General features: G+C 44.4%; 1 protein-coding gene across 1 annotated transcript; it reads left to right on the top strand.

The window, feature by feature from the left end:
* Positions 1–24,076: 24,076 nt before the first annotated feature.
* GNGT2 (G protein subunit gamma transducin 2) lies at positions 24,077–42,116 on the top strand. Its single transcript, XM_069237782.1, has 3 exons — positions 24,077–24,228; positions 31,891–31,980; positions 40,580–42,116. Exons 2-3 carry the CDS (start codon positions 31,897–31,899, stop codon positions 40,703–40,705), a joined length of 210 nt encoding a protein of 69 aa, XP_069093883.1. The 5' UTR covers positions 24,077–24,228; positions 31,891–31,896; the 3' UTR covers positions 40,706–42,116.
* Positions 42,117–71,837: the final 29,721 nt, after the last annotated feature.

Below are 71,837 nucleotides of genomic sequence, written 5' to 3'. Positions count from 1 at the left end.
CAGATTTCCACTTCTGTGAAATATCCCTCTTAATGACCAATGATACCAAGGAACATACATTCCACCCTTGTTCTACCAAGTCCTCCACCAGGCCAGCAGAGCAACCTTGGCCGTGAGTTCCAGTTGTTGGTTCAGGATGCAGGAGAATTCGCAATCAATCCTACCCCAGATTTCGTTTATCTCTGGGCAGGACCACACCAGATAAAAGAAGTCCAGCAGCAGTGGAAGCAGGCTGCCTGGGAAATCATGCCCACCAGGTGTAACTCTTGGGGGGACATGTATGTGAGAAGCAGGTAATTGAACTGGACCAGTCTGAGCCTTGTGAAAATGGCCTCCTGCCACTCTGTGTCTTCCAGCTCACCCACCCACGCTTCCCACTTCTGTCTCAGTCTGCTTATTTATCCAGTGCATTAAACACTAGGGTGCAGTAAATCTGGGATATAGCTCCCATATGGAACTTCATGGTTAGCAATTTAGCCTCAGGAGGCTAAACTCTGGGATGTCCATATTCAAGTGGATGTTGTCCCAGAGGGCATGTCTCAACTGTAAGTATTTGTGACACTGAGTGTGTGACAGTTGGATTTGCTGTTGGATTTCTTGGAATGTCTGTATGTGGCCATCCGTCCATATATCTGCAAGATATGTGATACTTATGGCGTCACGTTTTGAGAACCTGTGGTGTGATGAAGCCATTTCCCTTGCATGAAGGAGGTCATCCTCATCGGTCTACCATTCCAGCCCATAAGACAGAGTGCCGTTGTCCAACTGCGGAATATTTCCTGTGTCTTCACCTAAGGGGCTCGCAGGATCGGAGCCCCATATAGTATGGCCATTATTGTATCCAAACTCAGTAAGGTTAGTTCCACTTGATACGCTGGATCCCCCCAGTCCCTATTAAACCAATCAATAATTATGACTAGTTACTCTGCCGTATACTGGCACTGGAGGTCTGCCATTCCCTGTCCACTATCACAGGGGGACTTCCTACAGCTGGTTGTTATTATGCGGGGGTGTCTGCCCGCCCACAGAAAATTCCGGAGCATTGAGTTGAGTTGCTGGAACCACTGCCTAGAGATTGGAAGGGGAAAATTCTAACCAGCATACAGGAGGCGTGGCAACACCATCATTTTAAAGATGGTCTCCCGTCCCATCACATGCCCAGTTCCATCTAAGCTGCATGCGTGAGTGGGCATGTACACTGGGGAAGATTTACAAGCAACTGGCACATCAGTCCTGTTGCGCTAGTTTTGTTGCATCGCCCCTGCCCTACCTAGCGACACCATGGGTGCACAGTATTCACTATACAGTGCACCATGGGGGCCGTTAGGACAATAGAATCAAAATGTTTGATGCTATTGTGGCGCTTTGCTGCACTAGCGTCAATAATTTTGATGCTCGGGCAGCAAAGTGCAGGGAGGCCCATTGATTTCAATGGGTGCGCCATTTTAACGCCTGCCTACTCCTAGCAGGCATTTAAAATGACTGAAAAAATAGCACGGGCCTCCCTGCGCCGGAACATCCCCTTTTCATACATTATGCTTGGTGCAGGTATAATGTGATGCAAGGGGATGCAAAGAGGCGCATGCATTGCACCACTTTGTGAATCTGGTGCTGCAAAAATACCCCCCTAACGCCACATTAGCGTAAAAATGATGCTAAGGTTGCGCTAGGGGCTTGTAAATATGCTTCACTGTGTTTTCCATCCACGCAGTGAGCCTGGGGAAGCGCGCACCACACTGGATGCTCTGACAGCCATCAATTACTTCATTAGTGCCTTTGCAGTGTAGAGCGGATGTTAACAATCTGATAGAGAGTAGTTTTTATGCAGTTAATAGGTACACAAGGCCTACAAAGACGATTGGGTAAGTAGAGTCCTTGAGAAACTAGGCAGGAAGCATCGGAGACCGTGTCATCGAGAAGTGGCTGCGAGGGACCGTTTGTTTACAGAGAGGTACCCGGAGGGAGAAGCTGCAGCACATATGTGCTGCTATGGCAGCTTTAGTCGACGTTTCTACCTTCAGACATGCAAAAAAAGAGCAATGTGAGCACCTGGAGTCAAACGCAGTCCTGAATGAACAGAGAAGCATCCTCAAATGTTTTTAGTGCAGGCCAAGGTGTTTGCCAGCTTCAGTTATTGACGAGTACGGCACTTCCAAGCCCCCATCCCCTTATTCCTTTAGAATGGCGAATGCCTCGTGTGAGAAGCAAAGGAGGCTGACACATTCCTGCCGGATGCACGCTGAACAAAGCCTACACACTGCTGTGTAGATGGCTGGCACTAATGCTGATACTTCCTGCTCCAAAGGTTGACTGCAGACTACCATTGGAAACGTGAATATCGTCCTTCATGCTTTATTTGAGGCGTGTTATTTAAGGCAGAATGTAAACTGAGTAGTTTCCCTGTGATTTCCTTCTTGACGGCAACAACCTTAACTAAAAAATGTAAAATGGGTCACTATACAGCTTGCTGCAGCTCTACCATTCGTTTGTGCCCTGCGTCGATCCCGCCCCCCTCCAGCCCCCCTCTAACCCCCCCAGACAGAGTAAATGACCGGCAGGAATCCTCTGGGCCAGTAACTCGTGACAGGCATTCAGTGGCAAAGTAACTGATAAACAGGAATCCTGTGGCCCGGAGACTGATGGGAGGCACAATCCTATCCACAAACTGATGTGCAACGTCCTGCAATATGGGCCCTCACTGGCAACCGATACATGGTCCAGTAATGGACGAACAGGAATGATGTTCCCTTTCACCTCAAGGGCAGTCATCAAGTGGTCCAGTAAATGTATACATACAATAAGTGGCCCAGTAACTCATGGCGAGCATTATCTGCAATAATACTTAATATTAAGGCATTTTATGGGCATTAACAGGTAGGGCAGACCTTTAATGGCACCTATTACACGGATGAGTACACGTTGAACAGTTTATTCCGATCAGAGTAACATATGGCAAGGTGTTCTCGTAGACAAGCTCAGAAACTAGTCTCTTTGTTATCTAAGTGAAGAGAAATCCTACAGACATCTTTATTTAGATAGTCTCATATACACTTAACATTCTTTCATAATGCTTTGCCCAACAAATGATGTGACTGCAAATTTCTTTCCAAGCATTATCTCTGATGTGCAAAGAAATTAAACTGTAGATTTCATTGTGTAATTCTGTGCCATGATGGCCAATGTATATTTTGGTATTTTTTCAGGTTGACATGGTTTCTCCATTTGCACAAAACATCTTATATGTTCCTTATATGTGAGAAACGAAGAATGCTGCTGACTGGTACATCAGATGGTCTGTGCTTCATAGGAGTAATTTTCTGAGTACTGTGCTTACTATTAAAGCACTGGTCAATTTTGTGGACTATTCATCTCAACAGCACCCAAACCCAGATATTTTAAGCCACTTATGCATGAGAAAGTGCGCAATTTAGGCAATTTTTTAAAATTAAAACAGTAGTGGAAAGGGGAGGGGACTCTCTACGTGCAGATCTACTTTCAAGTAGTTGTTGATTAACTTGTTTGCACATATCACTCGATTGCGCACATATCCAAGAAGTGTGCACATATTGTACTGCTGCACATGAAGGAGAAAAATTACTGGGAACATTGATCACATATAGTGGGATTTCAACTGATTCACTTGGAGTCCTGAAGCCTCCTTATAGATATCAAGGAGCTCCAAGCAACGCGGGCTTGAGGATTGCAGGCCTGCATAGAAATGGGGATCGTCATCCACGCATAGTGCCATCTGTTCCTTGGGGCTCATCCCCCATGTGCATCTTAATGTATAAGTAGGCAAAAGCTCGACTACCATTACAAACAGTAGGGGAGAAAGGGGACAAACTTGCCGGGTGCCCATTCGGATGGGGAAGGGGGGATGGGAACCGTTGATCAGGACTTCTGCAAATGGCTTGGAATAGAGTTTGATGAGACTACGGAGATAGGTCCCTAGTCCAGCCCGTTCCAGGACATCATCAAAAAAAAAGACCAGTTAAGCGTATCAAAGGCTTTCTCAAAATCAATCAGAAGCAGGGCCACAGGAATTGAAGTGCATGTTATTGAGAAAGCACTAGCCGGACTCTTTGGATGCAGTGGCAGGTGATCCGAGCTGGCATAAAGACACAATGATTTGTGTGAATCAGGCAGAGTGATTGCCTTTTTTTAGTGATATTGCATTTCCTCTAGTTGGTTGCTTTTAAGATCCGCTCTAAGAATAGAAATGCTATAAAATGCTGCCCTCTGGTGGAGGTCTGAAGGGTAGAAGGCAAGGATAGAAGAGATGATCAAAAGCTAAGGGAGAGAGGAATCCGAAATAAACAATATTTTTGTAGATAAGGTGGACAAAACGGAAACATATTTTTATACTGAATAAAAATTGGGGGAAATAGTAAAATTTGCAACTAAAACAGCAGAAGCTCCCTTAAAAGGAAAGCGTCGATACGCATACAGAACTCTCCATCACAATCCATTAACCGTTCACAACCCACCTACGTCTCCTGTCACTCATTTACGCTTCTCTTTGACCCTGTGCATCACTCTGCTGCTTTGTGGCTAGGCTCACACTATGGAACTACCAAATGCACAAATACTGACGTACATGCACTCCTGGGGGTACAGCCTGAGTGTATTTCTTCGCCCTTTTATTCTCCTCTACCTTTACTCTCTCACACTCCGGTCTTGTTCAGAAAGCTCCCACATTCTGTCTACTACTCAGAGCAGGGATCCCAGGATGATACAAGCTGCTGTAGAGAAACAATGCTAGCACTCGCCTCATTTTACTAAACGTAAAGTAGTTCAATATACATACAGAAAGAAATTACACATACAACAATGATCATCTAATAACACCAGAGGCCTCCAGTTCCTTCCTGGTCAGGGATATGACCCCACATCCTTTGCACCACAAGCATTACGTGCTATAAACAGATTTCACAATGTAACTATAATTAATAGCACAAATCTCAGCAACCAAGTGCAATACATCAAAGTGATCTAGTTAATGCTGCTCCTTCTCAAAGGAGAAAGTGTATCTGTTGGAAAGATCATGAGATGGATGGAAGGATAATAGCAGGAGACAATGTACCGCTTGGGAGAATGAGGTGGAGTTTAAACTCAAATATGCTTGCAACTTCTTTGTGCAAAAACACGGTGCTAATGTTTCTGGATTTAGGATTACCTCCTCTATCTACTTCTCCAAACCCTCAGGCCAAGAGTGTATCAAGGTGATTCTCGAGACCTCTGGAGTCAACTGTGCAGCACAGGAAGGCAGTAGGCGACAGTTCTTCCCTTGGCCCTAGGTGATATTGTACAGAATGACGGGAGAGTCTTGAGCAGGTATCTGGTTGGATCCTGTGTCGTGGACCTCACACAGTCCAATGCAGGCTCCCACAAGTACTCCCATTAGATGTGCTCTCGACCTCACGGCCAGGTGGGAGCTCCAATCATTTTTTTCTCCACAAACAGCAATGTCTTCTCGGACAGAACAGTGACAATGCAGTGCAGTCACAATGCAGTGCATTTTCCCGGGTCTAGGCCCAGACTTTCTACTAGCTTGGAAAGGAGATAGCAACCAGCAAGGTATGCAGCCCGTCTCACTCTAGTATGTAGTTCCTCTTTGGCCGATGACAGGTCATAGAACCAAGCTCTGGTCAGATCAGCCAGTAATTATGGTCACTCCCGATCAATGGTAAAATCAGGAACCTTTGAATTTTGAGGGGCTCTTCCATTCCAGGACCTCAACGTGACTTGTCCATGCAGGGACCATAGTCAACAGTAGCTTCCTCTTGGCTAATGCCAAGCAGAATATGTGTGACCCCAGACACAAAGCCAGATTCCTTAAAGATGTAGATCCTGGCAGTAAAAGGAGGAAGAGCTGGTAACGCTCTGGCAAAAGCACTATGCCGAATCACAGGTCTGGAGGGCATACTCCTGCACCCATAGGAACAGGTGTACTAAGGGCTGGATCGGGGTGTAGCTATCAATAGTGCAGCAGGTGGAGTGGCACTGTGGGCCAGGTGTCTTTCAGGCCATCTCCACTCCAATTATGGCTGTATTTTCGTACTTAGCCAAAGGGTAGGGTGGTCCATATGGCTTGCTCGGATTAGGGTGCCTGCATCCTTTCTACACCATTAGGCTGGAGGTGAAGGAATGTAAAGGTGCAAGCTCCCTGATCCAGCATGGATACCGGCAGCCTTTGCACAAAGCAAACCTCCATTTTGAAGGAAACTGCAATGTGGAGTCTGTATTCCTAAGTGCACACTCCGCAAGAGATGCTTACAGATCTCACACTCATCCACAACGACATCTCTACAAACACCCTCAAAACATGTCCTGTACATGGAGAGGCAAAGGAACAGGGTTAGGGGAAAGTTAGTAAATCTTTACATGTGGTAGACAGTTTCCAAACTCTGTCTCCTCTAATGATGCAACCACCGTCAGTCTTTCAAATGGCAGTAGCAACTCTCTAAAACAAGCATTTGCAATGCAATAGGTTTTGTATTTACTTGAGTTGGAGCTATTGGCATTGTAAATGCATACCTGGACTTTTTTTTGCCACATTAATTAATTAATTGGTCAACCCTGCTGCATATTTTGGTCCTTTCTGCCATATAATTCTTGTGGCCCTGCATATAACTAAAGGGCTAGTAGGCCTACTTGAATATTTTTTAAACAAGGCCCTTAAAGCACAAGCTACTTCCAGGTGCAAAACATATTTACTTTGCAGTTAATACAGGCTACATTGCCCGCGGGGCAATGAATAAATAATTGTACTCCATGAATGCGTGCTTACTGGATCACTGTCCCTTTACTGCAGTCTGGGGAGTCCAACAAAACGTCCATGATTTTTCACACACTTGAGGAGAACCCTCTCATATGATATTAATGACCCTCAGTCAGTCTTGAACTGAAATATTAGTTATGAAATATTGACCATTGAACAGCACAATCAACTGTGAGCTCTCCTTGAGGTTAGTTTTATAAATACATGCACACACAGCTTAAGTTTCACAGGTTCAAACATGTGCAGTTCATCTAGTCAGGTTTCTACAAGTCCTAGAATGCAAAGCAGAAACATAGACCAAATGAGCGAATCACTCATCAAACTAGGGAGCTGGACAACTCTACAAGTACTATTCCAAAGGCTGGTTTCCAGCTTGTACCACTTTAGAAAAATAAAACTACAAGTCCCAGAATGCAAAACAGAAACATAACCTAAATGAGCGAATCATGCTTTGAACTAGGAAGCTTGGAGTCATCATAAAGTTGTCTGAGGGTTAATGTGCCTTCTGCAAAGTACTTGTAGTTGGCAAATCACAAAGTGCATGTAATGTAAAAATGTCAAACTAACTCTGGTGATTGATGTTCTTTCTGGAAAGAAAACAAATGTTTGACTAGTGGAAGCTTGGAGTCATCATAAGGTAACGCAGATGGTTAATGTGCCTGCTGCAAAAAACATGTACTAGGCAAATCACAAAGGGCATGTAATGTAAAAATGTCAACATAACTGGTGATTTATGTTCATTCTGGAACATACATTTGTCTAGTGGAAGCTTGGAGTCATCATAAGGTAGCACAGAGGGTTAATACGCCTGCTGCAAAGAACATGTAGTCAGCAGATGAGCGCGCATATAATGTAAAAATGACAAAATAACTCTTGTGATTAATGTTCTTTCAGGAGAAAGAAGGTACCTATGTCTAGGGGAAGCTTGGACTCATTATAAGGTAGCGCAGAAGATTAATGTTCTTTTTGGAGAGAGAACTTACTTTTGTGCAGTGGAATCTTGGCCTCCTTTTAAGTTAGCGCAGAGGATTAATGTGCCTGCTGCAAAGAAAGTGTGCTAGGCAAATCCCAAAGTGCATATAATGTAAAAATGTCAATATAACTCTGGAGATTTATGTTTTTTCTGGAGAGAGAACATACTTTTGTCTCATGGATGCTTGAACTAATAATAAGGTATCATACAGGGTAAATATGTATGCTGCAAAGAATGTGTGCTAAGCAGATCAGAGTGGCGAGTGAGAACATACTTTTGTGGAGTGGAAGTTTGGACTCATTATAAGGTAGGGCAGAGGGTTAAGGTTCTTTCTGGAAAGAGAACGTACTTTTGTGTAGTGGAAGCCTGGACTCATTATAAGGTAGTACAGAGGGTTAATGTGCCTGCTGCCAAGAATGCGTACTAGGCAAATTGCAAAGTGCAAGTAATGTAAAAATGTCAAAATAACTCTGGTGATTTATGTTATTTTTGGAGAGAGAGCATATGTTTGTCTAAAGGAAGCTTAGCTTCATTATAAGGGAGTGCAGAGGCTTGATGTTCTTTCTGGAGAGAGAACGTACTTTTCTGCAGTGGAAGCTTGGAGTCATCATAAGGTAGCACACAGGGTTAATGTGCCTGCTGCAAAGAATGTTCTAGAGAAATTACAAAGTGCATAAAATGTAAAAATAACTCTGGTGATTTATGTTCTTTCTGGAGAGAGAAAGTAGTTTTGTCTAGGGGAGTTTGGAGTCATCATAAGGTATCGCACACGGTTAATATGCCTGCTGTAAAGGATGTGTACTAGGCAGTTCACAGAGGGCATATAAAGCGAAAATGTCAAACTAACTGGTGATTAATTTTCTTTCTGGAGCAGAACATACTTTTGTCTAATGACAGCTTGGACTCATTATAAGGTAGCGCAGAGGGTTAAAGTTCTTTCTGTAGAGAGAGCGTACTTTCTCTAGTGGAAGCTTGGAGTCATCATAGGATAGTGCAGGAGGTGTACTCGACAAATCATGTAATGTAAAAATGTCAAAATAGCTCTGGTGATTTATCTTCTTACTGTAGAGAAATGTACTTAGAAAGTACTTTTGTAGAAAGGAAGCTTGGAGTCTTTATAGGGTAGTGTAGAGGGTTAATGTTGTTTCTGGAGAGAGAAAGCACTTTTGTCTAGTGGAAGCTTGGAATCATTATAAGGTAGCACAGAGGGTTAAGGTGTCTGCTGCAAAGAACGTATAATAAGCAAATCAAAGTGCCTATAATGTAAAAATGTCAAAATAACTTTGGTGATTTATGTTCCTTCTGAAGAGAGGGCAAACTTTTGTCTAGTGGAAGCTTGGACTCATCATAAGGTAGCGCAGAGAGTAATGTGCCCGCTGCAAAGAACGTGTACTCGGAAAATCGCAAAGTGCATGTTATGTAAAAATGTCAAAATAACTCTGCTGATTTATATTCTTTCCGGACAGAGAATGTACTTTTGTCTAGGGGAAGCTTGGACTCATCATAAGGTAGCGTAGAGGGTTAATATGCCTGCTGAAAAGAACCGGTACTCGGCAAATCACAAAGTGCATGTAATATAAAAATGTCAAAATAGGTCTGGCGATCTATGTTCTTTCTGGAGAGAGAACTTACTTTAGTCTAGTGGAACCTTGGAGTCATTATAATGTAGCACACAGGGTTAATATGCCTACTGCAAAGAACGTGTGCTAGGCAGATCACAGTATGCATATAATGTAAAAATTTAGGAATAACTCTGGTGATTTATGTTCCTTCTGGAGAGAGAACGTACTTTTGTCTAGTGGAAGCTTTGACTCATCATAAGACAGTGGAGCGGAATAATGTGCCTGCTGCAAAGAACATGTACTAAGCAAATCACAAAGTGCATGTATTGTAAAAATGTCAAAATAACTCTGGCCATTTATGTTCTTTCTGGAGATAGAATATACTTTTGTCTAGTGGAAGCTTGGAGTCATCATAAGGTAGTGCAGAGGGTTAATATGCCTGCTGCAAAGAACAGGTACTAGGCAGATCAGAGTGCATATCATGTGAAAATGTCAAAATAACTCTGGCGATTAATGTTCTTTCTGGAGAGAGAATGTACTTTTGTCTGGTGGAAGCTTGGAGTCATCATAAGGTATTGCAGAGGGTTTATATGCCTGCTGCAAAGAACGTGTACTGAGCAGATCAGAGTGCATATAATGTAAAAACGATAGCTCCGATCAAGTTCGCGCTCTGAGCGCTGTGAGTGTCATGGCAGCCACAGAGCACAGACAAAATAAAAACATAGTTTGCCCACGCTAAAGTATATCGGCAATCGTGCAATTATCCCTGTAACAGGGTTGGTGTCCAAGGCAGTAACCAAACCGCCCCAAGGCAGGAGGAACGTAAAGCATTTATTAATGACATCAAGTGATTTTTGAAAGGTAAGCCCATGAACGAATGAAAGTCATGTGCGTGAGGTGGGCGTGGTTAAAAGCGCATAATACTTACAACAGTTCAAAGCGCTTGCACGGCTGACATAAAAAGGGGTTCATTTTAGGTGTCCTCCCAACCTCAGATACCTATAGGGTCTCAGTCTCTGTAAACAGGAGAACCCTGAATAGACTCACATCCATTGAATATCAAAGGAAAAGGCAACGGGGTTCAACAGAAAAACAGCTCAGGGCAGCAAGGGCAACAAGACTTTTTTGCTGTCCAGGGCAGCACTCACCAGGATGCTGAGGTTCAGATCTAACATCCTCTGTTGCCAGGGCTTCAGGGGATACATTTCCAGCCTTCTCTGGCCTCACCCTGCCTTTGACCACTGCCATATTCATTGATATTGCAAAGGTTTTCAGCACAGTAAGGGTGAGATGTGTATGTGCCAAGAGATAAATTAATTGGCAAACATGCGCTATATAAAAACAGTTTGATTTAACATTTTAAACCAGACAGTCAGGATCAGAAATGAAATCCCTCTGTTTCTTTCCCTGTTAACTTGGGGTCAGCCGATCTGCCGTTCTTAAATTTAATAAAATTGACATAGTTAGCAACTTGCGGACTAGAAAGCCTTTGAGAGAGACTCCGAGTGACTGCGGTTGGGGGGATGAGCAGGAAGACGGAAGGTTTACAGAGCTTGGCATCTGTAGCTCAGGGTTGTAATGCGGACTTCTAAGGGCCCAGCGGTGCAGCCCCTACACCCTACAGGGGCCCCCAGCCACTCAAGAGGTTCCAACTGAGCCAAAGACCCATGAATATCTGTGTGATATGGGAGACTCAAGGGCCCCTCGTCAGATCCGGCACAATACTGCGAAGCTCTTGTTTTTTTTTCCATCAGAGTGCCGGTTTGTCTTTTCTCAAGCTTCATAATGATTTTCTTTTATGTGACATAATAAGAATCTGAACTTTTTAGCGGCAGAACTGGGACTGTTTAATTCATCTCTGGCCCAATAGATGCGACTAAAGCCCTTGTTGCAAGAGGTGCTGGGAATACGTGATTTATTGGCCTCAATAAATACCGATTCTGTAGGAAGCAGTACTTATTGGATCGATAATTTTTTAAATAGCTGGCACCATAAATTTTCCCCATCCAAATGGGGAATAACGCACAGATTTTGGTGCATTCTGCATGTCCCAGATTTCAACATAAATTTGTAACCACTAAAATTGCGGAGGAGCTTCCAAACTGTAATTGTGAGCCCTGAGCAAACAGGTTACCGGGTGTACTAATGAGGGCCTAACTTACACCGTCCATACTGTATTAAAATGCTTAATGCCCTTTTCTGCTCAGTTGTACAAATTCCGTAACATGTGCTACTTTATAAAGAGGTACAATTTGGCTTAAAAGAAAGAAAGACTCCGAATTGAAATTCGTGGCACAAAATTGCACTCTGCAACTTTCTGGTGCAAATGCACATACAGGCTGCACTCAAGTGCATGGACCTTTAGCTCTGACCGAGGCTGATACAACAATAAACACATTTCAAGAAGGCGCATTAGGCCTTACAAGGACGACAGTGATTGTGAGATTGCAAACCATCAAGGTTTTTTAAAAGATTAGTAGAGTTACAGTTCAAATCATCAAATCATTTGTAAATAAAATAACCAGTATATTATTGGATTACTCAATATATGTAAAAGCAATTGAAAATCATAAATTCAAAGGTAAACTGTTATAAAATGGCTTCAAAATAAATAAAGCATACTCAGTTTCCCGTAAAGGGAAGTCCATACTCACCTAAGTTAAGGAAGTCGGGAAAATTGGAAGTCAGAGAGACGATGTCAGCATGAAAAGCCGCTGAAAGGCAGTACTTAGGAATCTAAACCTTCATCTAGGGAGTAGGGAAGGTCTCTGCCAAAGACTTAAAAGAAGGCATCTACTCTAAAGGAAGTTGGGAGGCATGTGAGTGCAAGCTTACATTGTGTTAGTTTAAACACGTTTGCAGTAGTTTATTTATTTAGTCCTTAAAGTGCATCCACTGATGATACTCAAAACCGCAACAGTCAATAATAAATAAACACGAGTTAAAAATACATATGATTAGGACCATATAAAACAAGATGAGAACAAACCGAATACGTTAAAATAAATACAAATAGATCAGTTTATAACATGAAAGCTCCCAAAAAACGAATTAAGCAATAACAAATATTTACATGCGTTACTATAGAATACCTTGGAAACACATTTTTTTTCTTTTTCTGCAAGTGAAAGAGGCCGGGACAAAAAGTATGATTCAAATCCTGTTTGTCAGCTCCACAATATTGACAGCATGGATGACAGCAAACCCCACCCTTCTTAATCCACACATTATCACCCAGCGAGATCTAATTAAATCAAAATTTCATATAAAATCTACATTAGCTTAAAAACACACATTTCAACAATTGCCACACCAATTTGCTACTCCTACACATGATTCCCTTGAAGGAAACTGCTCGGGTTAAGGTATATCCTGAATTAAGCGGTCTCATTACTTTCACAAGGTAAAGTACAATGAAAGGTCTACTGAGCAATGCTTAATTTGTGCTTGTTGTTTATTTTTGAGGGCCCGGCTTATTCTTCTGCCTCAAGCATTTGCTGAGAGCAAAAGACACATATGGGAAAGACGGAAGAAGGGAAAAACGAAAAAGCAACACAATGAGAGAAAGCAGAAATCTGCAGGTGTGAGCTGAAGGGGCAGGGAGTGGCTTTAAATGGATTGAAGAGGCCCGAGATGGCTTCAGTATTATACTGCCTCAGTATTCCTTGTTCCCGCATTTAATTGCAGCAGCCGCATGTTTAAGAGGAGGGCTTTGGGCACCGGCACCTTTTTATATACAAATTAAGCCCTGCTACAGAGCGTTCTTCATCTTCAGTATCTGCAAAATAAGAAGCTAGTCTTGTTCCAAGATGTTCTCCCCAGCAGCAGGTTTGGGTATACTTTGAAGACTGCAAAAATAAAAATTCACATGAGAAAACATCAACAAATAATCGCTCAAATATGCTGGTGTAGCTTTTCTCCTAAAATAAAAAGAAGATAAATGACAAGGAAAGCATGGAACAAAACCTTTGCAGTTACATTTGCTGCAGTCAAGTAAAATGTGAAAAAGCACTGTAAATACAATCACGTGTTGCAAGTTAATGTTGTTAAGTGTGCAAAACATTTAAGTTTAAAAATCTTCACGGGTATAAATGCAATAAAGAAGAACAGTGAACAAACATGACAAACCATAAGTCTGAAGTATGAGTGTGCATGTCATAAAGATCAGTAGTTCCCTTAAAACCCCTTCTTCCCTCTCTACCTGCACCTGTTCTCTGGGCTAGGGAGCAGAAGGAAGGGGGCACTGACTTCACACAATGTACAGATTGTGGCTGCTCTCACCCTCTAGGGATGGCTGCAAGCAATACACTTAAGCAGTACAGCCACCTGCCTGCCACTTGCTTTAAGCCTTAGCTGAGGATGAAGACTAAAGCCTCCGAGCTAAATCAAAGCGGATTGCTGAGCTAAAGAGTGCTACAACTGATTTGTTTTATCAAATCTTAAAAACATTGTCAGAATTAGAAACCTCAATGTCCATTTCTGTTCAGCCGTTAGTGATTCATTGACAGGATTTCTAGGACCACCTGATTCTTTCACATGAAGTTCATGCTCACTCTGGGGGCCAGATGTATAACCATTTTTTTGTGACTCGCAATTTGTGTCTGAGACACTGTTAGCGATTCCCAAATGGGTCATAAGGGACCTGCCTCATTAATATTCATGAGACAGGTCACAATTTGCGACCCATTTGGGAATGGCCGCTCTCACAGGGATGGTGGCCTGCTGGGGTCAGCAGACCACCATGTTTGTGACTGCTTTTTAAATAAAGCAGTTTTTTTTTAATGCAGCCTGTTTTCCTTAAATGAAAAGGAGATGCATTTCATAAGTAAAAATGAAGCGTTTCAGTTTCATTTTTCAGAGTAGGCAGTGGTCCATTGGACCACTGCCTCCAGTGAAAAAATATATTGGCGCCCTCATTCACTAAAGGGAAGGGGTCCCCTGGGGACCCCTTCCTGCTTGCCAATGGGTTACCACCAATTTGAAATTAGTGGTAACTGCAATTGTTTTGTGACCGCATTAACGGTCACAAAACAATCATACACAGACCGTCGAGTCGCTATTATGAAAGGACACCCTTGGGACGCCCCTTCCTAATAGTGCGTTGCAATCCCTATTTTGCGAGTCGGTAACAGGTTACTGACTCACAAAATAGGGATGGTACAAGCTTATTTTGCGGTCACAACAGGCAAATTTCGCAGTTTGCGACTGCAAAATAGCTTTGTACATCTAGCCCTAGGTCATTAGGGACACTGTTTCCAGCTCTATGTTATTTCCCTGACACTGAAGCTTTCTGGGTATTACAGTCTTGGATTGCGCACACTGCTCTAAACAGACAAACAGACTTGATGACAACTATTTGCAGGTAAACGACCAGGACTAGAAACCTTGTTGGTAATGACATGGAGTCAGGTGGTCACCCAACTTGTTATGACACAGTTTGCTCCTTGTTTTCATTGATGGACTGAGAACCAAAAACGGCCCTGACAAACATTTACATTTTCATATCAGTCCCATACTGCAGTCAGTGAATAAGCAAACCAGGTGCTGTGCTTGCAGCCTGAGGCATGGAAGATGTTCTCCACCCAAAAAAAGTTTTTGAGCTTTTGAGGCTAAATAGTGCACCTTATAGCTTAATTGTACAAACACATTAGCTAAAAGTCATAGATGTTTCTGAAAGGAATCTTATGAAGTATTGCAGTAATTCAGAGTCTTCCACAGTTGCTAGGAGCACTGCTTCTCACTAGTAGAGAATCACACACTTGATGATGATAAAATGATGTGCCTAATACAAAAGAGTGGGCATCAGGCAAATATATGTTGGTCACATCAAAAGCAGTACCTATCCAAGCATTGGAGCCTCAATACTGACTTGAACTATGTATTGCTATGGCACTGGTAAGCCATCCATAGAGCTTTCACACTGCTCCTGTATTATGTCTTCGACCATTATTAGAAATGGGGTATTTGGTTGGCAGTCAGATTACCCCCTGTCCAAGCAAGGACCCTCACTCTAGTCAGGGTAAAAAAGAATCACCCTCAGCTATCCCCTGCTTACTTCCTTGGTAGCTTGGCACAAGCAGTAGGCTTAACTTCAGAGTGCTAGGTGTAAAGTATTTGTACCAACACACACAGTAACTTAATGAAAACACTACAAAATGACACAACACAGGTTTAGAAAAATAGAAAATATTTATCTAAATAAAACAAGATAAAAATGACAATAATCCACAATACACAAGTCAAGTTATCACTAAAAAAGCAAAAAGAGTCTTCATGTAGTTTTAAACACACACCAACACTGTTAGAGTGAAAATGTGCCTTGGGTGCGTCAAAAATAACCCAGCACGGGCGAGTGTGTGTCAAAAAGGGCTTGCGATGCGTCGATTTCACTCATGAGGAGAGCGATTCGTTGATCCGGTCAGCACTCTCGGGTCCGGACAGGCCTTGCGTTGTTTTTACACGGCCAGCGGTGTTTGCGTCGGAAATCCAGCTGCACGATGATCCGAAAACCACGCAGCACGGGTTACGATCCCACCAGCCTCCGTCAGCGATGCTGTGCATCGTTTCTCCAGCTCTGTGCGTCGATCTTCCAGTTGCGTTGCAGACGAGCATCGATTTTCTGCCACAAAGCTGGCGGTGTGTCGATTTTTTAGCCGCAGATCGGAGTTGCGTCGATCTTTTCCCCGCACGGCGTTCTGTGCATGGATTTCTTCCTCTTAGGCTGCCAGCTTCTCCTTTCAGGGTCCCAGGAACTGGATGGGCACCACTTGGCAGGATAGGAGTCTCTCCAGAGACTCCAGGTGCTGGCAGGGAGAAGTCTTTGCTGTCCCTGAGACTTCAAACAACAGGAGGCAAGCTCTAAATCAAGCCCATGGATTTCTTCCCAAGATGGAAGGCACACAAAGTCCAGTCTTTGCCCTCTTACTCTGGCAGAAGCAACAACTGCAGGATAGCTCCACAAAGCACAGTGACAGTCACAGGCAGGGCAGCTCTTCTTCCTCAGCTCTTCAGCTCTTCTCCAGGCAGAGGTTCCTCTTGGTTTCCAGAAATGTTCTAAAGTCTGTGGTTTTGGGTGCCCTTCTTATACCCAATTTCTCCTTTGAAGTAGGCCTACTTCAAAGCAAAGTCGCTCTTCAATGTGAAATCATGCCTTGCCAAGGCCAGGCCCCAGACACTCACCAGGGGGTTGGAGACTGCATTGTGTGAGGGCAGGCACAGCCCTTTCAGGTGTGAGTGACCGCTCCTCCACTCCCTCCTAGCACAGATGGTTCATCAGGAAATGCAGGCTACACCCCAGCTCCCTTTGTGTCATTGTCTAGAGTGAGGTGCAACCAGCCCAACTGTCAAACTGACCCAGACAGGGAATCCACAAACAGGCAGAGTCACAGAAATGGTATAGGCAAGAAAATGCTCACTTTCTAAAAGTGGCATTTTCAAACACAAAATCTCAAAATCAACTTTACTAAAAGATGTATTTTTAAATTGTGAGCTCAGAGACCCCAAACTCCACATGTCCATCCGCTCCCAAAGGGAATCTACACTTTATTCTGATTTAAAGGTCGCCCCCATGTTAACCTATGAGAGGGACATGCCTTGCAACAGTGAAAAATGAATTTAGCAATATTTCACTGTCAAGACATATAAACCACATCACTATATGTCCTACCTTAACCATACACTGCACCCTGCCCTAGGGCCTACCTCAGGGGTGCCTTACGTGTACGAAAAGGGAAGGTTTAGGCCTGGCAGGTGGGTACACTTGCCAAGTCGAATTTATAGTTACAACTGCACACATAGACACTACAGTGGCAGGTCTGAGACATGATTACAGAGCTACTTATGTGGGTGGCACAACCAGTGCTGCAGGCCAACTAGCCGCATTTGATTTACAGGACCTGGACACCTCTAGTGCACTGTACTAGGGACTTACTAATAGATCAAATATTGCCAATCATGGATAAACCAATTACATACACAGTTTGTAAAGGAGCACTTGCACTTTAGCACTGGTTAGCAGATGTAAAGTGCCCAGAGTAACAAACACAGCAAAAACAGAGTCCAGCACACATCAACAACCTGGAAACAGAAGCAAAAAGTTAAGGGAGACCACGTCAAGGATGAAAAGTCTAACAACCATGCACTGTAAGGCCAGATCAGAAATACTGACAGAACTCTCCTAATGGCACTCTAGTCTGACCTGCAACAGGCACACCTTCCCCACTGCTGGGACAGCCACAAATCTTCCACAATGCACCAGTGATAGATAGCTGGTGAACTTAAAGAGCCGAAGGGTGTAAGAAAACAACGGAGCCACACCTTATTTACTCCATGGTGGTTCTATGGCATAGTTTGATTGAAAAATGTAGGTAAATGGTGCATTATACAGAACCACATTTACATAAATTGAATAAACTGGCAATGATTCTACCGCGCATTGAAGAAATGTTCAAATTCTTTCATGCTCCTTGAAGCAAATGCAACCCTCCTTCCCCCTCCACCAGAGATGTTGTGCTTCACCTTCCATCAAAAAACATTTAAAGAATGTTGTTCAAATGATAACTTTTTTAAATTACAATCTTCGGAAGAACTGATTAAAGCTGTTGGAAATTACAGGAAGATGAAATGCATATGGCTATGTAATTTCACACTGCCCATCATTTTACAAATTATAAACACCATATATTTTGATTCATACACATGATGAAAGTTTTGCCATCCATACCCATGTATTACCATCACATGACAAGGAGTTCCACCACAATGATGTCAGGGTTGGACACTATCATGCCACAAGTGCACACATTATGCCAAGAGTTATCACTCTTATGTCACAGCCAGTATTATAACAGGAGTGAAGCCTACAAATATCATGAACACCCAGTGTTCCAACAATTTGATATTGTGTCATGAGTCACCACATCATGGATCATCACATCATATATCACTGCAAGATACCAAGAATTACCACCATCTAAAGACTTTATGAAAATAGCTGTTTGTGAGACCCAAAAGCATCTTTCAGTTCTGTTGATGGTTATATGATGTACAAATCACTTAAAATGTATCTGCTCTAATGATCATGCTTTTTCCAATGAGTACTAATGGGTTTTTTTTGACACACTGGCTTAATTTGAATTAATATGTTGATTAAATAGTTTTGGAGTGTCTGGCTATTGTTTAACAAACATTGGGAAAGACCAGAGAGCTAATTTTTGTTACACTAAAAAGCTGTGATGGGATGAGTGAGATGTGTTGTGTGTGAGGTTTTTGTAAATTTGTGTAAATCAAGAGGGTATTGTAAGTAGATGGAAATAGTAAACGCAGGGGGTTTGAATTCTATTGTCTGAAATTCAATTTACATGCTTAATCAGAAACAGTGCACGTGGTAGAAAGTATGAAAACATCCATTGATTGCCTTAGCATTGATGGCGCCCTGTGTAACAATCCTTCTTGGTGCCCCCTCCAATGACCCTCTTCTTCACGGATTCCCTCACTGTCACCCTCTAACTGTGCCCCACATCTCTCCACTGCCCCTCTCTCACGCTTATTCATTTGTTACAGATCTATTTTTCCCAATGTAGGTGTCAAAGCGCTCTATACAGACATATTAAACAGAGACAAAGAATCACACAGGTGTGTAAGTCAATGCTTTTGAATCAGAGTAAGTTAAAAAAAACAGCCCAAGGGCCTCATCAGTGCGGCATCCTACCTTTTACTGCGCACAGACAATCTTATACTGTGTGCAATAAACTGTTTCAACTAATGATTTACATATTCACAGGGCTTTTTGTCTCAGGCTAGGCCCTCATAGCACTACAAATATATGTCACCAGTCCCCACGGCACCAACCAAGATTCAAATCAGTGACCCTATGGCTGCACACTTAGACATCTGACGTGACGGACGTTTGAGTGGGTGGGAAACGAAACAGCATGGAGCATTAAGGGATGATCTATTGTCACTGGCGATGGGGGAGGGGAGTAACACAAAAGTAGTACTTTTTGTTGTTGGTGTGTGACAGAGACCGTTATGTTCACAGCACTGGTGCCCCCTGTACACGGGCACTTTGAGCAAACGCCCAGCTTGCCCGTGGTGGGGCTGACCATCATTATTTTACCTAAATTTTCCAAGAACATGATCCGATGTCAAATTAGTATCCAAGGCTGTATTCACCTAATTTAACACACTTCTACAGTGCAAGCAAAGCTCCAAGATGTGCAACAGTGTATACTCATTATACGAGCAGACCAGACATGAAGCACAATATGAAGGATTATCGCTTCACAATAGATACAGTATAGTGTGAGGTCTTACACTCTACATTTCCGCATCGAGGTGCAGATCTGCTAAGATTTTGCTTCAGGTTTGTGTCACCTTTGTGGCGCAGCCCTGATGCAAAAACATTTTTCGTACTTACTAACCCATACAAAGCCACTTTACATGCTTTAGTAAATACAAAGTAAAACAAGCTTGCCTTATCCTGTGTTCGGAAGGGGTTCCATAGGTGGAGCAAGGGTGTACCCATGCATCCACCCATGGATTTTGGAGCATTCCAGATTTACTAAAGATAGTAAACCTGGGAATGCGTCAAACAGCTACACCTCCCTGAAGCAGGCGTAATAAGGAGAAATATCTTTATTTCTCCTTTGTTACTTCCTCTTTCTATGCATGCTGCATTCTGCTGCACACAGAAAGAAATATATGGGCCAGATTTACAAGGCCCTACCACCTCTTAGCGCTACACTATGATTATCTTTTTACGCTAATGTGCGGTTAAGGAGGCCATTCTACTTCGCCATATTTACAAAGTGGCTCAGTGCATGCATTGCACCACTTTGTAACCCCTTGCCCCACATTATGCCTGCGTCATGCATAATATATGCAAGAGGGGCGTTTCTCCGCAGGAAGGCCTGTCAAAATGTCACAGTGAAATTTACAACATTTCACTTTGCCATTTTTAGTGTCATTTGGCATTAAAATGATGCACCCATTATTTTCAATGGACCTCCCTTTACTTTGCAGGATTAGCGCCACAATTTATGGCGCTAATCCTGCAAAGTACAACAATAGCATCATAAATTTTGATGCTATTGTCCTAACGTGCACCACAGTGCGCCATATTGTAAATATGGCGCACACATGGTGTTGTTGGGGGGGGGTGCAAGAAATGTGGGACATCACAACTGACGCGTCACTTTCTTGTAAATCTGGCCCTATGTTTCTAAGCATTGTTTTTGCGCAGGAAGATGTCCCTTTCTGCACAAAAACAATCTTCCTGGCAACGCGGGCTGCCTTGTGCATTGGTGCAAAGGTGCTTTCTTTGGCACTAGGCAACCTCCAGTGCAGAGCAGCAAGAGAGTTGAAGAGCATCATATCTAGTAAATATGGCACTTTCCAGCTGTCTCATTCACGCAACACAGCCCAGCAACTTGCCCTGCTACTCTATGTTGCGTGAAGTCTAAGTAAGTCTGCCCTGTAGTGTTTCCGAAACTCTTCAGAAAAAAATTATCTGGTGACCACTGCTCAGCCAAGATGCCAAAGTCAAGCTTCCTGGACCATGGATGATAAGAAGCCTAGGATCAGGCCTCATTGATAAGGTCGTGTATAGTTGCCATGGATTTGCTTCTCCTTCCAGCATTGATGGACCACCTGATTAAATACTGCATTCGAGGTGTGGCCTCTGTTTGTGAACGCCTCCCTTCTAAGACTCAGTATTAGTTTAAGGAGAGCCCACGCGTGTTCGTGGGACTTGCTACTACCTTCTTTTCAATCTCAATGTTCATACGACTTTGGCAGAAACGCCGCTTCTGCGTGTCATTGACACCACAGTTGGGCGTTTGGCCGGTTGTCCCGGTCGTGCCTTTAATAAAAGGCGTATCTACAACTTGGAGTCTCCTGTGTGGTTCTTGTCACAGGCGTCACCTCATAAAACACCGCAGAAATGCAAACGAGGAGCCAACCCCCTGCCCGAGTCATTGCTCTTATGTCCCACTTCCTGCCCTGGGATCAGCCCTTCAGCCCTCTTCCTCATTGCAGTACTTATAGTAGGCGCGCGAGTCATGATAGGGAAACAAAACAACGCTTTAGCCCTTCGGTTTTAACCTAATAAAATGAAGCCCCGCCTCCTTACCAGGAGTAATAAATAGCTAACCTTTCACCCAGAGGTTCTGGGTAACTTTTTTCCTTTCTGAAGATTCTGCGTTGGGCGATGCTCTATATATAGTTAAGTTCCCTTTCTTTGTTTTTTTTCGTTTTACATTTTTTATGATGTCCTGTGTCGTGGTTCTGCTTCTGCATTTTCTCCCGTAACTAAAGACGTAAACCTAAATGGTTTCTCTACATCAGAGCGGGTCCTGTCGCCAAGGCTGATGTCTGGAGTCCTGGTATTTCTAACGTAAAGTAACTCACAAGTCCTGAGGCTCGCTAACTGCGTTGTGCAGCAAGCAGGCCATGCTGTTCTCGGAGGCCATAGGGTAAAGTGGCACCCAGCTGCTAGCTCTTCTCATGTGCTGGCCAGATGACAAAGGTCTGCAACTGTAAAGGTTAATTCCTAAACAAAGGAGCTGTAATTCTACTTCATATTTTTTCACCCACTGAGTCATGTTAGATAGACAAAGACCAGTCATATGCAAATTTGCAAATAAGTGCTGGTCCTGGTCCAAGAAGAAGAAGTGCCCCGCCTGAACTGCCAGGCCATTTCCCCTCAAGAGAGGGACTTAAGCAGCTCATGCTTCAGCCTGCATGGGCTTCATTAGTGAGTTCCAGCTTGAGTCATATGGCACAAGGAGCAGGGGCCATAGGTATGGGCATATGCGTCACATGGGGTGTTTACTAGTACAAACCAAAAAATCCTACACAAAATAAACTCTTAATCACTGGTGATTGCTTAGGGCTGCATTCCAGTCCATCATTTTAGCTCACTGAGCCACTCCAGACAAGGACGAGCAATATGCAATTCAGTATGGCTCCTGTTCCTATAAAACAGTCTAGCCTAAACTGCTAAGCCATGCCTCAGCAAGATGGCAACACAAGCAATCCCAAAGAAGCCAACAAAGTATAGCATCCAAGCATGTGAAGAAATGTTTAGGTCTGGCGTTAGCCAAGAACTTTTGATTTTGCTAAAATGGGAGAATGAAATATTGCCACATAATTATCCTATTTCGAGGTGCACAAGCTTCAGATTTTGCCTGGCAAAGTTTGCGGGGCAAAAGCTCATAAGTGTAGCAATGACCACAAAACACACGATTGCGATTCAGGAGTAACCTTCTACTTGTTCCCAAATCTGGATTTGGGGGAGAATTCAAACAAGAACCTGATAGCTAAAACAATAGTAGTACACATCATAGTTCAGGAATGTAGAAATTAAAAGATAATATTAATACATTATTGTTTAATACTGTACACTGTCCAAATGGAAATAAGTTCAATATTTTTTCTCTGATTTTCAACATCACCTTAAAACCACAAATACCTAACAGCAGTACTGATGTGTCAAATGACAAAATGCAAAGGCTGGTTCAGAATTGACCCCATTGTTAATTAGCTTAATATCCTAAAACAATTGGAAACCATAACTTACACAAAAGAGGCCAGATGTTTCAAACATTTTGGCCGTTTGCGATCGCAAAAATGCGTTTTGGTATGTAACAAGTCCAATTTGCGATTCAGTAACTTGCTACCGAATCGCAAATTGGATTTGAGACTACACACCGATTTGGTATTAGGAAGGGGCGTGTCAAGGGCGTCCGTTCTTAATACCAAATCACAGAGGTATTTATGATTGTTTTGTGACCGTGAATGCGGTTGCAAAACAACCACATTTACCACCTACTTCAAGTAGGTGGTAACCGATTTGCAAAGGGGAAGGGGTCCCCAACGGACCCCTTCCCCTTTGTGAATGCATGTAAAAACGTTTTTTAAGAGCAGGCAGTGGTCCAACATACCACTGCCTACTCTTAAAAAATGAAAAGAAAACTTTTCATTTTTAAACGCATCCGGTTTTCCTTTAAGGAAAACGGGCTGCATAAAAAAAAAAAAAAAAAGATTGCTTTATTGAAAAGCAATCACAGACATGGTGGTCTGCTGAGCCGAGCAGGCCACCATCCCTGTGATTGTAGCCATTCGCAATGACTCGCAAATTGCGACCTACCTCATGAATATTTTAATGAGGTAGATCCATTTGCGAGCCCTTGCAAATCGTGGTATGAAACTCCTGGAGTTTCATACATTCCAATAGCGATTACTTAATTGCGATTCGCTAAAAATCGCAATTAGGTAATCGCTATTGTGAGTAATGATACATCTGGCCCAAGATTATCACTAAACTGTGCATGGGAGGGGGGTGCAAGCTATAGTTAAGGCACGAAATATAGTTTGTTGAGATAAGTATAATTGCTGAATTTCTATGGTTTTGTGTGTGTAAAATCTGAACCTAACTATAACGTCTCTGTTACTTTTGGTTTTTGTGTGTGTGTGTGTGTGTGTGTGTATATATATATATATATATATATATATATACATATGTATTTACTTATATATATATATATATATATACACACACACACACACACATATATATATAGGTACATATAGGTATATATATAAATTTAATAAAAATAAAACAAAGCTGTGAACCATATCTCTAAACGACATGCTCTGTGATTTATCAATCTCTTCTCTCTCTGATCAGCTTTGGATGTGTTTCTCTTCTCCCCCTCCTTCTGGTTTCTTAGGACCCTGAGGATAATACCAGGCTACTAAACCGTCTTAAAGGTACAAGTCTATTATGAGATTAAGGATGGAAGGCATCTGCCGAGGCCTCCATCTGGGAAGAGTCCCGGGTAGGTGGCTAGGCAAATAGGACGTAGAGGCAGATCGGACAGCATCACCCAAGGGTCCCTACTTCATAAGAGGTAAGAGGGTAGTTTTGACCTTCTGGATTACTACGTCTTCTCCGTAAATATTGCATGTCTGATAGAATGCTGTGTATGGTGATGCACTATCATACTATGATCAGAAAGCTAAAATGATATTGAGTGGTTTGATATCATTCATATCAAAGCTAGCTAGTGCCATAGCCTTAATATGAATGTTAGGGTGTACTTTATCAGTTATACTACATAGTTCATCAGAGCAAGAGCTGTATATTTTGATGCCTTTTTTGGAGAAACTGAAAAATACGACGGTGGTATAGTGAATGTGCTTTCAAAGACCCTCTGACATGACTTCATCAAATGGCAGATAGAAAGGGAAGCGCGGTGTAGCACTTGGGGATGAAGCCAATAGTCTTCGGTTTCTTGAGCTATAGGCGCCTGGACACACATCATGTCATATTTTTACTCGCACAGAGGTCATCAAACACTGAATAAGTAGCGACTGGTGCTTGTAGGCTGGTTTGTTTAACATAGTTATGTCATTTATGCATTTTCTTCTTTATATTAATAATATGTCCTATTTTGAGAACTTCATAGCGCATAGTGAGCACAAAAGAAATGTAACAGTCAAAGTAATAGTCAAAATGTTCCATATTTGAACCAAAACTATATTTTTGTTCAGTTTTTGTTTATAGTTTAAAGTCGAGTTTTTGCATATAGCACTTGATATCCGAATTTCGACTGTTTTTATGTACAGGATATTTACTCTCTCTTTCATTATATTTTTAATAATTGCTTCCCCCGTTAATCGGACCACCAGACACCCTGCTGGCGCTAATGTCTGCTACCAAACCATAGAATAAGTACAGAGGGAGAGCGGTGGGGGGGGGGGGGGGGGGGGGGGGGGCAGGGTGCACTCAAAGGGGGCCAAACCTACAGGGAAATTGTGCACATTTTCTGATAAACTGGTGTCCCAGCACAGACAGTATGCTTGAGACACAGCCAAGCACACGTGCCTGACATTTCACTCGTGAAAATCCTGGTTGACTAGTGATAAACTGATTTCTCCAGAACCACTTTGTAGAAGACGGGTTTTTCGACATTGGAGTATATGATATTTTTTTATTGAGTCCAAAAGCTTCCAGATATTAAGCAGATATTGAGTGGAAAGTTAGAATACAGCCGAGACGGCACAGACTTTCCAAATGAATAACCAGACCTTTGAGGCCTTGCAAAATTGAAAATAGTTGGTGTAGGGAAAGATGCAGAGAATGCCATAAACCGTGATTATATTCAGAGAAAATTACGTAAGTAATCGAGGACCAGTAAGTAACACAAAGCGCCCAATGAACTGTACATAGAGTTCCACATTTGCTTCTTCTATGTCCTAGTAACCAGAGTAGTGAGATCAGGGCAGATGAAATACGATCTAATTTTGAACGCTTCAGTTTAAGGGAGGAAGCAGCCTTTTGGGTTTATCTGAGGGAAATGGCCTTCACTGGGTCTCCAAGCAAACCCTTTTGTCAAGAGAGACAACACACAGAGTGATTGGTTGCACACTACAATAATGTCTCTTGCTGCTGCATTGCTGAGTTTCATGATTGATTGACTATGAAAGTGTTGGTGAAATGCCTATTCTCCTTTCAAAGAAGACTGTTCTAACCAAGGAGTTGAAAGTTAGTGGATTGCAGAAAACAGCAGACAGCAATAAGTTACGATATAGACCTGCAGTAGAATGTAGAAAATATCAGCTGCTGGAAACCTGAGGTGTGAGTGACACCCACGCTTGAATCGAGGAGGTTTGCATGTTCCTAACAACTGGAGCCAAAGGAATGGGCATGGTTGTAGACCTTAACCTATTGATGGAAGCCAAAGTTATTCATACCAATATCCAATTTACTAGTATTAAGTTATATTCATTTATGGACTTCCACCAGCGGCTGAGCAAACAAGGTGGAGTCTGCAGGTTAACTAAAAAAGACACCAACTGAAAGCAAGCCAAACCATAAGTCACCAATAAAACAATAAATAACACCAAAGGGCAGTTCCAAAACACAACTAGAACCAACTAGAATTTCAGCTACGCTCTGTATAATCCATATTGTCAATTTCGAATTATTAAACTGTTATTGATATGGCTAATTTCCCTTTAAATGTCCCTACCTCTGGACGGACCTCTCTATTGAAACATCCTGAGCAGAATGGTTTGAAAGCAGGGGAGAAATAGTACAATTAATCAAAAGGAGCAAATCTAGATTTCTAGGTCTGGAGCATCCCCTCATAAAGTGTGACAGATTTATGGCACCCATTACTGTCCATATTCCATATTAGTGTAGCATAATATGCCACGTCTCACTGCGATTTGATATTGTAGTCCAGACAATAATACCCTTTACAACGAGAAGAGCTTGGAACATGGTGCCCTGGACTTCAGGGGAGGAAGGGACAGGCTCTACAGTGATGCTGGATTACAGCAACAAATGCCTCCATTACCCTTGTGAGTCCTGTATCAATATATTTACCTTAAAACCCTTACCCTGACAGAGTAACGAAGGGAGATTAAAATGTCACACTGGGAACAATTTACTGATTAATGAACTGGACTCTGATACCTGCTAGGTTGCTTTGATCTCAATATTTTATTCATTTTAGGCTATGTTACGAATCTCTGTGTTTTAAATATTTAGACAAGCCAACTTTTGGCTTTTGCACTAAATGCTTGGAGGAAGGAGCTTGGATTTATACAATGGTTAGTTATCCCGTTCTTAATGCTTTGTGGGATGGGGTGATCAATTCAATATCTGACACAATTGTTAAAGGTTAGTAAAAGCTGCATATTTGTTAATTTCTGGAAATTCTAGGGAAGGAATTCTTGACATATCATGCACATCCAAAGGTTTGTTTTTCCAGACTTCCCTATTTATTACTTTCTCTTGATTCTAAGATATAGAATTATAACATAAACACGAGACATGAATATTACTGTTACTAACATATATCAAATTTAGCAAACCTTCTCCAAACGGTGTGCCTACATCTTCCTGCAGAACATATATGTATATCTCTACATCAGGCGTCATATATTTTTACATTTATTTGCCCATATATAAATATATATATATATATACCTGTATATATATTGACTACTGAAAAAATCAAAGGCTACAGGGGTCTTATTGTTAGGAAATAGGATTTTAAAAAACCTTAGAAATTCACTAAAAAAAACAAAGGTTACAGGGACGTTATAGTTAGGTTCACAATTTACATACAAAACCATTGAAATTCAGCAATTGTAGTTAGATTCATCTCAAAAACTGTAACTCGTGCCATAAGGTAACTATAACTCATGTGCCCACCATGCACAGTTTTCTCAAAAATAAATTTACAGGAAATGTTGCACTGATATTATCAAAGATATCATAGATGATGTCATGAGTGATGTAACGTGTGGGGTAATTAGCAGTGCATGGCGAGGGCATGAGTTATAGTTATCTTAGAGCACAAGTTATGGTTTTTGAGATAACTCTAATTATAACTGCTCAATTTCTATGGTTTTGTGTATGTAAATTGTGTACCTAAATATACGTTCCCTGTAACCTTTGTTTTTTTAGTGAATTTCTATGGCTTTTTTAACATAAAGTAATGTTTAATTACTGCACATGAATCCAACTGCCACTGTGTACAGCCTTTGGTTATGCACGGCGGGAGATTGGCTGTAGAACCTGGCCTGTGAGTAGGCTCTGCACCCAACTCTCAGCATTTAGCCAACTCCATGCCATGCACAGCCGTCAGCCGTGCATGGAAGGGGATAGGCTGCAGGGCCTGGCCTGTGGCCAAGCAATGTGGCCAATCCTCCTGCATGCAGCCAACCCCATGCCACACATGGTCTTTGGCCGTGTGCAGGAGGGGGTTAGCCACAGGGCCTGGCCTACCCCCAAAGGCAGCCAACACGAGAGGGGGGCACCCAGCCCCCCTACTGGGCCAACTTTTGCCTCAGGGACCCCATCCCCTGGGGCCTATCCAATTATAAATTGAAGTGGGAGGGGACATGCAGCCCCTAAATCTGGGCCAAAATTGGCCCCAGGGATCCCATCCTCTGGGGCCTATTTAATAATTAAAGAAAGTGGAAGGGGCATGCAGCCCACCTTCCTGGGCCAAAAGTGGCCCCAGGGACCCCATCCCCCGGGGCCTATTTAATAATTAAAGAACGTGGGAGTGGGCACACCCCCCCCTCCTTGGGCCAAAATTTGGCTGACCCTGCGGGCGGGAGTACATTTTCCATGTGTTACATGGCCCGCTTCAGTGTGGGCAGGAAAACACATGAAAAGTCTGTTCCCAGCGGGCGGGAGCATTTCACATGCTCAAACCAGCTGGGAGCGGACTTAGGGCCTGATTTAGATTTCGGCAGACGGGTTACTCTCTCACAACGTTGACGGATATCCCGTCCACTGAAATCTAAATCCCATGATTTCTTATGGGATTTATATTTCAGCAGACCGGATATCTGTCACTGTTACGATGGTGTAACCAGTCTTCCTAAATCTAAGTCAGGTCCTTAGTGTTTGCTCTTGTTTGGCAGGAGTTTTAAAATTGCTTCTGCCAACCAACATCAAAAACGCTATGTCCTGGGGGGCAGGCCTCCCAGGACATAGAAGGAGCCTAGCCCTGGGGGAATGGGGTCACCAAAGCTATTAATGGGCTCCATTTGGCCCCCCTCCCTATCCTATGCTTAGCCGGGCCCCTGGGGATTCAGTCCCAGGGGCTGAATGTGGTCACATGGGGGGGGGTCGCGCAGCCCCGTTCTTGTTTTAGAAATCAGCCGGGCCCGGTGAGATGGGGTCTCTAGGGCTGAAATTGGCCTGGGAGGGGGGCAAAGCAGTTAATTTGGCTGGGCCAAAGGGATGGTGTAGATGGGGTAAAAATCGGCCCGGGATGGGTGCCACATGGCCTCCTCCCAGTTTTTGTAATTGGCTGTGTGCCAGGGGATGGGGTCCCAAGATGGCTGCCACCACTTCCTGGTTGAAGTGCTGGCAGCCAATCAGATCTCCTTTTGAGATCCCTGGAGTCTGAGGACCCTCCGTGCCCCTAGATATACATACATCTTTTTGTTTAATAACTCAATAGCTACTGGACAGAATTGCACCAATTAACAAAAAGAGTTCTTTCTAGACCAAGATCTAGCTTTCTGCCAAATTTAGTTTAATTCCGTTCAGTGGTTGGGCTGTAGTAGTGTCTAAAATCCCTATGGGAAATTGCACGGGGAATACAAGTTTTGGGACCCCACTTTTCCTTGGCCCTTTCTTGACTGATCACCCCAAAAGTTTCAGACAGCAGATGATGTTAGTGGCAAACTAGGTTTGAAAGATTCGTCAAACTGTGCCAAAGTTACTAGCAAAATAAAAAAGCTTTTCCTATGGAAACTCTGGGCCCGATTTAGAACTTGGCGGATGGTGATGGCTATCCCGTCCACCGAAATGTAAATCCCATAGGACATAATGGGATTTATATTTTAGTGGAAGGAAATATCCGTCACCGTTGTGATGGAGTAACTTGTCCACCGAGTTCTAAATCAGGCCTTACATCCTAACTATAGCTACCTGCTGACAACCACCAGTAGGTAATATATATAGCGAGAGAAATAATTTTCTCTGTTCCCTGCATATGCTGTATTTCTCTTCGCTATTTCATAAAATTGAGGACTCTCACTGATGTTTCATAATGTATCTAGCAAGTGGTTACTCACATAGACAAACCTTGGCTCTGTTGGGTTCTTGCAACAAAATGCAGACCTGAAGCATCCAAAAGCTATTCAAATTTACACCTCCTTTTTACCTCGATTATTTGAACATAGGTGGTCCTTAGGGAAACCTTCTGCAAATACTGCTGTTGTGGAAATAGGCTTAATATATTCATTTAGGTGGCGTTATAAGTGGTTACATCCCTCCCTCCCCCAAGATGGCGCCTACGTAAGTGACTTATATTTCAAAAATATATGTGCCACAGAGAGAGGGTGGAAGGGGAAGGATGACTGGGCTCGGAGATGGTAAAAGTAATGGGGCATAAACAAGGAGGAGACTAACAAGCAGTGGTGGAGCAAGGGCACCATTAGTGCAATCAATTAAATACCCACTCTTGTGGAACCATTGGCCATCTCCTCCTGGCTTGTATGTCATCATTAATCAATCCCTGCCTGTGCTTTGTGACATGATCTGCATACACCTTGCCAGACCTAATTCTGTGTTCCCCAGAGTCCTAGCCTGCTTCACATGTCCATGTCCCAACAACAGTACCCTGGGCAATGACCTGCTGAGATCCAACAAAGTGGAATTTGTGGCACTTACCGGTGATCCCCCTGTCTAATATATGATTACTGCCGAATTCTATTAGAAAAATCTCCATGACTATTGAAAATACCATCGTCAAAGTCAACAAGTATGACTTTATATACGATGTACTTAACGACTAAGGTTTGCATTATGTAGTATTTAAACCTGGAAATATAATGCCTGAAATGTATTTGTCTAATCCCCGATTGAAGTATACGATCTTGTAAGTAATATCCCTCCTCCCCATGTAATGTACAACATTCTGTTGCGTTCTAGCTGGGTTTGCACTATATAAATACCAATACATAGGTACATACTTTCACTGCTGTTGGTACATACATACTACTGTTGGGCACAGTCGTACTGAACAACTGCGCTTTTCACATGATATGCTTAGTTAAGCCTGACACAGATTATAAAGGATTGCACTATTGTTGTATGGCCTTAGTACGGTCTGCCATGCAGGCTGCGAATATGCAATAATTGAATCATATGCATAAGATACAGGAGCCGGTTCAGTTCGGTGTTTGCTCACATCAGCACAGGGCACATTGCGCTCCAACTATGCGCTACGCACAAATCACCATTCACTAAAAAAATCAATGCATATTAATTGGATGCTCCACTCCCACTGGAGCAGGGGTGGACGTTTGCTGGGAGTAGCCGATTTCTGTTACTGTGATGTATATTTGGCTGCAATAGCTCTTGTGCAATACATACATTATAAGATAGCAGACTGTGTAAGGGGCCAACTTGGCTCAAGACAAATCCAGTATGGAATGGATCTGCTGCATCTGACCACTATCAGGGATACGTCATTTTAGACTTAAATTAATTAACGTTGAAAAAACAGAATCCACCATAATGTAATTTGTAAACCGTAGTTTTGTTGCACTTGCCCATGATTAGCTGTAAGCTGTAATGTTTTTTTTTTTTTTTAAATTAACCTACAGATACAATAGAGTTCTGCATCAGAGTTCTTCCTCTTGTGGGAAAGGCTTCCTTTCAGGACTTTTCAGGACTTTTTGTCATATGACACGACGCTGATCCTGTGAGTTAGCTTCTTGCAAGTTATGATTCGACAATTAGGCTACAAAAACCACGCTTCTTCTTGCCAGACCTAAAATAACATTAGGCAGATGACAGTAAAAATGTTTTCTCAACATAAAAGTAAGAGCCTTGAACGATGTGTATTTTGCTGTGGGCTGAACCACTGAAACTGTATAAATAACATGGAAGGATTTCCACCTGAATATGATACCTGGGACATGGGGAAATGATATGTTGCTTATGAAGGGACCTTTGCCTGAAGGGGAGATGGAATGCTAGCATACAGGATGTTCCTTTTATGGCTCAATTGTCACTTCTATTGCAGGAAGACATGGCCCAGGACCTCACCGAGAAGGAACTTCTGAAAATGGAAGTAGAACAGCTGAGGAAAGAAGTGAAGACAGAGAGAGCAATGGTACATGCTGATGTCATTCCAATGAAACTTCATTTCCATTAATGCATGAATTGATAAACGATGAAGGGCAGTGAATGGTCAGAGTGAACAGGACGAGGCACTGACATGGAAAGTAAAGAGTGAGAAAGTAGCATGTAGGGCTGAAAGCACCACTCACTGCTTGAAGGGCAGAGAGTGCTGCTGACCTGGGGTGTGAGGTTAGCAGCGACAAGGACTCTCATCAAGCAGCAGGCCATTGGTCAGTGTCCAGGGGTCAAAGGCCAGGCAAAGAAAGATTCTATATTCCACAGCCATGCAAGGGACAGTGCCCGGGAGTTTCCCGTCCTTCCAGCCTTCTCTTAACTTTAACATATTTACCTCAGTGATGCTAAAGCGCAAACTACACCCAACTTTTTTTTTTAAGTTGCAGAAATGAGTCACAGTATACGCTTCACTAGTGCAGTAGTCGTAGGGCTCCACCTGTGCAGAGAAAACTCCAGGTATTCAGTGATTTTGCACACACTGGAATTAGAAACCGGACGCAAACTGTTTTTGCCATTTTCAGCACAGAAGGAGGAACCCAAATGGTGCCGCGAAATTAGTGAAAAAAATAGAAACGATCTTTTCTCAGTGAATGATAAGTGCGCTAGCTGGCCGAATTCTACTTTGGTCGAACGCTGATAATCCTTCACAATTCCTCCCACCAGTTCTCAGCCTAGTTGGTAAACACAGAGCACGTCTGTGCGTGAGATATACAGCTCACTTTCGGAGTACTACATGCACACAGGTTTTGATAAATCTAACCTGTATCACAATGGTACTTCTCCATTTTCACGCACCTGCAGTATAGTTTTAGCTAATACGTCGTAACAGACATTAAACATGTCCAGTGCTTGTGGGGCTAGTTAATGACACCGATCTGTTAAGTGCTCAAAACATAAATAACCCAAGGGGCCAGATTCAGAAAAGTTTTTCAATGAGTAAACGTTTCTCGCCCCTGGAACGTATGTATAGGTTAAACATGAGTCAGGAATAAGACAGAACAACTGAAATAAAAATGTTTGCAAATGGGTTCCACAGACACTGCCACCCGCCGCCTTTAATGGCCATGAAAGGAAGAGGTACCTTCCCTGTACATATTGAGATCCAGATCTACTAACACTTTGGCCCTCATTAAGACCCTGGCGGCCATGAGACCACCAGGACCGCAGTGGAGGTCGGACCGCCTCCAAAGCAGTGGTCGGGCCTTCAGATTATGACCCTCGCAGAGCCACAACGGTCCGACCACCGGCACTGCCAGGTTGCCACCAGTTGACAGCCTAGCGGTGCCGGCGGTCTTAATCCGGCAGGGCAGCGCTGCAAGCAGAGCTGCCCTGGGGATTGAGTCCTCTCTCTGCTGGCTTTTGCATGGCAGTCCCATTGCCAAGCAAAGGCTTGCGGAGACAGGGTGTTGGGGCATAGGCAGTGCAGGGGCCCCCATTGACAGCCCCGTCAAGCTTTTTATTGCCCGAATTACAGGCAGTGAAAAGCACGGTGGGTGCTGTCGACCCGACGCACCCGCAACATTGCCGCCGGCTCGATTATGAGCCGGCATCAATGTTGTAGCCTGTTTCCTGTTGGGCCAGCGGGCAGAAATGCTGTTTCTGCCCGCTGGCCCAGTGGAAAACTTGTGATAGGGCCAGTCAGCTGAAAACTGGAGTGGCGGTCCTAAAGAAGGGCTACCCGCCAAACTCAAAATGAGGGCCTTTGTGTTACTTTTGTAACACAAACCAGATGAAAAGTATTATTCTGGGATTTGTAGTTCCCATGCAACCACCAATGGGTTTTGACACAAATCCCTATCTACAAACATTTATAGACAGCGATCGTATAGCTCCTCAAGGCAAGCGTGACAAGGGAAAATGTTTCATTCTCCACGTTTTTCTTACTTTGTATCCATGCTGCATTGTATGGCACACATACAAAGCAGGATAAGCAGTAAAGGATAGTTTTTGTACCAGAATGTACCCTTGCAGTACAATCCTTATGCCTTACAAAACGCACACACCCTAGCACTATGGCACAAGAATGTGTGCATTGACTCATGGCAGCCTAAAGTGCATCAGCCCAGGAAGCAAAGAATATTGTACCATATCTTAGTATATATAGTGCTGGTCTGCTCTGTCCCTTTCACACACGGCAACACAGCAACAATAGTTGCTGAGCTGCACACATGTTTTGTAATTCTGAGCCCGTGTGCTTGGAACAGACAAGTTTTGAGGCAGTTGTAATATTGGCGAGGAGGTTGTTTTAGATATAGGGAGAGTGGATACAAACAACTTGCCTGCTGGCTTTGAGGAAGAAATGCAAGAGTGGGCTGTGTCTATCCCAGCCTTAGCATTTGATACCCACTGCACACTTATGTACATGTCAAACCCATTGAAACTTTTATTCATTAATGTTGCCCTTGAAAACAACACTGTTTTTTTACTTAAGTGCCAGAAAACGACTTGATCCTGTAGGCAATGGAACTGACATTGTAATTACGCTGTCCTAATTACAGAGTTATTTGTATCAGCACTTCTGTAGGTATTTTAAAGTCATGTCACAGTGATAGTGCAAGGCAATCTCTTGATTCAACTGTACTATAATTAGAATATTGTGATGCCTTTAGGATAACGCCCTCCATGGCACTGCCACTTACATGGGCATAGAATCTGGAAACTTTCTTTGCCACTGCTAAGAATATTTACTTATTATGGTGTGATTCAGAAAGCATTTATTTTTTTAAAGAAATGATTGTACTAACAACTGGGTGTCCTGATAACAGAGTCATTGGTAATAGCAATGACCATTGATGACAAGAAGAAATCTTTATAGACAGTGTCACTGGGTGTCTTGATCTCTGAGTAGAATATTCAATACGTTTTTGAGTTAATGTTAGTAATGATTACTAGGAGTAATTTGAAGGCACTACTGAGAACAAATCCAACAAATTAACCACCCAATTGAATACTTAATATGATTCTTAAGTGCTCGACTTACACATTTTTTAGGCCAATAGGAAATATAATGATGCCATTGCTAATTGGATACAGTCTTTTTACAGCAATAATGACACTCATTGGGATTGTACTTCCATATTTCCATAATCAAGTTTTATTCTGAAAATGTTGAACTTATTTTTGATTTGATATAGTAAAGGTCAGCTTTGCTCAGTTCATTCACTGATAATTTATAATCCAAATGAGTTTTTGACAATCCCTTCATAAGGAAAACTATTAAATAATCCAGTTCACTATAGACATTTAGCTCATTATAAATGGCATTCACTCTTAAAAACACTAATTTAAATTACATCTCAACAAAACCCACAAACCGGAGGTCTGCAGACATTTGCAAAAACCAATGATGCTATAAATGGAATCCACCTCATGAATCCCATGACCAATACTAGCTATTTTGAACTTAGATGTGCTCATCTCTGTTTCCTTATATGACCCTAAAAAACAAAATTTTTGGTGTGAATATTATGCATGATTTAAGCAATGTAAATTGATTACTACGCAATAAATCAAAGGTTTATTGGAAACCCTAATTAATCAAATTATTGAAAGAGGTGGTACCGAAGAATCAGTGTGTGGATATTTGAAAATTGAACACCTGAAAATGTTCATAATATGTTAATTATCTACAGGTCATAAACATGTAATCAATCCCCTCGCCGGATCAATCATATCTTCCAACTGCCAAATATATTATCATTTACAAAAAACAGTACAATCTATGCCAACATTATTAAATGCCACTGCAAATTTTTGAAGGTGATTGTTTTTTACATGTGCTGTAAAATGATATGCCTGGTAATATTGTCATTAAAAGGGATTTTCTACAGAAAAGGCTATTGAATTATAAAAAAAGGATTTTTGATTTTTAATTAATACATCTACTTTTGTATTGTGGCTATTTTCATTTTAAGGGTCACTTTTGTTTGAAACACTTGGATGAGTGATGTGGAGCCATTCAGCTCCAGCCTATGGTAAAAGTCTCATGTATATCATTGATTCGAATTTGATTTTAAGAAGGTCTGAATGGAAAGATCACATGTTGATCTAGTGACAGTTTATAGATTAGGTTTTTGGTATTTGGATTGGCACAAAAACAGAATTAAAAGTATTATCAAGAAGTTTATTAAAGCTGCATTATGCAATTCAACTCTCACAAGAAATGGTATTTCAAAGAATATATTTCTCAGATGTCAAAGTGACTCTTAACATTGATGCGTTTGAAACAGATGTATTAATTAAGGAAACAATAAGAATAATTGTATGTTATGTGCACATTTCCACCCAGTGGCAAGCAACAGCAGTTTTACATTGAGCCGCTTATTGAGAGTTAGACAGATTCTTTCAGACCCAGAGGTCTATGAGATCAGAAAATGAGAAAATGCTGCAGGAATTTAGAAACAGAAAATATTTAAAGGATACCTTCCAACAACAGAGAGGATCAAAATGAGCACAAGACAAGAAGTGTAAGCATTTACATGAAATAATGCACATTAAGGATTGGCTGAAATTCAGCATTATTTTCAGCTATTAGTAGAGTCACATTAGAAACACAACTTCTCATCATTGACAATTATTAAGTAAAGACTCAGGCCCAGATTTAAGAAAAGTGGCGTTTCATTACATCAAGCGCCACTTTTCTTGCGACCCATTGCGCCCTCCTAACACCACCATGTGTGCGCCGTTTTAATGATACTGTACACCATTGCGCACATTAGGATCAATAGCTTCATAATTTCTGATGCTATTGTGGTACTTTGCAGGATTCGTGCCAAAAATGTTGGCGCTAGTCCTGCAAAGTACATAGCGGCCCATTATAAACAATGGTGTGCCTCAATTTAACACCTGTACTGAGCAGGTGTTAAAAATGACTAGGCAAATGTCACAGTGGAATCTCATAGATTCCACTGCACCATTTTTCTTGGCCTCCTAATGGAGGAACGCCCACCTTGCATATGTTATGCCTGGCGCAGGCATAATGTGGCGCAAGGGTTTACGAAGTGGTGAAATACGTGCATTGCCCCACTTTGTAAATTTGACACAGTGTTTTTGCCAACCTAACGCCACATTAGCATAAAAATAATTACGCTGGTGCTAGGCCCTTGTTAAATTTGGGCCTTAGTTTCAGAAGACCAATCATTATTGAATCATCATTAGTGTTTACCACAAAATTTAAGGAATGTGACAGTTAGGGCCGATCATGTGAAGAAAGATAATGCACAGAGGAACTTACAGAACCAAAAGGAGACACTTTTCGGTGTTTATCTTATAACACTTGTGGAAACATTATCACTAGGAGATGTAATTAATTATCCAATAAGTAGGAGCAATATACCATGAAAATATTACAGACTATTTGGCTAGATGTATTAACGTTAGGAATTCTAATTTCTTAATTGCGATTCTCTCCAAATCACAATAAGGAAATCTGTTTTCCTAATGTATGAATTTATTTCATTAGCAATTCCTAGTGGGTCACAAATAGACCTACATTATGCATATTAATGAGGTAGGTCAGAATTTGCGACCCATTAGGAATTGCAGCCATCACAGCGATGGTGGCCTGCTGGGCTCAGAAGACCACCATGTCTGTGATTGATTTTTAATAAAGCAATTTTAAAAATGAAACTGCTGGTGAAGTATTACTGTTTTGTTGCAGAACAGTAATGCATGCCATACTGATTTGGTATTTGGAAGGGAAGCCATAAACATGTCCCTTCCAACTGCTGCATCGTAATAGCAAAATGTGATTCAGTAACAAGTTACTGAACCACATCTTGCCATTTGTACATTGGGAACACATTTTTCCGGGCACAAAGAGGCCTGATGGGCCATTTGCGATCTGAAAAAAATGCTTTGTACATCTGGCCCATGATTCTTAGGCCCATATTTATACTTTTTGACGCTAAACTGCGCTAACGCAGTTTAGCGTCAAAAAGTTTTGTGCCGTCTAACGCCATTCTGAAGCGCCATGCGGGCGCCGTATTTATGGAATGGCGTTAGACGGCGCAATCAGACCGGCGCTGCCTGGTTTGCGTGGGAAAAAACCACGTAGACCAGACAGCGCCGGCGTAGGGGGAAAATGGCGCATGGGCGTCTTAAAATGGGGCAAGTCAGGTTACGTCGAAAAAATCGTCTTAACCCGACTTGCGCCATTTTTTAACGACGCCCATCCCCCATCAACATGACTCCTATCATTGTAAAGATAGGAGTCATGCCCCCTTGCCCAATGGCCATGCCCAGGGGACTTCTGTCCCCTGGGCATGGTCATTGGGCATAGTGGCATGTAGGGGGGCACAAATCAGGCCCCCCTATGCCACAAAATATTATTAAAAAAAAAAAAAAAAATACTTACCTGAACTTACCTGAATGTCCCTGGGGTGGGTCCCTCCAGCCTTGGGTGTCCTCCTGGGGTGGGCAAGGGTGGCAGGGGGGGTCCCTGGGGGCAGGGGAGGGCACTGTGGGCTCATTTTGAGCCCACTTGTCCCTTAACGCCATGCCTGACCCAGGCGTTAAAAAGCGGCGCAAATGCGCCGCTTTTAGCCACGCCAACTCCCGGGCGTCTCTTTTGCCCGGGAGTATAAATACCACGTAAAGGCCTGGGAGTCATTTTTTAGACGGGAACGCCTCCCTTGCATATCATTAACGCAAGGAAGGGGTTCACGCTAAAAAATGACGCACATTCCGGGAACTTTGGCGCTATTCGCCTCTAACGCCATAGTATAAATATGGCGTTAGTTGGCGTTAGTTTTGCGTCGAAATTGCGTCAAAAAAAACGACGCAATTTCGGCGCAAACGGAGTATAAATATGGCCCTTAATATTTGTTTCACCAAATGAAATATCAGTGTGGAAACATTTATTTTGGCCAAATAGCTAGGAAGTTAAAAGTAAGGATAAATGATGCAAGTTTACAATAGGACTTAAAGACGTGTTTGATTTTGGCCAAGCATTTTATGGAAGAAAAGCACAACATAGCCTAATCAAAGTTTCATATTTGCGAAACTATGGAAAGGGAATTTGGGGGGGGGGGGTGACATGACAATCTTGTTATTGGAAATGGAATGCTGGTGGATACACCATTAAGGAACAAAGAAACATTTGATATTATTGGCCTGATTCAGAGTTTGGCGGAAGGGAAAGCCCGTCCGCCAAACTCCTGACAGGGTGGCCGCCTCCTTCGTGGCGACCACTCCACTGGACCTATTAGGAGTTTCCAGGTAGGTCAGCGGATGGAAACCTCGGTTTCTGCCTGCTGGCCTAGCGGGAAACAAGCTAAAGCATTGTCTCTGGCTCGTAATTGAGCCGACCACAATGCTGTAGCCTGCCGGGTGCAATAGCACCCTCGCAGTGTTTACTGTCTGCAAAGCAGACAATGAACCCTGCAACGGTGCTGGGCAGGGGTGCCCTTGAACTGCCCCTACCAAGGCCCCCCTATGGCCCCTGCACCTGTTCTCCGGCAGCCTTTTCATGGCAGTTGTACTGCCATGAAAAGGCTGGGGGAGAACAAGGTCGGAATCCACAGGGCAGCGCTGCATGCAGTGGCGCCCTGGCGGATTACGATCACTGCCACCACCAGGCCGCCGGGTCATGGATTCTGGCGGTGTTGGCAGTTCCCTGGCGATCTAACCACCAGAGTTTTAATGTGGCGGTTGGACCGCTTCAACAGCAGTGATCCTGACTGCCATCGCGAGTGTGGTGGTCTGAAGATCGCCATAATCGAAATGAGGCCCTCAATAAGCAAGAAGTTTACAGTTGTTTCCTTTGAACAAGACTTTTGAACTGGAATTCTGCATTTACACTGCTTTCAGCATCCACATTATTCTTAACCAAGTTGACGTCCATTTTGGACCATGAAAGGAAACGCAGTGACAAGAACATCTGGGAGCAGAATGGAAAGTTCGGGATATGAGGACCAAGAGGTGTAGTTGGGCAGCACATCAGTTGAGAAAATAAAATGTTTGCAACAGACAGCAGATCTGATGTTTGTTGGAAGAATGTAAGGAGTGTAAGACAAATAAAAGGTAGCCATTGGTTATTATGTGAATTTTGTTGAGGTGTTATTTAATTCTGATTACTTTTTTATTAAATAACAATGTAAATTGATACCATTAAAAGAGTAATTTGATAATCTTCTTGATGAAGAGCAAACTGATTGCCCAGACTGTGTTGAGTATATAAATTGTCAAAGTTTCCTCTGAGCAACATTGACCTTTAATACTGATGAATCAAATCAAAAACGGATTTTATTGAATTCAAGATTAATTATCAGTATTAAAATAGATTATTAAGAATTTGGAAGTACAATCCCAATGAGTGCCCTTTTTGCAGGAAAAATACTTTATGAAACTATGGACTGTTGAGAACCAAGCCAGCGGAGATCCTGATTATCTGGACCTTTTTTCATTTAGATTTAGCAAGACAGTGGTCTGAATGACAGGTGTCTGTGTCAATGTGAGTGCATTCAAATATCAAGATAATACTGATTATAGAATAATCCCTAAAAGAGATTAGACCTTGATGGCCAATGGTTGCTTAGCAACACATCCATATTTATATTATTGTTTTTTCCCCCTAGGTCTCAAAAACTGCAAAAGAAATTAAAGAGTATGCTGAGTCACTGGCAGCAGAAGATCCTCTCTTGAAAGGAATCCCAGAGGATAAAAACCCTTTTAAGGAGAAGGGCGGGTGTTCAGTCTGTTGACCCCGGTGGAATCCTTTTGAGTAAAGCTACGAACTGCACGTACCTCTGTGATGCTGGACAATACCCAAAAATTGAACATCTGACAAGCTTACTGGAAGAACCTCAATTCTAAATCGAGTTGAACACTGGAAAGAAGAATGCGAACATACTTTTGATATTGTGTACCTTAAAGCAAATAGAAAATAATGAAGCTATAATTGGCCTAAATGGATACTAATGTCTTCCTGAACCAATGGTAAAGTTCTTCAGGTGGTTAAAAAATTATCCCTGTTTCAACGTTTTGCTGGCAGTATAGAACTGAAGCGGTCTCTATGGTATGTTAGCAGATTATCATTGACGAAATATTCTGATACTGAAAGCATTGCGGACAAAACATTGAGTAGCAAATTAACATAAATATAAACATGCATACATAAGTATAGATTTGCTATAGTTAACTCTACATTTGTGTACCTTGACAGTATATTTTTCTAAGGAATGTGAATGTGGAATTAATAATAGTAAAATACAACCAGTTTCCACACCTTAATTCTGTTTTGTGGAAATGAGTTGCCTGCCCACTTCGCCTGTCCAGGGAACTCTGAGATGTTCTGTGTCTCCAGATTCCTACCTGGCTGAAAAGTCAGTCCATTAATGCATTATACTCACTTGTCGTTGTGAATAGCTGCACAGTGCCCAAATGCAGTGCTACGAGACAGTGACTAGCACACATCTACTACTGTCACTACTTCAACTCACTGTACCCTGGACAGGGAGACCAGTTTTGAATTATTATACTGTAGCAATCACATTGGATAAGAAAAATAGGTTGTTTCAGTCATTCTGATTCGGTGCCTTTCGAGACAGTCTCTCAGAATGGTTTCGACACCTTGTGCCCAACAGGATCTCTTTAAGGTCCAAGGTGTGGCTTATCTTGTGGAGGTGGTGGACACGTCTAGGTTTTTTTCTTCAACTATGCCCTCAGGACAATGCAGGCAATGCAAAACTACAACATTTCAAACTTAAAAAAAAATATTTGTGGGATTTTCATTCCTTCAGCACGAACTCCAATACTTCTTTCCTGTCTATGCATGTAGATCCTGTTAATGGTGGTTTCTTTGGGAGAACCACATCAGCGAATAGTATAATTAGAGTACAGTCTACCCCAACTAGTAAAAATTTACTTTCAAAGAGATAACTATGTCCTCCTACTTGCTACCAATGCCCTTTTGAATGGCTATTAACGCCTTCCTGAACCATTAATAATGGTCTTTTGCACACTGGTGTCTACCTTAGTGGCTAATAATGACCTCTAAAATGCCTAGTAGTGTTCTTCCTAACTAGTTATAGTTTCCTTATAAACCAGTGACTATTCACCCTGTTGCTTCATTTAATGCAATTAGAAATAATGCTAATAAACCTTGCAATACGCTCCTCGATTCTACCTTCGAGTCATTTGTTCCGATCTAAGATTCCTTAGAGGGTTGAAAAATAATAATTTGTTCATCAGAGCTCTCAGAGTTTCTTTGCATTGTAGGATCTATAACCTTTATTTATGATAGGATAACCAGGACTATAGATCCCAGAATGCAAAGGACAATATCTTGGCTGGCTGATCTGCTCACGCATGGACCTGGGAAACGTGACAGCTCAGGGGCATGCTGCTGATGTCTGAAAGGTTTGATGGGCTGATGTAGGATTGCAGTTCCTAGTGAAATTCTCAAGTATATAATCGCACCTGACTTTTAGAACAACTCGTCCTTTGCTGTGCCATGCCATATTAATTACTCTATGGCGCTCATTGCGACTGCGGCGGTCTTTTCTGAAGATCGCTGCAGCCGTGTCGGCCGGAAGACCACCAGTGCTGGCCGTCTTCTGACCGCCATATTATGACTGCTGCCGGATATTCGCACCTCTAGCAGTCGGATATCTGGCGGTATTTGTGAAGGCGGTCGGCGGCACTTAGGCAGTTTCACCGCCGGCACTGCCACGCCAGAAAAAACGCCCAAAGAATTACGACCCGTAATTCTGTCTGGTGATCTTCTGGTGGTGGAGCACTGCTGGCGGTGGGAGCGCCGGGCCCCGTCCCCTCACGGAGGAGCACCACGTTGGACGAGGTAAGTGTTGTCCGCAAGGAGAGGTGGGTGGGGGGACTAAATGGGTGTGTGTGACTGTGTGTATGCGTGTCATGAATGTGTGGGGGGAAGGAGGGGAGTGTTTGTGCGTGTGTGTCTGTGTGTAAATATGGTGATGTGTTTGTGGGTGAATGTGTATGGTGGGGCGGGTGCATGTGTGTATGCATGTGGACAGGGGTGGGGGTGTGTGCATAGGTGAATAAGTAAGGAGTAAGGGGTGTGAAAGCATGAGTAAAGGAGAGTGTGAATGGATGAGTAAGGGGGAAGGGGTGTGAATGGATGAATAAGGGGGTGGGGGAGTGAAAAGATGAGTAAGGGGGAAGGGGGTGTGAGTGAGCGCATATATGTAGGTGAGTGTATGTTTGTATGTGTATATGGTGTGTGTGTGTGTTTGTGTGCGTGCGGTGAGGTAACGATCGGGGTGGGGGGTGGTTGTATGAGGATGAGTAAGAGGGTTGAGGGTTGCGTATGTATGTATGTAGTTGAAGGGAAGGGGTGGGGGATGGAGTGTGTGCGTGCATGTGTGAGGGGTATGGGTATGTATGTGTGTCTAAGGGGGTTAATGTTGTGAATGCATGTGTGAGTGAGGGTGTGTCTGTGTGTGTGTGGGTGCATGTGTGCGTGTGTGCTGAGGTGTTTGGGGGATATCCAGGTGACAGGAACTTGCAAGTTCCTGACGTCGGGATACCTTTCCGCCAGCATTTTTCTGGCAGTGAGACCGCCAGGAAAATGCTGGTGGTGTCCCGAGTCGAAATAACCTCTGCGGCTTCCACCTCCAGCCCGGCAGGCCGCAGTAAAGCAGCGGTTTGGCAGTGACCAAACTGCTGCAGTCGTAATATGGCGGTCTTCACTGCCAGTCCCACGGTGGTGAGACTGCCACCGCGGACCTGGCGGTCCATGGACCGCCAGGGACGTAATGAGGGCCTATGTCAGCATCAATACTCTCCATGTGAGCTCGAGGAAAGTAAAAGATTACAAGTCAATGCTAAGGCAAGAAACACTCTCTATTTCAAATCCAAAGCCAAATACATCCTATTTGTCAGAATTAGCATGGGGCACATTCTATCCCATTTTCGTGACACAAGACATACTCTGCATCAGTGCTAAGTCATGCTATGCCCTTCATGTCAGTGCCAGCCACCATAAGACATACCCTACGTCAGTGCCAGGTCATTTACACACTCCATATTAAGTAATGGGCCATGATCCAAACTCATGTCAATGACAGGCCATGAGAAACACATTGTGTGAGCGTCAGCAAAAATTAAAACTCCATGTCAATGAAGGTCAGAGAAACAACCCCGGTCAGTGGCATGGAAACACTCCTTATCACAGGAAGGCTATGAAGACACCCACGATGTCGGTGTCATGGGGGACACTCTGCATGAAAGATGTTTTTGATAGAAGGGGGCATGTACTTCGGTAAGGCTGACAATGTAATGAATACATTTAACCCCTTCTTTCAACAGCATCTTTGATTTGAGATTTATAAAAGGCATAGTTACCTAGACAAAGAGTGTCCTGGCGCATACATACATACCCAGACGGAAACTGATCAGCTAATGTCATTATGCCCTCATTGGTCTACAACAGCCCTTGGGAGACATTGAAGTCTACTGTGACAGACGTTATTAGATGTCACCATCCAGAAAGCTAGCAGTATATGCTTTGGGTACAAGGGCTTAAAAAAGGTTGGTCTGTGTCTAGAAGTCACTCAAGATTGTCCCAGAATATCTTGATTCTGGTATTCACAGGCATCAAGCTGACAAGGACCCCAGCAATAACATTAAAAAAGAGGTTTGCTTTTAACAGGATATATTTGGAAATTTCACTTGTATCATTGGAAAGATTAAGGCCCATATTTATACCCTGTTTGCGCCGGATTCGTGTAATTTTTTTTTAACGCAAATTCGGTGCAAACTTAACTCCATATTTATACTTTGGCGCTAGACCTGTCTAGTGCCAATGTTATGGAGTTTGAGTCATTTTTGTACGTGAAAACCTACCTTGCACTAATGACATGCAAGGTAGGCATTCCTGTGCAAAAAATGATTCTAAGGCATGTGTGCCTTATTTATCCTCCGGTGTCAAAATGACTCACAGGAGGAGGCGGACCTTAAAACATGGCACCCAGGCGGATTTGTGCCGTTTTTTAATGCCTGGGTCAGGGCAGGCGTTAAGGGATCTGTGGGCTCATTTCCATGGTGGGAGACCATAGAAGCAGTCCACGGGTGCCCTTCCCTGCACCCAGGGACACCCCCTGCCACCCTCGCCCACCCCTGGAGGACACCCATGGATGGGGGACCCATCCATGGTGAGTGCATGTAAGTGCAGGTAATTATAATTGTTTTTTTTTAAAGTGGCATAGGGGGGCCTCACTTGGGCCCCCCCACATGCCACTGTGCCCAATGGCCATGACGAGGGGACAGAAGTCCCCTGGGCATGACCATTGTGCAGGGGGGCATGACTTCTGTCTTTGCTAAGACAGGAGTCCTTTCCATGGGGGTTGTGCGTCAAAAAATTACGCTAGTCAGGCTAGAGCCAATATTTTTGACTCTAACCTGACTTGCACCATTCTTTGGCGCACAACCCCCAGTCTTCCCTTCACCTCTGCTGCCCGGTTCACGTAATTTATTTTGACGCTAACCAGGCCGCAGCGCCGGCTAACGTCATTCCATAAATAAGATGCCCGGCTGGCGCGTTGGAATGGCGTTAGCCGCAGTAAACTTTTTGACGCACATCTGCCCTAGCACTGATTGCGTCAAAAAGTATAAATATACTAATAGTGTAAAGGTTTTCCGTGGTGTGACATAGGATTTATATCATTGAAACTGGAAGAGTGATTCTGTTGATAGCCTCAGGCGGAGATAACCGGACTCAAACTGGATGTCAGTGGGGGTTGGCTGTTTGGGCTTTACTGGTCTGGCTTTAGGAGGGTTGGCGACCAAAACCTGCAACTCTGCATGCTGTCCTGGGGGCGAAGTGGTCAAGGTGGGGAGATCTGGGGGGGGAGATCTGGGGGACTTGCATGGTCAAACTAGTTCCAAATTAATATGTAAAGATTTTCAAAAGAACCTAATTTAAATGAATGCTTACATTAAGCAGAATTGTTGGCTCTGTCCTCAAAAATTTTATGGAACTGGTGTTGCAAAGCTATGTAGAGGCCAGAGATATAGTTCACGGAAGGCAGCTAGGAGCATGCAGAACTGTTTACCATCACTTAAGTCAGTACACAGGATAAGTATCAGGTGTATGGATCAGTAATCCACGAGGTAGATAGTGGTAGCTCGGTACAAGGACTGCTTCTGAAGAACTCAGCTAAAACCTTGAGAGTCCTTAGGGGGTACGCTTTGACATCACCTTTGCACACTCACAGGACACAGAATCATAATCAACACAAAATAAGGACGATTGGTATGCAGAAGACATCAGGTTAGACAACAGCTCTTACCACTGTTCCACTAAATTAAAGAAATGCAGTTCTAAATCAGTCAACTTCCTCGGGCTGACAACCAGAGGTAATTCATGCATTTTTGCTTTCATCACATCCCAGAGCTAGATTTGACTGAGCAAAAATGGGCCCTTCTAAGCATGTGAGATTGTGTAGACAATGTAGGATTAGGACTAGGGCACGTGCATGCCTTCAGGTGTGAGCAAATCGTACTTCCTAAGGAGGTGTTCTATTTGCAAGTGCATAGGCAGCTTGAAAGAACCTACAGGCATTCTTACAGCGAATGTACTTATTAACCTTTGGGCACGTTTACTAAACTTTCAAGCTGCTGCGTTGCATGAAAGCGAGAGGGCAGAAATGCTCCATATTTACAGAGATATTGAGCATTTTTGCTCTCTGCCTGCCCTGGCACACTGTGTGCAACCTAGTGCCAATGCAGACACCTAACACCAAAATGCAAGAGTGCCTGTGTTACAAGGAGGATTGTTTTTGTGCAGGAAGGAACACCTTCCTACAGAAAAACAAACCTTAGAGGCATTCTCCTCTTTTCATGTGTGCTGCAGAATGGAAGGAACGGAAAGAGGAAATAACGAGGAGAAATAAATATACTTCTCCTTCTTACCCCTCACTTGAGAAGGCACAGCATTTTGACCAATTCCCAGGTTTCCTCTTCTTTGTAAATGTGGGAATGCACCAAAATTCATTGGAGGATGCATGGGAATGTCCATCCTCCACCCATGGAACGCATCACAAGTTGAAATGTAATGTAAGGTAGCACAAGCATTACATTTCTTTACAAAGCTATGCAATGCCACACAAATCAGGCTTTATGTGGCTTTGTAAATTTCAAGTGAACCTATGTGTTGGTCCTTCGTCACTTTGCATGACTGAGGGTGACGTAAAAATAGGCCATAGTGTCCTGTTTCCTGCCACTGGCACAGATATATGCGTCCTATTCCCATGGCTTTAAGTTGATCAGGTCCCTCCACATCTCAGACCCACCAGTAATTTAAAGGAGTCCTGTTCAGATCGTATATTCATCTTATTAACTTTGTTGGGAAATAACACTGATCAATGTCTGGACAATGAATGTAGAAAAACATTGAATCAATCCCAGTCACTGATTTAGATCCTGTTTATATTTTACGCTTTACGTAATCATGCATTACCTAAGCGTATTTGCTCTTTCCATGATTATGTTTTCTGCATTTTTTTTCTCATGTAGCATATTACTCTTATATAGCACATGTCAAGTTTCTCACAGTGCTTGTCAGTGGTCAGATTGGTTTCCAGTATACAAGGCTGTGCAATCTTTGGCCACTCTGCAGAGCACACAGAGCAATGGTCACGAATTCCAATTCCATTTGTGATTCTGTGAAATCGTGTGGGAAGGACAAAATACAGACACGCAGAACGCAAAAGAAAAAGCAGTGCTTACAGGTGAGTGCGTTATGTATTTGGGGATGGTGAAGTGAAGGAAATGGGAGGAACTGCATTCTAGAGAGATTGAAAAGAGGCTGTAAAAGAGGGGAGAGATGAAGTGTAAGGTATGCAGATCAAGGAGATGCGGAGAGAAAAGGTGTTCACACATCTAACAGAGTGTACAGAACAGGAGTGCCACAGTTTCAATAAAGTTCAGAATTAAAATTTACTATTTGCAAGAAATTCATTGTTACTCATTTCTCAGTAGCTAACAACAATTGGCAAAGCCAATAGTCCTGGCCGGGTGTAGGTGCTAGTCTGCTGTGTTATATACCCGGGTGCCATAACAAATAGCGCTGAGAGAAACCAAAATTGGGTGGGAAGGCACAATAATCAGGCAAGTATAAGAGCAAACTGCGCTTTACTAGGACAGATATGCAGACTCATTTAATATAACAAAAATCGTTAAATAACCACAGGCATCACCAATACAACAGAGATCCCAACCCTCCCACCCACACCCTTAAGCTTTCCCCCTTCAAATAAACCAGTACCCCAAGGCCATCCAACACTCATTCATCCTTATTAGCTTCCTGCCTACTCCACCCTCCAGGATTCCACCTCAACCATCTGTCCCCAGTATTCTCTGAGCCCCGCCTACCCTGCCAGGCCAAAACCCATCCTTCCTGTTTTGATCTTTTCCTTTCCTGACAACAAGAAAAATCCATGCAAAAGCGTTTTTCTTGCCCCTCCCCGCTTTCACTTTGGTAATGTGTTTTGATGGGAGCAAGTTTATTAATGTGGGCAAAACAGCTGTAGATGGTCACTAAAACAATCATAAACAACTCAAAATTCATGTCAACTGAAATACAGGGCTGTTCCCAAACAGCCATTAGGCCTCGCAATATAGCTGCAACTAAGGTAAGATGCCATAAAATGAACCCAGTGCTAAGCTGTCACCCCAACAGACCTCAGAACCATCCTGTCTTCTGCAACAAACGAGTCAAAGTATCTTTGATCTCTAATGGGAATACGTTGTTACCTAAAAGAGAAAAATGGACCCCATCCTGGCTAAAAAACTCAAGATTCTCTCTTTTAATGTCCCAGTGTTCCACCCATCCCAAACCCCTGGCCTTACTAAATCTAATCATGTCCCTACTAACCTTCCTTCTTGTCTTTTCAATAGCTGTGTGTTTGATGACTCCCCTCCACACCAGCCTAGGCACAAAAGCTGTCCAGATTATGTGTGTTCCACACCATGATCTGCTTATTAGGTCCAAATCTGCCCTCATAGTTTTGATCAACCCCAAGCCAGATTCTTGTACTAAATCATTTTCCCCACAGTGCAGAAATAAAACATCAGAACAATGCCTGTTGGCAATTAAGTTCGACAAGCAAGGCAGTAATTGACCCCACTTCATCCCCCCATGACCCCACCACTCCAAGTGTACATCTTCAAATCAAAAACCCAAATTTGTTCCTCACGGATGCTTCTCTGAATGTTTTACCGCCCACTTCACAACTGAATGCCCTATGATCCATATTGATAAAGCCATCAAAACCGGTTCCGCCAAACAACCTAGGACAAAAAAAGAAAGAGTTACGCCTGCCTCATAGAGTATCCAAAATTCGAATGTAGCGGAGACAGCAGTTTAAAGACCATCTTCCCAACATCCTTACCTACCATAAATAAAACCTCAATCTCATGGCTTTTGAGGCTGCACCAATACGAAAAGAATGCATCCCGAAATTCTCTGCTGTTTCCCCTATGGATAACAATACTTTTCTCATAACACCCAAAACTTGGCCCGCTGTTAGTTTGCGCCCATCCGGATGTCTGAAAACAACAACTCCTTGAGCCCCCCACACCCCTCCCCCAGCTTATTGAAATTGATCCCATGCCTCCAATGGGCAGACAGAGCCCCCAATCTTGTGAAACACAACTGTGGTACCCTTGCCTGTTTGATCCGTCTTCGAGTGAGCTAAAAAGACTCATATGGACTCACCTGATATCTAACCATGCTCCACCTCCACTCCCCCTTCCTTTCACCCCCAAATACTTCTGAAATATGAAAAGCCCAAAAAATACCATACCATACAGAGGTGTAGCAAACTTTTTTCAAAGTTTGAATAACAATAATGATGCGAGCCTTATACCCATCTCAGTAACTTACCCACTGTTACGGGCTCCCTCATAATAGATTTCTTGTGGCTCTCCCACACCCATCTCGGCAAAATCCTTTTCCCCAACTCACTTGTTGACAGTTCATACCCCCAAAAACGTTTCCTATAGAAACTGATGCCCGCCAATTTGACTGCTATTGTGGTGGCCGATACCTCGCTCTCAATATTGTGCATAAAGAACCTTACTACATCCTCACGCCGCATCTGAGGTACTGTAACACTAGGAGGCCTAAAACAAGCTTCAGTTCCCCAAAACTCTGCCCATGCTATGTCTGTCTGGTACTTGTAGCAATACTCTTTTATGCTAGGTCCAAGGTCCTCATTGTGTCAGGTCCCAAACCTCCTGTGGTACCATAGACTTCTGTAGGGCGCCAAATCACAGAATTGTTACCACTGCAAATGAGATAAAGTGTCCGCAATATTATTACCGCCACCTGGCACATGCTGAGCTCGAAAAACAATGTTATGAATAAGCATCCCAACATAAAAAGTTGTAACAGTTTTAGCAGCCTCCTGTCCTTCACTCTTTGGCCATTATCTAAGTTAACTACCATCTTGTTATCAACATGGAACAGTACAGATTTATTCACCAAGTGTTCACCCTAGACTGCAAAAGCCACAAGTAGAGGAAAAAACTCAAAAAGGCAATATTCCTACATTCTGTCTCCCAATGTTGCAGCCATTGCTCGCCACGCCATTTGCTGTCCCAAAAAACTCCAAAACCTTCAGCACCTGCAGCATTTGAGAATATTTGTACCTGCCAATTAAACTTCTCCACAGTAGAGCACAGTGACACCCCATTGAAACCTTTGAAGAAGATCAGCCATACTTTCAAATCCGCTTTGACCGCAATAGATAGACTTACTCTGTGATGTGGACAAGATGCACCAGCCATTGCAAAAACTAATCTACGCAAGAAAGCTCTACCTACCCATACGACCCGACAAGCACAGTCTTGCATGCTGACAAAGCTTGACTTAGCAGGCTGACCAACTCATGGACTTTGGTAGCTGGCAAACTTGCTTCCAATTTTTCTGTGTCTAGCTGAATGCCTAAAAATACCAGTTGTGTAGTGGGACCTTCTGTTTTTTCCGGTGCCAAAGGCATTCCTATGTCTGTCATCACTACTTGAAAATCTCGTAATGCAGCAGCGCAATTCTCTGTCGGCACTTCCCCTATGAACAGCAAGTCATCTAAATAGTGAGCAACTCGTTCATGGCCAGAATACATAGTAAAACACCATAGTAAAAGGAAACAGAATAACTCAAACAACTTGCAGGAAACTGCACAACCCATATGGAGGACTTTATCAACGTAAATTTGCTCTTAACAGTAAGTTCCCAACAGGGGAAAATCTGCTGGATGCACAGGAAGGAGATGAAAAGCAGATTTTATATCACTATTTTCTAGCTGAGCACAACACCCGCTTGGCAAATCAAAGCTATGGCAACATCTAAAGAGGTGAACTGTACTGAGGAATCCTCCGTTGTGATGAAGTCATTCACCAAGCCACCTTCAGGCCAAGATAGAGGGTGGATGAGTTTAAATTCACCTGCAATTTTGTGGGAACTTCTCCTAAAGGGGAAACCATAAGATCAGATAAAGGTCAAACATTGAAAGGGCCTACCATTCTACCTTCTGACACTTCTTTTGTTAGCTTAGTTGTTAGTTTAGTGTTGACTCCCTGTGTATGTTGTGTGGCAGACAGCAAGTTTTCCGGAAATAGTCTACTTCTAGGGCCTTGGTAACCAAGAAGGAAACATAACTCAAAACCCCACTGAAGTATTGCGGATGTGTCTCTAAGGGGGTAAACAGCCAGTCGGTTTTTAAGTACTTCTAGTTCAACCGAAGTAAAAGCCCTTGTTTCCAGAGCCAAAGAATCACTCCCCCTTCCTATAGTTGTTGGTGTTCCTTGCTGCTGTTCCCCAAAACACTGGATGACCGGGTGGCTCCCACCATACCGAGAGCACTTGTGCTCATATTTACACCGCCCCATGGGGTTTTCTTGAAAAGGTGGAAAGGTTTACCAAACTGCTTGCTGTATGCATAGTAGGTGGTGGACGCTGTGGATACACCCACTGGACCCACAACTCATTATCCAATTCTCCCCATGGTTTATTTGGCTTCAAATCTTTTCTGGCTATGAAGCTATGCATAGCCACCAAACTCTGCATGCGCCTCCCTGATGGTATCTATGTACTTAAAAAATGCCACAGAACATTCAGGAAATTTCTTGCAAAAGACACTTATGTATATGAAATAAGCAGATGTCCATGTGTCTATATTCGTGGGCACTCTAGGCCGCCTAGCTAACTCCCACACTTCTTCCCTTGAGCCCTGCTTAGCTTGCAACTTCCTGTGTTGTAACTTATTGACATCAATAAACTCACCTTTCCAGATTTTCTCCTTTATTGTACTAGAAAGATGAACCCTGAGAGGCATGTTTACCCCCATATAAGGAAGACGTTGGAAGACATTTGCTTTTTCAATAACATTTTTGTCCCCTTCTATCTTACTGTCATTTTGCATAATTTTGCATAGAATTCCCTTCAGTAATAGTACCCTTCACTTTTGCATTCTCTTCTTTCCTTATGTCTTGTTCACCCTTTTTTGTCATATGCATATTGTCATTGATACCAGTGTTAATAATGCCACTTTCTTGTACCTCCACTTCAGATTAAGTGCCAAACCCTTTGTCCACTTCAGAGGGACCAACCCCAACATCAACGTTCTTGGCTTTAAAAGTCTTGCCAACCCCCCAACATTTCCATCATGGCATCCCACCTGATTGCAAGTGACTGCTTCGTTGCAACGTCTCTGATTGGCCTCTTCCCTTTTGCACTGGAATTCTCGTTCCTCTCCCTACTGCTGAAGCCTTCTGGAGCCCATCCTGTGAAGGCACATTAATACAGGAGAGATTAGATTCCCCAACCCCCCTGACCTTTTAACCTCTGTTGCTGCGATATCCCACCAAGGAGGAATTTCCTCTTCCTCCTCTTCATAGTATAATTCACTTCACACTCAATATCCTCATCCTCCAGCCCACCACTCATACCTGGTCTCTCCCCATCCCCAAAACCGCTATCATACACTCCAATCAATGGTTTTGTCCACTGTTGCTTGTGAAGGGAGGCAAGGGTCACTCCCGGGGGGCGCATAATATATTAGGACATTTCTGTCCCCATTGGGGGCCGATCGCCTACTTTGATTAGGCCCATCTACCCTCAAGGGGGCAGAAACCACTAGACACCAGGGATTTTTTTATTTTATTTTACATAAAGGGAACGGCCCCTTGGGCAAGGGCCATTCACTACGGGGGCATATTATTATAGGGCATTTCTGACCCCCTTGTGGCCAGATTTGCCTAATTTTATTAGGCCCATCTCCACCTAAGGGGGGCAGAACCCACTTAGGCACCAAGGATCGTTGTGTGTGTGTGTGTTTTGTTTGGAGGGACGGCCCCTTGGGCAAGGGTTGCTCCACATGGGGACACATTACTGATGGCCTCAGCATATTTTTGTAAAGCCCATCTGCCCCCAAGGGGGGCAGAAAGTCCACTAGACACCAGGGAAGATTTTCTCTTTTTTAAAAAAAGAGGGTGGCCATACCCCCACCCCATATAAATGGGGACAAAGTTGTTCTGCCTACCGGTGGGCTAATGGGGTAATCACCCCGATCCACTCCCGGGGGGGGTGTCAGAAAGCCTACTAGATTCCAGGGAATTAAAATATATATATATAGAGGGGTGTGGGCTGCCAACCAGTATAGGCATGGTTATGCCCTCCACCCCAAATGAACGGGGTAACAGTCTTTCAGCCCCCCTGCAAACTAAAACATCTCAACCCAATGGCAAACAAGCCAAGAGGACATTTGATTATTTTGAGTTTGGATTTCACACTTGGGTCAAGAGAGCTTGGCTAACTCCTAATATCGTCCCACTTGGAATGGTGAGCGGCTGCACTTTTTGGACTTTGGGACGCTGCTACCTAGGAAAATCTACCAGACCTAGACACATCTGAAAACTAAACATCTGGGTGAGTCCAGCGTAGTGTGCCTCACATGCACCCCATACCATTTTCTTACCCACAATGCCCTGCAAACCTCCAACTTTGCTTGAAATCACGCATTTTCCCTACATTTTTGTGCTGAAATCTTCTGGAATCTGCAGGAATCCACAAAACTCCTACCACGCAGCATTGTCGCATCCATACCAATAAAAATTCTACCCCACTTGCCAGCCTAGAAATGTTTTTTTTTCAAACTGCCTTCTTGGACCCGCTTTGGTTACCCCTCAATTTCGACATGTTTTTGGCCCTTCCTTGTCACAGGCACTCGGCCCACCTACACAAGTTAGGTATCATTTTTATCAGAAGACCGAGGGAAACGGGTGGTAGGAAATTTGTGCCGGTGTGGTGATCCCGCACAGAAATGTGAGGAATTTTTTTTTTTTAGCTAAATTTGAGGGGGATTCTGGGTAAGAAAACACTGAGGGATCCACGCAAGTCACACCTCCCTGGACTCCCTCGGGTATCTAGTTTTCAGAAATGTCTGTGATTGGGAGGTTTCCCTAGATAGTTGCCTAGCCTTGGACCAAAAGCGCAGGTGTCCCCCTTGCAAAAACAGTTACTTTTATAATAGATAATTTTGATTTGTCCATGTTGGGTTTTGGACCCTTCTGTGTCGCTGGCTCTAGGCCTAACCACACAAGTGAGGTTCCATTTTTATCAGGAGATGTGGGGGAATACTGGGTGGAAGTACGTCAGTGGCTCCTCTCAGATTCCAGAACTTTCCAGCAGTGAAATGTGGGGAAAAAGTGTTTTTTAGCCACATTTCGAGATTTGCAAAGGATTCTTGGTAAGAGAACCCAGTGAGAGCCCCACAAGTCACCCCATCCTGGATTCCCCTACATGTCTAGTTTTAAAAAATGTATAGGTTTGCTAGGTTTTCCGAGGTACCGGCTGAGCAACAGCCCAAATTCCACAGCTAGGCACTTTAAGAAAAACAGGTCCGTTTTCATTAGAGAAATGTGATGTGTTTATGTTGTGTTTTGGGAAATTTCCTGTCACGTGCACTATGCCTACCTACAAAAGTGAGGTACCATTTTTATCGGGAGACTTGGGGGAATGCTGCTTGGAAGAACGTTTGTGGCTCCTCTCGGATTCCAGAACTTTCCATCGCCAAAATATGAGGAAAACTTGGTTTTTTTGGCCAGATTTTGAGGTTTGCAAAGGATTCTGGGTAACAGAACCTGGTGAGAGCCCCACAAGTTACCCCATCCTCGGGTCCCCTAGGTGTCTAGTTTTCTAAAATGCACAGGTTCGGTAGGTTTTCCTAAGTGCCGTCTGAGCTACAGCCCAAAATCCACAGCTAGGCACTTTCCAAAAAGCACATCAGTTTTCAATATAAAAAATGTATGTGTACATGTTGTGCTTTGGGGTGTTTCCTGTTGCGCACACTAGGCCTACCCACACAAGTGAGGTACCATTTTTAGCGGAAGACTTAGAAGAATCTAGTGCCTTAAGATAATTTACTATCTTACCCAAGAGTATGTTAAGAAGTGAATGTCCGGAAGTGAGTTTATTGCCCAAGGACCTAAATCCGGGCAGTTACCAAGGCGAAAAACGTGACATTATTGGGTCCATGGTAGCGAAAATAGAGTTTCAGGATAGATCTGTGGAAGGCAAAGTGTATGTGGCAGAATCCGGACCTCCAGTATTAGGTTGGCAGCACCAGTATGACCTTCGTATTGTCATTAACCCTAGGACTCCTAACCAGATCATGGTGGTGGAAGAAATGACTATTGAAGACATCATTGAGGGTGCAAAAGATGTGTTTTCTGAGAACATTGGCGAATTGAGAGGTTATGTACACAAAGTAATATTAAAAAAAGATGCGGTGGTTGTGCAACATGCTTTAAGGAATGTACCAGTGGCAGTTAGAGGGGATATTAAAAAAATGATTGATGTTATGGTCTCCAAAGGGATTATTAAGCCAGTGAAAAGTTCTGAATGGATTTCTTCAGTTGTGATTACGAAGAAATCAGATGGCAATTTAAGATTTTGTGTGGATGTGCGCAGTGTGAATCATAACATAATAACTCTAAGAATAAAGCAACCAGGGCACTCCAAAATCATGAGTCCAAAAATGGAAAGCTTTGTGTGAAACGTTTTAATCCTTAGTGATCGGTAGTTGAATCGTAGTTCTAAGAAGTTCCTGCCTGTAGAGCTGTGCCGCCCCGTAGAATCCGCGAAGGCAAGTGAAGAACCGCAAAAGTACTGTCACCGCAGCGTCTGATAACGCTGCCGTGTTTTATGAGGAAGCTGTTTTGTTTCTCATATATACCTGTTCTTTCTGAGGATTCAGACTGTTTCTGTAACTCATTTATACGTGTTCGTATGTGGACTTGAACTTCTTAGAACTACGATTCAACTACCGATTGCAGTGCAAAGCAGACACTGAAAATCTTCATGGGGCCCTGTTAGGGGGCCCCTGCACTGCCCATGCCACTGGCATGGCATGGGCAGTGCAGGGGCCCCCATGGCCCCCACGACACCCGTTCCCGCCAGCCTACACCGCCAGGAACAGGCTGGCGGGAAGGGGGTCGGAATCCCCATGACGGCGCTGCAAGCAGCGCCGCCATGGAGGATTCCCTGGGCCAGGGGAAAACCGGCGGGAAACCGCCGGTTCCCCTTTTTTGACCGCAGCTTTACCGCCGCGGTCAGAATGGCCCGGGAAGCACCGCCAGCCTGTTGGCGGTGCTTCCTCTGCCCTCCAGACAGGGTCGGAATGAGGGCCTCTATCTTGTGCCCATTTTGGAAATACAAAGGTTTCCTTGATACCTATTTTTCGCTCTTTATATTTTACAAAATTAATTGATGTATACACGGGATACAATGAAAACCCATTGCAAGGTGCAGCTCATTTATTGGTTCTGGGTACCTAGGGTTCTTGATGAACCTACAAGCTCTAAATATCCCGGCGACCAGAAGAGTCCAGCAGACGTAACTATATATTGCTTGCAAAAATCTGCCATAGCTGGAAAAAGTTACGGAAGAAAATGTAGAAGGAAATGGCTGTTTTTTTCAACTCAACTTTCAATATTTGTTTCATTTCAGCTGTTACGTTCTGTAGGAAAACCTTGAAGGATCTACACAAAAGACCCCTTGCTAAATTCAGAATTTTGTCTACTTTTCAGAAAAGTTTAGTTGTCCGTGATCCACCATTGGTTTGACACTGATTTCTGTCACTAATTAGAAGGAGGTTGAAAGCACAAAAAATAGTGAAGATGGGGTATGTCCCTGTAAAATGCCAAAATTGTGTCTAACATTTTAGTTTTCTGATTCAAGTCTGCCTGTTCCTGAAAGCTGGGAAGATGGTGATTTTAGCACCGCAAACCCTTTGTTGATGCCATTTGCAGGAAAAAAAATATTCTTTCTTCTGCATCGCTTTTTCCCCCCCAAAAACAAATTTTAGCTGAATTTTGGCTAATTTCTTGGTCTCCTCCAGGAGAACCCACCAATTCTGGGCACCTTTAGAATCCCTTTTTCTGCCAATTGCATGGACGTACACCCTCATTTCTAAAATAACTCCTTCTCCCAACCATCCTAAAACGAGTAAATTGTCTTCCCGCTAAGTGGGGGACATCCTGTATGTCTATGTGCCTTTTACTAATAGAATTACGGATAGAGACACTTCGCGTTGTATGTTACTCGGAAAGCATGATGACGCCCTCTTCTGGCAATGGCGCACAATAGCCAACATATGATGAAGAAACACCACTGGAACTACAGAAAGAAGTGCCGACCTCTTGCAATGCCGCATATGAGACAAGGCCTTATCGAATGTGGAAAGGCCGAGCACTCCTGCTGCGACAGCTCCTCCAGGTCTTGTCTGCAGATGAATAAAAGCAGAACTCGGTTGCTTCGACGGTGGCCTTAAAGTCTTAGCCTATTGTGGATAAATCTGATGTTTCTCAGACTGGCCCCCTAATTGTGTTAATCTGCTTGCCGTCTGCGTAACTGAACTAATCGTTCATGGAAGGGCTGAGCCTCGGACTTCCTGTGTCCTAGAGGGGGATTCACCAACAGGGCGCTCTTTGGAGGACGTCCTGAAGAGAAGCATGACATCGAGCAGCAACAGGTCACAGATTTAGAAAAACCGCTATAGTTCGATGTTTTTTATAAATGAACTTAAGAACAGGGGGAAGAGCGAAAGTCTAAATTTAAAAAATAGAGGCATTTTCCATGACGGGTTGAGAGGGTCGAACTGTGATAGGAAATAGGCACCAAGATAGAAGTGCCCCCCGTTGGCGAGTCAGATAACTTAAAAAAGTGACCCACATTCGCCGATAGGGCAGTTTTGAACTAGCTTCTAAAGACACGTTGTATAGGCAGGCGTCTTTGAGGGTGTGGGGCACTGCACACATTTGTGCTTGCTGCAGGCAATGTTTTGTGTAATATCATGGAAAGCAACAGTACAAACCAGCCCACCAGGCCATAAAGCAGGTCCACATACCTCCAAAACTCTGCCCCACACACTGACCTATCAGACCAGCCCTTTGAGCACTGCCTGGTTTCCCTGCAGGCCAGTCCGACCTGGGGGTTGACAATCTCTCAAATGAATCATATTCCAAGAAAGAAAATCCATTGGAAGTTCTTCCCACTTGAAATAACCTATAAATGTATCTATTGTTAGCTTACTGCAATGCTCCAATTTCCACCCCTGTGTCCCTGTATTACCTAATAATATACATGATACTCTGGTCAAGACCAGAGAGACCATTTATTCCACTGAGCATTTCCTCACTAGTCTGGAGCCCCTGGAAGCTGGTTTTGAAGGCTTGGGGTTTCTCAAGCTCCCCAAGGTTAATTGCAGCAGGGAAAGGGATTCGAGAAAGATAGAAGGACGAGAGAAAGCGACCAGAGGCAGACAAGAGCACGAAGAAGAGACCGAATGGCTGGTTTGAAATAGAACGATTGTGCAAGGTGACCAAGGGAGTGGGGCTAGTTTGAGCATTTTTGCCAGGACTTCTTTTGGTTCCCCTGTCCGTACCTGGACACTGGCTATTAAGCAGTAGCAATTCAGTGTGGATCTCCCAGTCGCCAGCTTCATTTCTAGGCAAAATATCAGCTTCATAGCCCTTTTCTGCAGCTGTCAATGTTAAGGTCAGCAGAGTGGTCTAAAATACAAATTTAATGTCCAAAACGGGTTTATTTATTTCCTCAAGATTTACTTAAGGTTTGGACTGACGCTCACCTGACACAAAGCATCACAAATGAGAGTGTCAATCAACTGTTGTGTCTTTTTTTGCGGAAAGTCTCTGAAGCACAGTGCAAAATGATATAGCGTAGTGTTGCGTGAATGCAGGTGTTATGTGATGGGAACTGCACAACACAATACAATATACTGTCATACTTTGTCCTCACAAGACCACCTCCGAAACTAAATCCACTGTCACCCTTGGCCTATTTGTCACAGGTGCATTTATGAGGACTTAAAGACTACACTGATGGGGTAGTAAGGGTGAAAGTAGCCGCACTCCTAGGTGAGTAGACACAGTTATGAAATTTATACCATAGAATGTGGTGCAAGTGGTCAAAGTGCCTTACTACCCATAGGCACAAACAATGTGTAAATCTATACACAAATCATAATACACAAAACAGACCACAGCACACAGTAACAACAGTATGACACAAGTATTCAAGATCCGTAGTGCATGGTTTCTGTTGGATAGAAGAAGAGGACAGGCACGTCAGTGTTCACATCTTTCCTCGAAAGATACTCTCTTTATTGATAGGCTAAATTACATTCAGTGAGAGAGAACATCGTTCAAGAAACAGCCAACACGTGTTTCGTCACACTGGTGACTTTTTCAAGGCTGTAGAAAAACATATATATGCAACCATACTTTACAATTTGTTCTTGCAATGAACATAATAAGAAGTAAAGCGACCAATTTAGACCACCACCAACAAAAGTTTGTGGTCCCTGGTGAGGAACCATAGAGTGACTGGAAAGTAAATACGGCCAATTTGGACCACCACCAGCACAAGTTTATGGTCTTTGACAAGGAACCATATAGTAAGTGAAGAAATCCTTATGGTGAAAAGTCGGAAATACGAACAGTGACCATGAAAAACTGACAAATATCAAGAAGGAATAGCGAGGAAACACCATATGTAAGTGCTAAGAGAAAGGAGGTAGAAAAGAGGGAGAAAAAAACTCCCAAATATACTAAAAAATATATATGTTGAAAAAATTTAGAACACAGTGAGGTAACTAAGATAAAGGTGAAAAAGAGAAGTGACAAAACCAAAAAGTCATGCGAAAACATCAGTCAATTGTGAGTGAGAAGGACCGTTGAACCTATGGCCATACCTAATGGACAAATTAATAAAGTAAGATCAGTACGTGGGTCACAAAATAGAGTAACTCATCTCCTCTGAAGCTGTGAAAAAAGTAACCAAGAAAAATGCAGAAAATTATCTAATGCACAAAGCGACTCAAAGGGGTAGATGCGAAATGCAAGTATCAGTAAAAATAGAACTACCTGTAGTTAGGCTGTTCGGTATAAGTATACCTTAATGGAAGAAAGACCAAAAACAATACACGATGACCGGAGTAGAGGACCCTGATAAGTCCAATGGCATGTTTCTACAATAAAATAAACAGGCCATTATTCAAAACGCAAAATTAAAGGTGAAAGCTGCTCCCCAAAAAAGTCCCTTGCTAAGTGCCCAAAAATCCTGGAAATCCCATGCATGTAAGCCCAAACCAATTAATTTACAAATGTCATGAAACCAGTCTTATAAGCCAAAACTGTCAAGAAGCACAAAGGCTAGAACATATCAGCAGAGCGATTATGCTCGGAGACACCTCGTAAAATAAATATAGTCAAAAAAGGAAGTCTGAGGTTCGTTCATTTATGAGGACTAGTCACTGACTTCAATGACGTGTATTGTGTGCCTGAGGGCCCATGGTACCCTTAGTAGATCACTAAGTTGTTCAAAAGATCAAAGTAAACATTTCATTGCGAACACATTTAAAAATACTCAAAAATACCTGAATACACTACAATGACCGGTTCTCATAGCACTGCTGTTCTCACATTGGTGGTTATTGTCTAGGTCAGTAAGGCTTTACCAATGCTATGAGTACCAGAGCCCATGGTGTACATGTCTCTCATTCTCTCTCACATATAAACATGCGTGTGCATGCACATGCATACACACATATAGGCTCCGTCCCGGCATACACACCCAATAATCTAATGGTATTTTTGGATGAGACGCTACAACTGAACATTTATCCCCAATAACTCCTAACAAGACATCCCAGTTTAGGCAGTCATAATGTCAACTGCATTTAGACCATTTGAGTTTATGAGTTTAATTTTTTAATTTTTAGATTGTATCAAGGATATCAATCCAGAAACATGCATTTTTCCATCCTTCACTATATCTTAAATAATAATGGGGGAATCTGCAAAGCTATTTTTTTTTTAGAAATGTGAGTTTCATGAAGTTAATAAAAGGAGTAGTTTCAGTGGCCCTTTATCACAGTGGAAAACCATCTCAAATGCTGTGAGGTTCTGGTGATGAACAATTTCTGCTTGATTGTAATTCACGCCCAGAGCCCTCACTCCCGGCAGATTTCCTGCCCTACTCCAAAACCCTGTTATGTCCTACTGCACATTGTTCTAGTCCCCGACAATCCCCAATGTGCCAGCTGCCACCCCATGTCCCTGTACACATATCCTCTCTATGGTCAGGTTAAGAATAGAAATAGGCCCAGGTGCCTATAGAAAAAGTGGCCCACAAATTCGGATCGTGATATTTTGAAGATCATTACCTTTCCCAAAGCACTACTTGTTAGTGTAGGAAAGTGGAGTTTTTTTGCAGTGAGGCTGGTTAGGTCTCACTGTGCAATACTCTCACAATGCTCCAAACTGGGTTCTTTGGATTCATAATAACAAATCTCTAGCTCAGTCCTGTTAGTGTTGCACAAAGGAGTCAGTCTTTACTAGAGGAGCATGTGTTAGGCATTTCAGAATACCAACATGTATAATCAGTAACTGATACAACTCAAAAGAAATCCAACACCAATTTATAAAAATAGAGCAGATTTTAAAATAAATTTAGACACCAAAATGAAGTCATTCAGATACACTTAAGCAGAGTTATGAATTTTCAAAGGAAAAGTAAATCAGTGCAGAACACGGCTGTCAAACTTTAACATTGTGGTCAATGGAGAAAACACCTAGTGACAATCAGTCACTTGCAGGTCAAGTCCAATATAAACCACTGGGGGTTAAGGTGATGTTGATCTCAGGATCAGGAATCAGCAATCAGTACAATTTTACCTGGCTCATAGGGCCTGGAAGCGAAGTTGCCCTGGCTGTCCTTGGTGTTAAAGAACTGGAGCCTCTGTTGCTGAAAAACATACGTGACACTCAATCACTTGCAGGTCGAGTTCAGAGGAACCCATTGGAGATTAAACTGGGATAAGCCCCTGGAACAAGTTCACCAGGTAGTACAACTTTACCTGGCTCGTACAGCTGGGTGCAGAGTGGTCCTGGCTGTCCTTGGTGTTGAACGCGGGAGATGCAGGTGCTGGATTTACCACTTAGACTGTGCTGGTGAGGGAAGGGATACAAAAGCTTGATAATGGAGCTACTGAGATGAGTGGTTGAAAGTGTTGTGGGGTTCCCTCGAGCTGCAGCGTCAAAGGTGGGGATAGCCTGGCTGGCCACCAACAAACCTTGGTAGCGGCAAATGCAGTTTGTGGACACTTCGAAGTCCTGGAGTCCGGGGGACAATAGTAGCACCTCAAACTTGCTGGAGGCCAGGACTCCATTTCCCACAATGCACTAATCAAATCAAATCAAATCATTAACATTTATAAAGTGCGCTACTCACCCGTGCGGGTCTCAAGGCGCTAGGGGAAAAAGGGGGGGTTATCGCTGCTCGAACAGCCAGGTCTTTAGGAGTCTCCGGAAAGCGGAGTGGTCCTGGGTGGTCCTGAGGCTGGTGGGGAGGGAGTTCCAGGTCTTGGCCGCCAGGAAGGAGAAAGATCTCCCACCCGCCGTGGAGCGGCGGATGCGAGGGACAGCAGCGAGTGCGAGGCCAGAGGAGCGGAGGAGGCGGGTGGGGACGTAGAAGCTGAGGCGTCTGTTGAGGTATTCCGGTCCCTTGTCATGGAGGGCTTTGTGTGCGTGGGTGAGAAGTCGGAAGGTGATCCTTTTGCTGACTGGGAGCCAATGCAGGTGTCTCAGGTGTGCGGAGATGTGGCTGCTGCGGGGTATGTCGAGGATGAGGTGGGCCGAGGCGTTTTGAATGCGTTGCAGGCGATTTTGGAGTTTGGCTGTGGTCCCGGCGTAGAGGGTGTTGCCGTAGTCCAGGCGGCTCGTGACAAGGGCGTGGGTCATGGTTTTTCTGGTGTCGGCGGGGATCCAGCGGAAGATCTTGCGGAGCATGCGGAGGGTGAGGAAGCAGGCGGAGGACACGGCGTTGACTTGCTTGGTCATGGTGAGAAGAGGGTCCAAGATGAAGCCGAGGTTGCGGGCGTGGTCTGTGGGGGTCGGTGCGGTGCCGAGGGCCGTGGGCCACCAGGAGTCGTCCCAGGCGGACGGGGTGTTGCCGAGGATGAGGACTCCCGTTTTTTCAGAGTTCAGCTTTAGGCGGCTGAGCCTCATCCAATCTGCGACGTCCTTCATACCCTCTTGTAGGTTGGTCTTGGCGTTGGCGGGGTCCTTGGTGAGGGAGAGTATAAGTTGGGTGTCGTCGGCGTAGGAGGTGATGATGATGTCGTGCTTGCGTACGATGTTGGCGAGGGGGCTCATGTAGACATTGAAGAGTGTCGGGCTGAGTGATGAGCCTTGGGGTACGCCGCAGATGATCTCGGTGGGTTCTGAGCGAAACGGAGGGAGGTAAACTCTTTGGGAACGGTTTGCGAGGAAGGAGGCGATCCAGTCCAGGGCCTGGCCTTGGATCCCGGTGGAGCGGAGGCGGGTGATTAGGGTGCGGTGACAGACGGTGTCAAAGGCAGCCGAGAGGTCGAGCAGAATGAGGGCGTCTGTTTCACCGTTGTCCATCAGGGTTCTGATGTCGTCAGTGACTGAGATGAGGGCGGTTTCAGTGCTGTGGTTGGTTCGGAATCCGGTTTGTGAGGGGTCGAGCAGGTTGTTGTCTTCCAGGAAGGTGGTCAGTTGTTTGTTGACGGTCTTCTCTATTACTTTGGCTGGGAAAGGCAGAAGAGAGATGGGGGGGAAGTTTTTCAGGTCGCTCGGGTCAGCCGTAGGTTTCTTTAGTAGGGCGTTGACTTCGGCGTGTTTCCAGCATTCGGGGAAGGTAGCAGAAGAAAAAGAAGAGTTGATGACGGTCTGGAGGTGCGGGGCGATGATGTCGTCGGCTTTGTTAAAGATGAAGTGCGGGCAGGGGTCCGAAGGGGCGCCGGAGTGGATAGAGTTCATGATGGATTTGGTTTCTTCCGTGTTGATGTGGGTCCAGTTGTTGAGGGTGATGGCCGTGGATGCCGGTTCGGTGGTGTTTGGTTGGGTCTGGTGTCCGAAGCTGTCGTGGAGGTCGCTAATCTTGCGATGGAAGAAAGTGGCGAGGGATTCGCACAAATCCTGTGAGGGCGTGACGGTGTTGGCGTTGGCGCTGGGGTTGGAGAACTCCTTGACGATGCTGAAGAGTTCTCTGCTGTTGTGTCTGTTTTTGTCCAGTCTGTCGGTGAAAAAGTTCCTTTTGGCAGCGCGGATCAGGTGGTGGTGTTCGCGGGTAGCGTTCTTGAGGGCGGTCATGTTGTCAGCGGTGTGGTCCTTGCGCCAGGCTTTCTCAAGGGCGTGACAAGTTTTCTTTGATTCTTTGAGGGTGTCAGAGATCCAGAGAGGTTTTTTGGTGTTGGTCTGTCGATGCGTGCGTTTGAGGGGAGCAAGGATGTCTGCGCAGTTGGAGATCCAGTTTGTGAGGTTGAGGGCTGCGTCGTTGGGGTCGGTGGTGAGGGTGGGTTGGTTGGCGGCCAGTGGGGAGAAGAGTTGCTCTTCGGGGATCTTGTTCCACTGTCGACGAGGGATGGGTTGGGTGCGGAGGTGGAGGGTCTCGCGTCGGAATGTGAAGTGGACGCAGCTGTGGTCGGTCCAGTGTAGGGCGGAGGCGTGGCTGAAGAAGACGTGTTTGCTGGCGGAGAAGATGGGGTCGAGCGTGTGTCCGGCGATGTGCGTGGCGGTGTTTACCAGTTGTTTGAGGCCGAGGTTGGCGAGGTTGTCGAGCAGGGTGGTGGTGTTGGGGTCGTTGTTTTGTTCCAGATGGAAGTTGAGGTCGCCTAGGAGGATGTAGTCCGGAGAGGCGAGGGCGTGCGGGGAGATGAAGTCGGCGATGGCGTCGCTGAAAGGGGCGCGTGGCCCTGGAGGACGGTAGATGAGGGATCCTCTGAGGGTTGTCCTCGGGTCGGTGCGAATCTGAAAATGCAGGTGTTCCGCGGCGAGAGGGGTGTCCTCGGTGGAGGTGGTGACGCTGATGGAGTCTTTGAAGACGATGGCGATACCTCCTCCTGCTTGGTTGGTGCGGTCTTTCCTGGAGATCTTGTAGCCTTCGGGGATGGCGGTGGCGATGTCTGGAGCAGAGGAGGCGTTCATCCAGGTCTCTGTGATGAAGGCGACGTCCGGTGCTATGGAGTCCAGGAGGTCCCAGAGTTCAACGGCGTGTTTGTGGACGGAGCGAGCGTTGACTAGGATGCACTTGAGGTGGTTGATGGCGCGTGGGCTTGTGGTCGTGGTTGTTGCGTGGTGGAAGATGCGTTTGCAGGAGTTGCAGGCGAAGGGTCCATGGGTGCGTTTGGGGTGAACTTGGAAGCAGGTGTTGGAGCGCCCTGGGTTGAGGGCGTGGAGGGTGGTGGGGTCGTAGCGGATCAGCGGGGTATGGGAGAGCTGGGAACCAGGGGTCGTGGCGCTGGGCGCGGGACAGGCGCGGAAGGGCGCAGACGGGCTTGCCTCTGGCGCGCCAGCGGCGCGGTCGCGCAGCGGCCGCCATATGAGGTAGGAGTGGGGGGGGGAGGGGTCAGCTGGGGGCAAATGGGAGCTGGGGGGCGGGGGCGTGCAGGAGGTTGCGGCGGGAAAGCGCGAGGGAGGGGGGGACAGGTAGAGTGAGAAGAGCTGGGGGAGGGGGGTTTAAGGGTGGAGGGGGGTGAGTGTTAGGAGGTTTAGGAGATTAGGGAGAAAGATAGGAGTAGGGTTGTGAAGATAGGGGAGGGGGGGTTGTAGAGGTGGGTGAGGGTGAGAGGTAGAGTGAGAGGATAGGAAGATAGGTAATAGAGGGGTGGTGGGAGGGGGGGAGAGATAGATAGAGAAAATAGATAGAATGGGAAATCGATAGATAGGGAAATAGATAGAGAGATAGGAAGATAGAAGGAGGTGGAGAGTGAGGGAGTTAGATAGTGGGATAGAGAGATAGAGAGATAGGTAGATAGGAGGAGTGAGGGAGGTAGATAGTGAACGGGTTAGATAGGGGAGATAGAGAGGGGGATGCGAGTGAGGGAGGGGGATGAGGCAGGAGCAGGAGGGCAGGCGCGGGGAGAAGAGGACGGAGGAGGCAGAAGAGCCGAAGGCAGAAGATAGAAAACAGAAGACCAGAAGACCGGAAGAACAGAAGAACAGAAGAACAGAAGAACAGAAGACCGGAAGACCGGAAGGAGAGAAGTAAGGAAGACCGGAAGAACAGAAGAACACAGAAGAACACAGAAGAAGATACAGAAAACGAAGAACAGAGGGCAGAAGACCACAGAAGAAGATGAGGAAGAAGAGAAGAAGAGTGAAGACGGGGAAAAGAAGAGTACAGAAGAAGATTACAGACGAGGAGCGAGGAGGAAGAACAGAAGAACAGAGAAGAAGAAAAGAAGAAAAGAAGCAGGAGCAGGAGAGAGGGTGAGTAGCGCGGGGCAGAGCGAGGGGCTGGGAGGTGGGGGGTACTTACTGTGAGGTGGGTCTCAGGAACTCAGGAACCTGGAGGGGCTGCAGCGGCAGGGGGAGCGACCTACCCTTGGGTCAAGGGTCGCTACCACTGTCGCGCAGCGGCCGCCATATGAGGTAGGAGGGGGGGGAGGGGTCAGCTGGGGGCGAATGGGAGCTGGGGGGCGGGGGCGTGCAGGAGGTCGCGGCGGGAAAGCGCGAGGGAGGGGGAGGGACAGGTAGAGTGAGAAGAGCTGGGGGAGGGGGGTTTAAGGGTGGAGGGGGGTGAGTGTTAGGAGGTTTAGGAGATTAGGGAGAAAGATAGGAGAAGGGTTGTGAAGATAGGGGAGGAGGGGTTGTAGAGGTGGGTGAGGGTGAGAGGTAGAGTGAGAGGATAGGAAGATAGGTAATAGAGGGGGTGGTGGGAGGGGGGGAGAGATAGAGAAATAGATAGAGAAAATAGATAGATAGGGAAATCGATAGATAGGGAAATAGATAGAGAGATAGGAAGATAGGAGGAGGTGGAGAGTGAGGGAGTTAGATAGTGGGATAGAGAGATAGAGAGATAGGAGGAGTGAGGGAGGTAGATAGTGAACGGGTTAGATAGGGGAGATAGAGAGGGGGATGCGAGTGAGGGAGGGGGATGAGGCAGGAGCAGGAGGGCAGGCGCGGGGAGAAGAGGACGGAGGAGGCAGAAGAGACGAAGGCAGAAGATAGAAGACAGAAGACCAGAAGACCGGAAGAACAGAAGAACAGAAGAACAGAAGAACAGAAGAACAGAAGACCGGAAGGAGAGAAGAAAGGAAGACCGGAAGAACAGAAGAACACAGAAGAACACAGAAGAACACAGAAGAAGATACAGAAAACGAAGAACAGAGGGCAGAAGACCACAGAAGAAGATGAGGAAGAAGAGAAGAAGAGTGAAGACGGGGAAAAGAAGAGTACAGAAGAAGATTACAGACGAGGAGCGAGGAGGAAGAACAGAAGAACAGAGAAGAAGAAAAGAAGAAAAGAAACAGGAGCAGGAGAGAGGGTGAGTAGCGCGGGGCAGAGCGAGGGGCTGGGAGGTGGGGGGTACTTACTGTGAGGTGGGTCTCAGGAACTCAGGAACCTGGTGGGGCTGCAGCGGCAGGGGGAGTGACCTACCCTTGGGTCAAGGGTCGCTACCACTGTCGCGCAGCGGGCGCCATATGAGGTAGGAGGGGGGGGAGGGGTCAGCTGGGGGCGAATGGGAGCTGGGGGGCGGGGCGTGCAGGAGGTCGCGGCGGGAAAGCGCGAGGGAGGGGGGCGACAGGTAGAGTGAGAAGAGCTGGGGGAGGGGGGTTTAAGGGTGGAGGGGGGTGAGTGTTAGGAGGTTTAGGAGATTAGGGAGAAAGATAGGAGTAGGGTTGTGAAGATAGGGGAGGGGGGTTGTAGAGGTGGGTGAGGGTGAGAGGTAGAGTGAGAGGATAGGAAGATACGTAATAGAGGGGGTGGTGGGAGGGAGGGGGGAGAGATAGAGAAATAGATAGAGAAAATAGATAGATAGGGAAATCGATAGATAGGGAAATAGATAGAGAGATAGGAAGATAGGAGGAGGTGGAGAGTGAGGGAGTTAGATAGTGGGATAGAGAGATAGAGAGATAGGTAGATAGGAGGAGTGAAGGAGGTAGATAGTGAACGGGTTAGATAGGGGAGATAGAGAGGGGGATGCGAGTGAGGGAGGGGGATGAGGCAGGAGCAGGAGGGCAGGCGCGGGGAGAAGAGGACGGAGGAGGCAGAAGAGCCGAAGGCAGAAGATAGAAGACAGAAGACCAGAAGACCGGAAGAACAGAAGAACAGAAGAACAGAAGAACGGAAGACCGGAAGACCGGAAGGAGAGAAGAAAGGAAGACCGGAAGCACAGAAGAACACAGAAGAAGATACAGAAAACGAAGAACAGAGGGCAGAAGACCACAGAAGAAGATGAGGAAGAAGAGAAGAAGAGTGAAGACGGGGAAAAGAAGAGTACAGAAGAAGATTACAGACGAGGAGCGACTAGACCATTTACTTCTGGGTGATCCTGCAGCAGGACTGATGGCCAGTGATTCTTTGGTTCCAGGAGCTTGCTGGTTTCTGCGGGCGGCAGGGGACTAGTACCTCTAGTCCTAAGATGTTCTGAAGTTGCCTTTGGTGCTTAGAGAAGTTCCTCTTGACTTTGGAGCCAGTCTGTGATACAGGACAAGTCATAGTTATGCGGTTGCAGAGTGGTTGCCACCGGTGCAGAGTTTCACACTTTTTCTTTGTACAGGCCCTGAAGTCACAGACTCGGGTCTATACTTTGTCTTTGGGTGTAAGTTGAATCAGATCTGAGGTTCTGGCGTAAGGGATGCCCCTTAAATCATAGATGTAGGGATGTTAGGGGTGTGGGTGCGAGTATCCAATGGGCTACCAGCCCCAGCAACTAATCTGCCCCTGAGGTGACCACATCTGGGGGTGTGCATCATCTTTTCTACCCAGAACTCTGTATTTTGCCAGTTTACAAAATGGCAAAACCCATCCTCAGCTGTACAGATCAGGTAGCCCAACTTATAGGTGTTGGTAGTCTTTTGGGGGTGTACACCGCTTGACTACCTAATTTTCCCACCTGCCCAGGTGCATATGTCCGTGGAGGTGGGGGGACAGCTTTGTCCTCCTCTGCGCTACAACTTACTTGCATATCAGAACTGGTGTGCCCTTTGAAGCTCACTGCCTAGGCTCAGGAGGCCTACCTTAGGGGTGAGTGGCATATATTAAAAGCAATGGTTTGACCTTGCCACACATGGTGATGGCAAAGTCAAATTGGAGCAGTTTGCACTCTTCCTGCAGTCTGCAATGGCAGGCCTCCTGTCCTCTGCTTACTTGGGTCACTCAGGGTGGCACAACCAGTACTTCAGGCCCTAGTGATGCCGCATTTGCTCTCATTATACTAATGAAGCTGCTGAATTCGGGCAGCAGAATCCCCTGAATTGTGGGGAACTGAGTCCAATACCACGCCATGTAACAACTATTGGCCTAATCCATTTCCAGCCAGGTAGCAGCTCCTCACGTATGCCCAAGAGCAGGGGTGATCTGTGGCAACCTAGTGCATGGCATTGTGACTTCTCAGGGAAATTGTGGTGGACCGGATCTTATCCTTTTCTCTCAGTTACATTTATCTCACACATGCAAAGACAAACAGAAGCAGGGAATGGTTCAATAAGATATATTGAATCAATTGCATCTTAGATAAAATAACACGAAATGCAATAATTAGGATGATGAAACAGATTAGAAGCTAAATGGTGACAAGAAAGGTGAAACATGAGAAAAGTCCCACCATACTGTCACTTACGCAAGATGTGTGATTCCTACTTATGCTACTAATAAGCCCTAATCCGGCATTCAGGACACCCACCCCCCCTGGAAGACATCATCCCCCAAACCTGAGTATGACAGTAGTGGAGAAACCTGTTGTCTTTAGGGACACCATCCCTAGATAGCCCAGGGAACCGGTAGTCTCAGCAAGCAGCTGTAACAAAGTCAGACAGCATGCAGTCGTGGTCATTTGGCTGGAACCTCCCTCTAACGTGCATGAGACAGAGAGATGTTTTATGATAAAACAACTAGTGTTCTGGGAAAAGTGTCCCCAGGTAAAAATACGTATGTATCTGTGAAGTGTTAGAGATGCAGTGTACCACTTGTGCCGACAATCCTATCTCGTTGCAGCCTTGGAGAAAGGACAGAGTGAAAGAATGTCGTGCTAAGAAATGTAAATGCTTTCATAGACGAAATGACAGTAAGATAAAGAAAAATAAAACATCACCACAAATGTGATGGTTTCTAAATGAATTAAATTAAATTAAATTAAACTTTGCTAGGCTAAAGGACACAGGCAGCAGGTGCAGGCCTAGTTGCTAAAATGATGTGCCCACAGGCATCACTAAAATGGCTCCACAACAGTGACCCCTTTAATTCCACTGGTACCATTTACTAGGTACTTATTAGCGGACTAATGTCCTTGCCAATTGGGGATACCAATTCACATACATCTGATGGAGGGAGAGAGCACTGGCACTGTGGCCTGGTTAGCATACTTCAGTGCACTGCCAGAGTCAAAAAACAGCAGTTAGTAGTTCAGATGGGGCAAAAGTGAGAGGGAACCTTCATAAACCCTGTCCTACAGTTAGTAACAAGGCACCAAATTCTGGAGTAAACCAAAAAAATCTTATGCATTAAGAAACAACCTATCAGAATATACTGCAATAACTTCATAGTTCACAAGTAGAGGCTATAACCCTCATTTACGACTTCAGTGGTACTTCAAAAGGACCGCCGAAGCCAGAGGAGCCAACATACCGCCAGTGCTGGCGGTATGGCTGGCCCTCTATTATGACTTTTCCGCTGGCCCAGCGGAAAAGTCACATCAACATTGAAGCCAGCTCATAATAGAAATGCGCGATGGGGCTGTGCCTGGGGGCCCCTGCACTACACATGCAAAGTGCATGGGCAATGCAGGGGTACCCCGAGTCCCCCTTACCGCCAGCCTTTCCATGGCGGTGTTTACCGCCATGGACAGGCTGGCGGTTGGGGACTCATAATACCCAGGGCAGCGCTGCCCTGGGGATTATGACCGCCCGGCAGAAGCCTGGCGGTATAGTGAAGGGGCCAGCGGTATGGCCGTGGCTAATGTGCCACGGTCATAATACACTGGCGGAACACCGCCAGCCTGTTGGCGGTATTACCGCCAGTGTTCCACCGGCCGCCAGGGTCGTAATGAGGCCCTGTATCTTGTTCAGGTTTTTTAGCTAACCTTTGTATCACAAACTGAAATAAGTGCTCTCAAAGGGAATTATAACATTCCTAGAACTGAGAGGGATAAATCAAGAACACAATTAGAAAGCCCCTGAGGCCTTCATAATAGATAGGCATTGTCAAATTGAATTACACATTTGTGACATGTTTACATGTGTTTACATGAATATATATAGAGAATAGACACATATGGTTGTGAGCCACATTCACTTCTACACTGAT

Source organism: Pleurodeles waltl, chromosome 6 (assembly GCF_031143425.1).
Source record: "Pleurodeles waltl isolate 20211129_DDA chromosome 6, aPleWal1.hap1.20221129, whole genome shotgun sequence".
Lineage (NCBI taxonomy): Eukaryota > Metazoa > Chordata > Amphibia > Caudata > Salamandridae > Pleurodeles > Pleurodeles waltl.
The sequence above is the reverse complement of the archived record's forward strand: the minus strand, read 5'-3'. Positions and strand labels throughout refer to the sequence as shown.

Coding starts and splice junctions, on each gene's coding strand:
- GNGT2 (XM_069237782.1), top strand. CDS start 31,897: ATGGCCCAGGACCTCACCGAGAAGGAACTTCTGAAAATGGAAGTAGAA. Junction 31,981..40,579: donor TGAAGACAGAGAGAGCAATG/GTACATGCTGAT, acceptor TTTTCCCCCTAG/GTCTCAAAAACTGCAAAAGA.